Source organism: Triticum urartu, chromosome 4A (assembly GCF_056163025.1).
Source record: "Triticum urartu cultivar PI428250 chromosome 4A, HENAU_Tu73, whole genome shotgun sequence".
Lineage (NCBI taxonomy): Eukaryota > Viridiplantae > Streptophyta > Magnoliopsida > Poales > Poaceae > Triticum > Triticum urartu.
The window spans coordinates 522263501-522335589 of record NC_141876.1 but is presented as its reverse complement, the minus strand read 5'-3'; the positions used below and the strand labels follow the sequence as shown (position 1 = coordinate 522335589).

The window sequence follows — 72089 nt, the reverse complement described above, 5'->3', positions numbered from 1 at the left end:
AGAACTCTATAGAGTTGCTGCAATCATGCATAAACCAGAAGCAAACAAGGCATGAGTTGAGTGATTCAATGATAAACTATAAAAGAAACTGAAGACAAGTGATTCAGAAGAGAACTTACCCAAAATTTGGTGATCACGGCCTTAGCGGCCGTCCCGTACTCCGCGTTGCTGCAAGCCTCATAGTGGGCCCAGCTCATGGCCAAAACCCGTAGCTGCGGGTCCCTGTCTGGCCGCGGGCAGAATAGGCCAGGCCAAAACTCCTTCAACAGGACAGTGATAAAGCTGTTCGGTTTACGGCCCTTTCCACGAAGGATCCAGTTTCTGCAAAAGAATCAAATGATTGCCATGTGTACAATAAGAAAATGTTGTCATGTGTTGAGAATATGATTGAGAGGCACTTACTCTGTCCCCACAGGTTCAATGAGCCACTTGTGCTCCTCGATAGAAGGTGGTGTAGGTAGTCCGGCATTACCACGCAGCCACCCCTGCAGAGCACCCGGTGGCAAGTCACCCCACAACTCAGGATCAACATCCCCTCCACCCTCCTCGCCCTCCTCCTCACCCTCCTTCTCGGCCTCCTCCTCCTCGCCCTCCTCCTCCTCACCCTCCTCCTCCTCGCCATCAGGAACATACTCCTCCTCCTCAGACTCAGAAGGTGCCTCTGTATAGGAGGGCATCGAAGAAGACCCTCCTATTTCGGACACGGCCCGGAGTTTTTTGCCTCGGCTACCTCTCCCCCCACCTCCTCCTCCTCTAGGGGCTCTCCCCCCACCGCCTCCTCCTCTAGGGTCTCCTCCCCCGACCCCTCCACCTCCCTGTGAGGTGTCATCCTCGCGTAGTCGGGAGGGAACCATGTGGGCTCGTCCACTCCGAGTAAGTCCTTTGAATTTACTGAGGAAACTAGCGCCGCTGGACTTGCCCATGATTAGAAAACCTGCATTGAGAAGACAATAAACAATTAGTAAGGATATCAATTAAACAAGCATACAGGAAAAACATTAATACCAGAAGAGCACATTAAGCATACTATTGTAATGATCGTTAAAAGAACTTACATTTTCTAGAACCCATATGAATCATCACTATTGTAATCTATTTGTGGACCGGTCTCATCATCACTATCACGCATATCTTCTTCGTTGTCTGACGGAGGTGGAGGCTCTTCCTCATCGTCAGCGTCTTCATTTAACTTTTCAAGCATAATTATGTCTCTTTGATTCACAACTGCCTCACCATCAATCCGTGCGTCGTCGTCGTTTGGGTCCAGGTCAACATAACCCAAGTCATCATCCTCGTTATTTCGGACCACGTCATCATGTTCCTCTTCATAGAACACTCCCTCGTATGTCATGGGGTTTATGTTGTAGTAATCATCATCGTTCGGGTCCGGTAGCTTACCATGCAGCGACACCTTGAACACAACTTCCCAACCCTTAAGGTACTCTTTCTGGCATGGGTAAGGCAGATAATATACTTGTGTGGCCTGGGTAGTGGCGATAAAGAGATTAGCTCCGGCATAGACGGTTGATGGTTTAACTTCAACTAAACCAACAGAAGGCGTATGTCTCAGACCCTTTTTGGGGTCGAACCATCGGCATTTGAACACAGTGAGACTTAGGTGTTCGCGGCCACGTTTGAATGTAAGCTCGTATATTCTTCCTACCCTTCTTTAGTAATCTACTTTATTATCTCCTTCAGTGAAGACTCCAGTATTTATGGTTTTGGGATCAGGCTGACTGTTCTGGTGCTCCTCTGTATGGAACCGATACCCATTCACATCATATAGGGTCAAAACCCATGGAAACCCATCTCAATTCTTCATCCATTGATTCGGTCGGATCATTTCCCTACAAGTTTAATTGAAATTATAGGGTGCATGAGTTTAATTGAAATTATAGGGTGCATGAGTTTAATTGAAAGTGTGAAAAATTACTTTCTCCATGAACCAGGCAACAAAATTTTTCCTTCCATCAGCACCCTTTCGGAGAAGAGCAAGTGCCTCCGCTTCAGTAGGAGGCAGCATTCCCGTCCATTCTTGTTCAACGAATCGACTACAATAAGAAAAGCGGTATAAGAACTAGGCAAAGTGAACATAACGAATTGACTAAAAGAATGGTGCAAAGGTATTACCTCATCCACTCATCCTCAACTTCCTTGATGTTGTGCAAGATATAGAACATGACATCCTCCCACTCATCTCGTGGCATGAGATAAGGTTTCGAGCATCCAGCCCTACCACCTTGCCCGATGAATAGAGGCAACTTGGGTTTATACTTGGGTTCTTCTGTATTGTATCAAGACACCTTCTTGTGCAACGTGGGAACATGGTCCGGATAGTAGGCTGTCCTGAGGTCTGCCACCTCCTCTAGGATAACTGCCTCAGCTATGGAAGCTTCAATCTTAGCTTTGTTTCCACATTTCTGTCTCAGATGCTTGTTCTGTCTCTCAGGGCCGTACTGCCAACGATTCTGCACAGGGCCCCCCAACAATACCTCGTTCGGGAGGTGCAAAATGAGATGTGTCATCGGAGTAAAGAAGCCTGGCGGGAAGATCTTCTCTAGCTTGCATATCAACTCCGGCGCCTTCTTATGCATTTCTTTTATCTTCTCAGGACATACTTCTTTAGCACAAAGCGTGCGGAAGAAATGGCTTAACTCCGCAAGCACACGCCAGACACGCTCGGGAACATAGCCCCGAACCATCACCGGCATAATCCACGCAATCCATACATGATAGTCATGACTCTTGAGCCCGGTCACTCTGCCCGTTGAAAGATTGACCCCCTTACTTATATTTGATGCATAACCATCAGTAAACTTCACGACGTGTTTCAGCCACTTGAATGCCTCCATCTTATGATCCTTTTTAAGTACGAAGTCAGCATCTGGCTTGAACCAAGATTTTCGACTGCCTGTGGGAGGCTGCATGTGTAGACGTGGTCTATCACAAATATTCTGTTGATCAACTCTAGCATTAACATTATCCTTTGTCTTATCAGGAATGTTGAGGATCGTGTGAAAAAGGGACTCTGCGACATTCTTTTCGGTGTGCATCACGTCTATGTTGTATGGAAGTTTGAGGTCCTTAAAATAGGGAAGCTGCGTGAAGGGGCTAATGTGAGTCCAGTTGTGCATCTCACCATATCCTTCAAAAAAAATTTCCCTTTACCTTTTCATTTACCCTCGCCCTCGTCTTCGCCTGTGGCTTTGCCTTTGCCTTTGCCTTTCCCTTCACCGGCAGGCTTAAGAGCTTTCAGCTGAGCAAGCACATCTGCACCAGAAAACATTGGAATCTCGTTTACTTCATGGACAACTTTTCCTTTTGTGAAGTTCTTCTTGTCTTCCCTATCAGGATGGTCTGGAGGGAGGAACTGTCGATGCAGGTCAAATGCAACATACTTGCCACCCTCCTTCAGCCAAATGAAAATCAAGGCCTGCATGCACACTGGGCAAGGCATCTTTCCACTTGTACACCATCCATAGAACAGGGCATAACCGGGAAAGTCATGCATGCAATATTGTAGCCAAACTTTCATCAAAAAAAATTCTGCAGATGTCGGTCGTATGTCAACCTCGGGAAGTACCAAGAATGGTGCAAATCATCCACCAACGGCTGCATAAACACACTCAAATTCTTCCCCGGATATTCAGGAACCAGAATTATAAGCGATAGGAACATGGTCTTGCGTTGCATTATGGCGCCGGGAGGGAGATTGAGCGGAATAACAAATACGGGCCAACAGCTGTATGGATTAGACGACATACCATATGGATTGAACCCATCACCTGTTATAGCAATTCTGACATTCCCAGCCTCGGCTGCTTCCTCCAGGTACTCTATATCGAATGACTTCCATGCTTCAGGATGTACAATTTTTTTTGGATTGTACCTTTTCCCTTCCTTGTGCCACTTCATCATTTTGCCAGACTCCTCGGTGATGAAAAGGCGCTGTAGTCTTTTTATAAAATCAAGATACCGAAGAACTTTCACAGGGATTTTTAGCTGCTGCTTCTGACCATGCTTATCGACCACCTCAATATACCGAGAGGAACCGCACTTCCTACAGTACTTGTCATCCGCATACTCATGCCTAAACAAAAGGCAATTCTTTGGACAAACATGTATTTTCTCATAGTCCATGGAGAGCGCCTTCATTATTTTCTTCGTAGCGTACATGGTTTTCGGCAGTTCATGGCCCTCAGGCAGGCTGTTAGCCCATACTCCTAGAAATGCTTCGAAGCAACCTCGGCTACAGCCGTACTCAGCCTTGACTAGCATCAGTTGCGAGATGGCATCCAGCATAGACCGCTTGGCACCCTCATAGAGAGGTTTCTTTGAGGAGGCCAAGATTTCCAGGAAGGCCTTTGCGGTTTCCTCCGGCTCCTCCGGTTCATTCGCTGAATGTGATGGAGGTGTCGGCTGTGCAGCAAAGACATCATCTAGCATGTCTCTAACCCCATCGTCCTCATAACCAGCGACACGTTGTCGTATCACAACCTCTCTACCATGGTCCCGCTGGGCAAAGTTTATCGGCATATTAAAGTTGGGCATAAATCCATGCGTGCGAAGGTGCTTAGTCATCTCACTCTTATCTCTGCGGATACGTCTCTTACATCTGGCACACGGGCATTCTGGCACCATCCTCATTGGACTACGGAATATCTCTTTCAAAAAAACATCGGTTTTCTCGACCCACTCTGTTGTTACTTGATTCCGACGGAAAAACCCACTATACATCCACTGATTATCTGCCATCTCTGCTTTATTGGAAGCCACACAACAAAATTAAGGATTCATTTAAATTACTCACATCAATATTTTATTTTTTACAAGGTTGATGAGAATCGACATTTAATCCACCTACATCTCTAATAGGTAAAGATGGGTCCTAATCCCACCCGAGAATGTGTAGATTGAGTACGTTGTCCATGCTCTACCCCATTCCGAGACAAAATTTCGGCAGCACCTCCCCGCTGTTCTCCAAATACACGTCTCGGCAAAATGCCGAGAGAATCTGCATCCGGAGAACAATAGGGAGGCGCCGCCAAAATCCTGTCTCCGAATGGGGTAGAGCATGAACAACGTACCCAATCTACATATCCTCGGGCTGTCCGTGGAAAGCGCTGGACAATCCGAAAGAGTTGCGGTGATAAATATGCAATTGAATGCATATTTATCGATGCAACCCTTTCGGACGGGAGACGCCTAGGTTTACGCGACTTGACATGAAAATGAAATCTAGTGACATGGAAAAAAATCGAATGAGGTCACGGAATTGTTGCTCACCCTCCGATGTAGAGGATGTAGTCGATCAAAGGACGGACGATCGTGGACCAACACCTCCAACGTCGACGATCACTCCACGAAGATGGAACACCACAAGTCCTGTTAATTCCACCGAGTGAAAAAATTAGGTCATCACCTCACATTAAGCATTGACACATTAAACTATGAAAAAAATCATATTTTCTCAAGTGTCAATTTTGGAAGCACTTATCATATCCCAATTTAGGTAATCACCTCACATTAAGCACTGACATATCATTTTTTTAGCAAGATCATCATGATGAAATAACCACTTATCATATCCCAAATTTGAAGCACATCTCACATAGCTACTTAACAACATCACAAACTGAAAATAAAAACTAAATCATGCATCCATGCATTTTGCCGAGATTCATCCATCCATCTAAGACACATAGAACATTCATCCATCTAACAACCTAACAACATCCAACATCCATCCATTCATACATCCAACATCCATCCATTCATACATCCAAAAGTAGCTAAATCATGCAAAAAAATGAAGAAAAAAAGACAAAGGAGTGCTAGCTCACCGAGGAGAGGGGTGTCGCAGCTGTGGAGTTGGGGCCGGCGGTGGAGGGGATGGGAGGGCCGGGGCGTGGCTGGGCCGGCCAGAGAAGCACGGCCAACGGGAGGGCCAGGGCGGTGCAGCCGGTGGGGAGGTTAGGGCGCACGGGGGTGGAGAGGGCAGGGGCGGGGTCACGGCGGCACCGGGCTGGAGAGGCGGGGACGGGGCTGGGCCGGGGTGGAAGCGAGGCGACGCGGGGTTGGAGAGGCCGGGGCAGGGCTCGGCCGGGTTGGACGGCGGCGGCGGCGCGGGTGTGGAGGAGGAGGCGGCGCGGGTGTGGAGGAGGAGGAGGCGCAGCGTGGAGGGTGGGGAGTCGGGGGCGCGATGGGGAATGGGTGGAGGGGGCGAGCCCGTGAGTGGATAAGGCGAAGTATGCCGACGACTAAGCCGTCGGCATATCTGACGATGCCACGTGGCACCTATGCCGACGGCTTAGCCGTAGGCATATATTTTTTTTAGATTTTTTAATATTTTCTTATAGTTATATTTTTTCCATTTTTTAGATTTTTTAATATTTTCTTATAGTTATATTTTTTAGATTTTTTTATAGTAATATTTTTTCCATTTTATGTTTTTATGTATTATTATTTCATATAGATTTTTTAATTCTTTTAACCGCTCGACCATCTCCTCTCCCGGAACCACACAGAGAGGAGGGAAGGGGAGGCGCCGAACTCTAGTAGCTTCGTCCGCTGAGGTCGTGGCCTGGTCGCGGGTCCGGGAGCGCCATGGCCACCGCCTTGCGTGCTCGATTTGGAGCTTAGTTGGTCAGGTGAGTGAAGGGGGAGGGGGTCGTCGACGGTGGGGTTGGGGGCGGTGGCGGATCCAAGTCCGTCGGAGGGAGATGGTTGGCGCTCCCAGACACCTGGGAGCAACATCCGGGCCAAACGCACAGCTACATACCCTCCATGTAGACCCGACGCGTCCGTTTCCCCCCTCCGAATGCCAGCGGCGGCGCCGTCCGTGAGGGGGGCCACACCCCGAAGATGCGTGCCGCCTCTTCAGACATGCCACCACACCACCCCGCATGTATGAGGGCCTGGTGCGACGCTCCGGTGGCATTGTACCCCCGAGGGCCCAGTCACGCCTAACCCTGTAGCGTTTGACCACGGGATCTAGCCCTTTGACTTTGCACGAACTGGCTTTGACCAGCGGACCTCTCCACCCGGTTGTGTTAGGTCAGCCCATAGGATCACTTTGGAGCAACAACCGGGCCAGACCCACAGCAAGATCCCCTCCGTGTAGACCCGACGCGTCCGTTTCCCCCCTCCAGGTGCCGGCGGCGGCGCCGTCCGTGAGGGGGGGCACACCCGGACACGCGTGCCGGGCGTTTGCAACCGCAACAACACTTCTAGACTTGTGAGAGGCCACCTACGCAAGATTTGGCGGCATGCTAGCCCCCGGAGGCCGCCGGCCATAGCCGTAGGCACACGAAGGGCAATCCGCGTAGAGGGAATTTTTCGGATACTTCTCCGTCACCAAAAATTATGAAAAAAATACCATCGTTCCAATAGCACATGTGCCCACGTCGTGCAAAAAAACTCATGATTTTATCGCGCTCTGAGTATTTAATAATATTCACGCTGCATCGTTACCGCAGAACGTCTACTACCGTGTCATCGCCGTCCATGAGGCGGGGCCACGCCCCGGAGACGCATGCCGCCTCTTTGGACATGCCATCACACCACCCCGCATGTATGAGGGCCCGGTGCGACGCTCCGGTGGCATTGCTACCCCCCCCCCAGGGCCCCCGTCCCGCCTAACCCTATAGCGTTTGACCACGGGATCTAGCCCTTTGACTTTGCACTGCGGGCTTTGACCAGCGGACCTCCTCGCCCGGTTGTGTTAGGTCAGCCCATAGGAACACTTTGGAGCAACAACCGGGCCAAACCCATAGCAAGATCCCCTCCATGTAGACCCGACGCGTCCGTTTCCCCCCTCCAGGTGCCGGCGGCGGCGCCGTCCGTGAGGGGGGGCACACCCCGGACACGCGTGCCGGGCATTTGCAACTGCCACAACACTTCTACACTTGTGAGAGGCCGCCTACGCAAGATTTGGCGGCATGCTAGCCCCCGGAGGCCGCCGGCCAAAGCCGTAGACGCGCGAAAGGCAGTCCGCGTAGAGGGAATTTTTTGGATACTTCTCCATCACCAAAAATTATGAAAAAATACCATCGTTCCTATAGCACATGTGCCCACGTCGTGCAAAAAACTCATGATTTTATCGCGCTCCGAGTATTTAATAATATTCACGCCGCATCGTTACCGCAGAACGTCTACTACCGTGTCATCGCCGTCCATGAGGGGGGGCCACGCCCCGGAGACGCGTGCCGCCTCTTCGGACATGCCATCACACCACCCCGCATGTATGAGGGCCCGGTGCGACGCTCCGGTGGCATTGCTACCCCCCAGGGCCCCCGTCCCGCTTAACCCTGTAGCGTTTGACCACGGGATCTAGCCCTTTGACTTTGCACGGACGGGCTTTGACCAGGGGACCTCCCCGCCCGGTTGTGTTAGGTCAGCCCATAGGAACACTTTGGAGCAACAACCGGGCCAGACCCATAGCAAGATCCCCTCCGTGTAGACCCGACGCGTCCGTTTCCCCCCTCTAGGTGCCGGTGGCGGCGCCGTCCGTGAGGGGGGGCACACCCCGGACACGTGTGTCGGGCGTTTGCAACCGCCACAACACTTCTAGACTTGTGAGAGGCCGCCTACGCAAGATTTGCCTCCATGCTAGCCCCCGGAGGCCGCCGGCCACAGCCGTAGACGCGCGAAAGGCAATCCACGTAGAGGGAATTTTTTGGATACTTCTCCATCACCAAAAATTATGAAAAAAATACCATCATTCCTATAGCACATGTGCCCACGTCGTGCAAAAAACTCATGATTTTATCGCGCTCCGAGTATTTAATAATATTCACGCCGCATCGTTACCGCAGAACGTCTACTACCATGTCATCGCCGTCCGTGAGGGGGGGGCATGCCCCGGAGACGCGTGCCGCCTCTTCGGACATGCCATCACACCACCCCACATGTATGAGGGCCCGGTGCGACGCTCCGGTGGCATTGCTACTCCCCAGGGCCCCCGTCCCGCCTAACCCTGTAGCGTTTGACCACGGGATCTAGCCCTTTGACTTTGCACGGACGGGCTTTGACCAGCGGACCTCCCCGCCCGGTTGTGTTAGGTCAGCCCATAGGAACACTTTGGAGCAACAACCGGGCCAGACCCACAGCAAGATCCCCTCCGTGTAGACCCGACGCGTCCGTTTCCCCCTCTAGGTGCCGGCGGCGGCGCTGTCCGTGAGGGGGGGCACACCCCGGACACGCGTGCCGGGCATTTGCAACCGCCACAACACTTCTAGACTTGTGAGAGGCCGCCTACGCAAGATTTGGCGGCATGCTAGCCCCCGGAGGCCGCCGGCCACAGCCATAGACGCGCGAAGGGCAATCCACGTAGAGTGAATTTTTCGAATACTTCTCCATCACCAAAAATTATGAAAAAAATACCATCGTTCCTATAGCACATGTGCCCACGTCGTGCAAAAAAACTCATGATTTTATTGCGCTCCGAGTATTTAATAATATTCATGCCGCATCGTTACCGCAGAACGTCTACTACCGTGTCATCGCCGTCCGTGAGGGGGGGGCACGCCCCGGAGACGCGTGCCGCCTCTTCGGACATGCCATCACACCACCCCGCATGTATGAGGACCCAGTGCGACGCTCCGGTGGCATTGCTACCCCCCAGGGCCCCCGTCCCGCCTAACCCTGTAGCGTTTGACCACGGGATCTAGCCCTTTGACTTTGCACGGACGGGTTTTGACCAGCGGACCTCCCCGCCCGGTTGTGTTATGTCAGCCCATAGGAACACTTTGGAGCAACAACCGGGCCAGACCCATAGCAAGATCCCCTCCGTGTAGACCTGACGCGTCCGTTTCCCCCCTCCAGGTGCCGGCGGCGGCGCCGTCTGTGAGGGGGGCACACCCCGGACACGCGTGCCAGGCGTTTGCAACCGCCACAACACTTCTAGACTTGTGAGAGGCCGCCTACGCAAGATTTGGCGGCATGCTAGCCCCCGGAGGCCGCCGGCCACAGCCGTAGACGCGCGAAGGGCAATCCACGTAGAGGGAATTTTTCGGATACTTCTCCATCACCAAAAATTATGAAAAGATACCATCGTTCCTATAGCACATGTGCCCACGTCGTGAAAAAAAACTCATGATTTTATTGCGCTCCGAGTATTTAATAATATTCACGCCGCATCGTTACCGCAGAACGTCTACTACCATGTCATCGCCGTCCGTGAGGGGGGGCCATGCCCCGGAGACGCATGCCGCCTCTTCGGACATGCCATCACACCACCCCACATGTATGAGGGCCCGGTGCGACGCTCCGGTGGCATTGCTACTCCCCAGGGCCCCCGTCCCGCCTAACCCTGTAGCGTTTGACCACGGGATCTAGCCCTTTGACTTTGCACGGACGGGCTTTGACCAGCGGACCTCCCCGCCCGGTTTTGTTAGGTCACCCATAGGAACACTTAGGAGCAACAACCGGGCCAGACCCACAGCAAGATCCCCTCCGTGTAGGCCCGAGGCGTCCGTTTCCCCCCTCCAGGTGCCGGCGGCGGCGCCGTCCGTGAGGGGGGGCACACCCCGGACACGTGTGCCGCCTCTTTGGACATGCCACCACACCACCCCGCATGTATGAGGGCCCGGTGCGACGCTTCGGTGGCATTGCTACCCCCCAGGGCCCCCGTCCCGCCTAACCCTGTAGCGTTTGACCACGGGATCTAGCCCTTTGACTTTGCACGGACGGGCTTTGACCAGCGGACCTCCCCACCCGGTTATGTTAGGTCAGCCCATAGGTACACATTGGAGCAACATCCGGGCCAGACCTACAACAAGATCCCCTCCGTGTAGACCCGACGTGTCCGTTTCCTCCCTCTAGGTGCCGGCGGCGGCGCCGTCTGTGAGGGGGGGCACACCCCGGAGACGTGTGCCGCATCTTCGGACATGCCACCACACCACCCCGCATGTATGAGGGCCCGGTGCGACGCTCCGGTGGCATTGCTACCCCCCAGGTCCCCCGTCCCGCCTAACCCTGTAGCGTTTGACCACGGGATCTAGCCCTTTGACTTTGCACGGACGGGCTTTGGCCAGTGGACCTCCCCACCCGGTTGTGTTAGGTCAGCCCATAGGAACACTTTGGAGCAACATCCGGGCCAGACCCACAACAAGATCCCCTCCGTGTAGACCCGACGCGTCCGTTTCCCCCCTCCAGGTGCCGGCGGCGGCGCCGTCCGTGAGTGGGGGCACACCCCGGAGACGTGTGCCGCCTCTTCGGACTTGCCACCACACCACCCCGCATGTATGAGGGGCCGGTGCGACGCTCCAGTGGCATTGCTACCCCCCAGGGCCCCGTCCTGCCTAACCCTGGAGCGGTTGACCACGAGATCTAGCCCTTTGACTTTCCACGGACGGGCTTTGACCAGTGGGCCTCTCCACCCGGTTGTGTCAGGTCAGCATAGAGGGACACCTGGGAGCAACATTCGGGGCCAAACTGACAGCTACATCCCCTCCGTGTAGACCCGATGCGTCCGTTTCCCCCCTCCAGGTGCCGGCGGCGGCGCCGTCCGTTAGGGGGACCACGCCCCGGAGATGTGTGCCGCCTCTTCGGACATGCCACAACACCACCCGGTTGTGGTAGGTCGTCCCATAGAAACACTTTGGAGCAACGTCCCCTCCGTATAGACCCGAGGTGGCTGTTTCCGCCCTCCAGATGCCGGCGTCGGTGCTGTCCGTGAGGGGGGCAGACCGCGGACATGAGGGGGTCAAACTCCGGAGACGGGTGCCGGGAGTTTGCAACCACCACAAAACTTCTGTCGGCATAGCTGTTTTTGATTTTAATAAAATATAATGTCCTATATTCAAAAGAACATGACGTCACATTATTACTGTGCTAAAAAATAGTACAAACTATATATATATATATATTCATAATCTATGAAAAAAATTACAAACTATATATATATTCATAATCTATGGAAAAAATTACAGACTACATATATATTCATATAATAATACATAAAAAAGCATATGCTACATGTCAGTTAATATAATAATACATAAAAAGGCATAAAAAAGCATATGCAACATGTCAGTTAATATGCCGACGGCATTGCCGTCGGCATATAAACGGCAGGGTTTAGGTGGGCGGCGTGCCGCGGATCGCTGACGTGGCGGGTATGCCGACGGCGGCCGTCGGCATATCTGCTGGACGGTGCGCCGCGGATCGGTGACGCGGCATGAGGATATATGCCGACGGCCGCCCGTCCCGGCCGTCGGCATAGATTTGATGACGTTAGCCGCTGATCACGGGCGGGGTCGCCGGGCCCACGGGTATGCCGACGGCCTATTTATGCCAACGGTTGCTGTCGGCGTGTTCGCAGCTGGGCCGACGACAGTTTTATGCTGACGGGTGCCGTCGGCTTAGCTCGTGGTAGCCCGACGGCCAAGATACGCCGACGGCCAGGACGTGGCTGTCGGCATAGCTCAAAGTAGGCCGACGGCGGCCGTCGGCATTGTTTTGGCCGTCGGGGTAGGGCCGTTTTCCGGTAGTGCCAGTTACCGCTGACCATCTAATTTATGATGACCTCCGACAACGGGCACATTAATCAGCCGGTGGAAGCGTTGTTTTTTAACCCACGCGTGCGAGGGAGGGGGCCTCATCCACTTCCGTCCACGTCTGCTCCCCCCCCCCCCCCCTCCCCCCACCCCCTTCGTGCTTCCTCGCTGGTAACAACCCAAACCCTAGCCATGAGGCTCTTCGGCAGCGGCAAAGGCAAGGGCACCCCGGGTGCCTCATCCTCCCGTGCTCCTTCCCCCCCTCGTCCTCTGCCATGCCTTTTTTCTCCCCTTTATTTCCCGTGATGATAGAAACAAGCAACAGGTTACATGGTCACTGGCGACCAGCAGAAAAGGAGCTGAGGCGAGGGCGAGAGGAGAAATAAAGGGAGTTCAGAGCGCTCAGCGCTGAGCGACGGCCCTACGACGGAAGCCCTACAAGCTAAGGACGTGGCTAGGGAGTAGGGACTCGCAACAACCGAATAGCGCAGAAGCATTTGGGTACAAGCCATACTAGCTAGGTATAGCGGTGCCAGCTGCCGGTGCTGGTGGTTTGGTTACCTCACTCGTCTGTTCCTCCACACGCTCGTCGACACGTGCCACCCGTCCTCTTCAGCCTCGATGGATCGAGAGCTACAGTAGCATCTATATTCCAGCTCGGCGAGCGTGAGCTGCCGTCCGCTCGTCAGACCTTTACTGCGACGCCTCCCCTTGGATTGGATCCGTCGGTACGTACTGTTGCGTCGTCAGCGAGCGGGTTCACCTCAGCTCGCGCGTCGGTACGAACTAATCTAACATCAAGTCATGGACTCATCAATCATTTCACGCACCCGCTGCCCCACCACCACCTTAAAGCTACAGTACCCATGCCCGACAGCCCGAGAGAAGGGGCAGAGAGGGTGGCCGAAGCTAATAAGCGATCGATCGGTGGTGAAGTGGTGATCGACAGTCGAGAGATTTGTAGAGAGAGACTATTTAGGCAATTAGACGCAACGAGCAAGCATATGATCAGACATCGCTCTGCTGGCTGCGGAAAATAAAAGGAGACCTAGAGAGAGAAAGAAAGAGAGGAGGAGATGGGTCGGGGGAAGGTGGAGATGAGGCGGATCGAGAACAAGATAAGCCGGCAGGTGACGTTCGCCAAGCGCCGGAATGGGCTGCTCAAGAAGGCCTACGAGCTCTCGCTGCTCTGCGACGCCGAGGTCGCCCTCATCATCTTCTCCGGCCGCGGCCGCCTCTTCGAGTTCTCAAGCTCCTCATGGTGCGTAACTAAACCAACGCTCGCTGTTACTCTCCACAGTGCATGCATAGATCGGCCAACAGCAACAACGCTAATAGGAGCTCTAGAAGTAAACCCATCCAGGTTTGGGCCGATTAATCGAACCGATGCCCTTTCAATCCTTGAATCTAATTGCCTCTCTTTGGGTTCACGCGCTTCTAGTAGAGCAGGTTTCCTGGGCAAATCGATTTGGCTTAGGTCCGCAACCTGTTTGTAGATTTTTTTTTTGTTAAATCTTAGCTTTCTTCGACCCTATCTGTTCAATTTTTTTCGTCGTTTTGGTCTCACTTGGTCGCCCGGATCACCGAGATCTGGCAAAAATATACCTCTATTTCTTGCCTGCAATAAACCTCCTTTTCTTCTTATTTGTTGAAAAAAAGTAGTGATGGAGATCAGCTAGCTAATCCCTATCATATTAGGCGTTCGATCGATCGTTAACTGCATCGACAATCAGGTAGATTGACAACAGATTGTTTGCTTGTCAGTAGAGGAATAAGTGCACGATTTATTATCTGGATCTCTTGCTATAATACGAAAGAACAGTGAAACGATATATCCACCTGCTTCCATCTTTAGATCGAGCTTCTGTTTTGTTGGCCCTTGCTTTTCCCATTTTTATGCTTTATCAGATCCGTCGTGCATTCGTGCACTTTGTCGACTAATCACTCTCATCCACTGCCAAAATATAAATGAGCAATCCGGTACTTCCCCATGTAAATAACACGTACGACTAGAAGCCTGTTTTGGTCATTAACACGTTCTGGTAGGTAGTAGTACTCCGTACATACCCCGTTTGGTGATGTGTGCGTTGAGAAATATAGAGAAGGTGATACATACTGTTCCATTGAAGGTAGCAGCTGTCCGATCAAAAAACCCACCCATCTTCATTGAGCCCCGTGTAAAATACTCGGTGCTGTGTGCTCTGACTGCCCAACCGTACGTACGTCAGATGCCAAGTGATCTCTTCCAACAGACTTCATATCAACTCAGAAAACAATAGCCCACGTTCCCCAGCTTTGCATGCAATATAGGAGTGCTGATTGTGGTAGTGTGGTCTTACCCATGTGAGGAACTGACAGACGATCCACTGAAAATATACTCCCTCCGTTTCCTAAATGCAAGTCTTTTTAGACATTTCAAATGGACTACAAGATAGGGAAGTATTTAGAGAGTATAGATTTACTCATTTTGCTCTGAATGTAGTCACTTGTTGGAATATCTGAAAAGACTTATACTCCCTCTGTTTATATATATAAGTATTTTTAGAGATTCCAATATGAACTAGTACATACGAAGCAGAATGAGTGAATCTACACTTTAAAATATGTCTATATACATTCGTATTTAGTTTATATTGAAATCTCTAAAAAGACTTATATTTAGGAACTGACGGAGTATTTGGGAACGGAGGGAGTACATCGAGTTGACTTATACATATGCATGCAAGACAATATGTTCTGTTAAGATTGGTTTTATTTTCTATGATGATTTTATTTCAAGTAAATTGCGGGTAGATATAGCCATATATGTTGTGCCACATCTATTTTAGCCTAACGATCAATTGATAGGATATGTGAATGAGTCATTTTATCTTGTTGGAGCCTTGTTTTGAGTTTTCGGTTCTTTTTCTTTTAAAATTATGTAAGATACTATGGACGTTTAGTACTCGAAACCTCATATTATATGGTTGTGTGATTTCTGATGCATAGAGGCCGGGGGTAAACCCTCCTTTCCGAAAAAAGATGAAAAAAAATAACGTCAACGGCTTGTGGAAATCCACATCACATTAACGATTGAATCTGCTTCAACTAGCCATTTGTAGAAAATACATGATCCACGTGGAGTTACTCTATTACTAGACAACTTCTGTTGGCCATCCTTTTTTAAAAGTGATTACACAACTTTCATGCAAGACAAAAGTGGTCATATTTGAAGTTTTATTTTGCATTTCCTTCTAAAATTTACAGAACTTTGACTCTGCTTCAACTTGCCATTTGTAACAAATATATGATCCCCAGTGGCGTATACTCTATTCCTATAGGACTTTGGTTGGCCTTCATTTTTTCTGAAGTGATTATACAACTTGCATGCAAGACTATATAGTATCCAGATCTGAAGTTTTATTTTGTCTTTCTTTCTAAAAAAAACCAAGTATATTTTACTCCTCGAATGACACCACTGACAATGGTGAACTTTATTTGTTTGCTTGTGTTCTGGTGCTTAATTAATTGGTGTATACTTGCTTCTTCATCACACGTGTCATTTTAAACATTTACATGGCGAAATTAAAATAAATTTATATAGCCTTGAATCACTAAGAAAGTAGTGTAATATCATGTGTAATCTAAACATTAACAAACATGTTCATATATGAGGTTTATAATGTTTGACTAGCTCCACATGAAATGTGTACTACACCACACAAATATCATTCTCAGAATACGTGTTGGCAAAGAGCCAATATAGTACTCCCTCTGTTCTCAAAAGGATGGCATATAAAATTTGTCTCAAGTCAAATTGTACAAAAGTTGATCGAGTTTCTAGCAAAAAATATCAACAACTATAATACCAAATTGGTATCAATCAATCCATAATAAAATATAGTTTTACATTATGTCTATTTAGTATTGTAGTTGTTGGTAGTGTTTCCTACAAATTTGTTCAAATTTTGCACCGTCTGACTTGAGCCAAAAGTTATATGCCTTCGCTTCGAAAACGGAGGTAGTAGTATGTTATATTGACAAAGTCCTTTACAGATAGAATTCGGGTGTAGCATATACTGCTACTAGCAAAAGGTGTTTGCTAAAATACCACAGAGAAAGTAGTATATGGCTTTGAAATACTAGCCTTTTGCCACACAAGTATATACCGGCATCAGATGATGAATCTCTGCTCTGGTTGTTACATTCTCTGACCTTCATAAGAGAAGTGCTTCTATGTGGTGTGCAAACTTGATGCGATGGACAATTGAGGTATGTGGTGTGCAAACTGCCATCTCGTGGCATAGACCCTCATGAGAATGGAGACCATGTTACGTGTTGAGATACGTCATCGTGCATGCTGCTGTTTCATTAAGCTCTGTTCATCGAGCCCCGTGTAGAACTACTCGACTGCCCAGTTTGACTGCCGAACCGTCATTTATGCTCCCACGGTCCATCTTGCAGAGTAAGGTATCCAGTGAAATGCCCCATCGCAGATCTTGTCAGTCCTGTCAAGCAGGCCAGCATCACATGCAACATTGCAATCAATCCATGCATGTATGTGCGTAAAAATTAGAATCGATGCACATTGCAATTAAATATAAGGACAGCCCGCAACCATCGGTCCGGACGCAATTTGCCATAAAACGTGATATCCCGTCGGTCCAGTTATCCGAAATTCTGCAAACCGAAAACAAATTAGAAGGACTTTGCGGGAGTCATTACATCTACAAGATGAATAAAAAGCCACCACGTACCCCCCTCCTCTCCGTCCAGATGACGGAAGGCCGCTGTTGCGGTTTGGCGGAAGGATTAGCATGCTTAGCATTCGGCGGATGGCATGTTCGAGGTTTGGCGGAAGCCACTAATCACATTGTTTCACTAATTTTTCTTTTTCTTAATTTTTCTTCAAATATTTCATTTGGCGGAAGTAAGTAGACTACTAGTTCACTTCATTTAGTAGAAGCAAGCATACTAGTTCACTGCATTTGCCGAAAGCAAGCATATTAGTTCACTTCATTTGGCCGAAGCTATGCTAGCAGCATGGATTAGTAGCATTCCGCCAAATAAAGCTACTAATCACTATTTTAAGAGAATCAGGTAGTTAATTGGCATATTTGGTGGAAGGCTATTTATCTGAGCAATGCCATTTGGCGGAGTTAAGTTTAAGAGGTGGACAATTGAGGTATATGGTTGGATGGCCACGTCCATACGTGGTCCACCGACGGATAGAGTGTGTTTTAACAGATATCGTTGAAGATGCTCTAAACACTTCCCCATTTGATTTAATCCATGATTAGACACGTGTTGTTGGGTCGTCCTTACTTCACTGTGTGGATTTTTAAAACATGGGTTTACACGCGCCCTTACCAGATGGGTTTACTTCACTGTGTGGATTTTTAAAACCCGGTGGCGCTATTGGCCGGCGGCGTCCACCGAGCCCAGATCTAGGCCCGTTTGGGCCCCATCTGGGTTGGGCTGGGCCGGTGGCACGGCGCTCGGCGGTGTCGCTTCCTGGTGGGAGTGGCGAGGCGGCGGCGGTCTATGGGCGGCGAGTACTTCATTGGTCGGGGTGTTGCAGCGCGGTGACAGGAATTGTCCGGGCCCACGTGGGCCCGGCCGAGCCATAGGACCCGACAAGTCCTCGTCGCCGCGTCCGGTCGGCTTCGCTCTTGCGATGGAGGTTGTTCCCTCCCACCGGTCGAGTAGTGCCCGCTCTCGTGGCCGTTGTCTCCTTTCCCTCTCCAAGCCTCGTGTTGGCAGGTCCAGAGAGACGGCGAGGGTGGTCCGGTAACCGTGGTGGCACATGCTGGTGGGCGGCTGCGTGGATGGTGCACTTCGAAGTGTCTGGAGTGGTGGTGGTGGATGTGGATCTGGAGAAATCCCTGTCGGCCTGTCGACACCGATGCGATGACGCCTGCGGGCGCCGTCGGACCTTCCTGAGGGGCATCGGGTATATCCCTTCTCCACTATCCCTCGCGTACCGGGGAAACCCTAGAACTTGTTCGGGCAACAGCGGTGGCATCGTCGCATTCTTTCTTGAAGGTGTTGTTTGGTGCGCGGCGCTTCGGGATGCTGGAAGCATGGTGGTACTTCTTTGAAGGGTGCAGCGGTTGTCGGTCTTCCTTTCTTCGTTGATCTGCCGGTGTCGGCATTTATTTCTCATTTTTTTTTTCTTGTTTTTCTTTTGGGCTTTTCTGTACTGTGGCCCCAGCAAGCTGGATGTATCGGGTGTTTGCTTTATAATATAAAGCGGGAGGAAACCCTTTTTCTTATTATATTCATGTGTGAAGTTTCATGAAAAAATGACTTCCATGGACTTGTCATCGATTTTGTTTTTTCTTTGCACAGAATGGCGCGGAAGTCCAAATTCTATCGCGAAACTTTTTACATGAATATAACACTAGAACATGTTTGTTGAAACGAGTTGAGCATAGGAGGTACCATGCTCAAATTAATAGGTAGATGTGAGGCTCGAGTCTGGGCTGCCTAACACACCAACCTGTTATGCTAGCTAGTAAGACTTCAGGCCTTTCTCACTACAAACAAGTTTCAGACATGTGAGCCCCTAATTAATTCAAAGTTTATGTAGGAAAAAAAAGACATTGCAAACTTAGGAGCTTCAGTATAGATGGAAAGATTTTTTTTTACAATAATGAGAGCTTTTCCTTGAGACTCCTTTTGAGATCACGTTTTTTTGAAAGAGGTTTTAAACTTGTACTTATTAGTTAGCATATCCATGGCAAATGCATGAAATAACAAGAATCTGGTTTCTATACAAACTAAAGATGCACGAAACCATCAGTTATTACAAAAGAGATGCTAAGTGCAACAAAAACTAAAATATCACTTTATAAAAGGCAGATTTAGAAGAAAAAAGGATAAGATTAGCAGGAGTCACAACAAGATCTAGATCTGAACTTGTCATGAGCGGTAGATTTAGAGGAAGGCCTGATAGCGTAGATGGAGACACTCTGCTTCCACCTGATGGCAAGGAGGCTAATCGAACTGCACAGTGCTTCGTAAGACTCCTTGGGCAGTTGGGCCCTCTAGACCAGGTCCTTCACTACAGGCGTTCTCATCGTATATGTGCATGCATTATACTATATATGTTAATATATATGTACCAACCTCTCACCTCAGGTGGACAAGTAATCCGCACTTGACTATGTGGACCATCCAATGGAAGGATACCTAAAGAATTTCATGTGTTACTTTTCCTATATGTGTTCGGCCTAAATGCATCTATGTTTTCTACAATTTTTGCTTGTCAGAAAATATGAACTGATCATTTAGATTTCTTATGTCAACAGCATGTACAAAACACTTGAGAGATACCGTACCTGCAACTCCAACTCACAAGAAGCAGCACCTCCGCTAGAAAATGAAGTAAGCCTCATCAGTTCTTAACAATACCTTGATATATGCAATGCATTTATACTGAGATATACTACCTCTGTTCGAAAATACTTGAAGTGGTTTTAGTTTGAACTAAAACCATGTCAAGTATTTATGATCGGAGAGAGTATATAATTAAGTTGACAAGTGATGTCTCTCTTTCATGCCACCTCCATAGCTGGTTTGCTTTTTTTTTTCTAGACATAAAGGAGAGCCATATGTATTTTTTCCTGTAATCAATATTATCTGTGCGAGGGTCAGAACGTGTGTGGTGTTTACCTCTGTCCGGAGTCTGGACTGGTTTGAGCTTTGTTGACAAATCTGGGCATGGGCCTTTCATCTTGAACCAAATATAGTTTCTGATCAAAGAAGCACATTTATCTCTCTTCTAGATTAATTAATTGATATATTGTTTGTATGTTTCTTGCGAGCTACATATTGTTATGCTGAGAAAGCAATGTTCCATGGGGGAAATGTGTTTTGGTTCTCGGGCTCTTGTGTACCCGGATGAAGAGTAAAATTTAAAAGTTGGAAAGGAGGATTTTTTTTTCACAACAAACATGTTCATGTCTTCTAATTGCGTGCAAATTTTCAAGAAGTGTTGTTGCTCTAATAAGGAAAAAAATCAACGCTCTGAAAAGGCTATTTAAAAGCTTTTTAGAGCACTTTTTTTTCAAATACATAATTACTGCTTTTTTCCTTTACATCTTGTTAGATGACAGTACATGTTTGTTGCCAAATTTGTTTTGGAATTTACTGTTCATCTGGATTCTTTTTTTCTTTGCGAAATTGTTCATCTGGACTCACATGGCTCGAGCTCCATTTTGTATATCTGTGTTCCAATTTCCACGACATTCGTCTAGTATGGCATTTGCTTTAGATTCACACCATAGTTTTTTTCCATTCACCGTACAAACAAATATCTAGAGCAGTACCATAAAGTTTTCATATTATTCTTAAGGCATTAGCTAGTGCAATTTTTTTACATACTTCAATAAGCAAAAATTGTAGGTTGAACCAAATCTTCGTGATCTTGATGTGCGAACTAGCAGAACATCTTGCCTTCTCAGGCCGACGGCTTCGTGTTATATAGATGGGGCACACCTCCCATAACAGCGCATACATACAGTTGAGATTACATACATGGAGATCAAGAAAGGAGATAGAGATAAGAAGTTACATGAGATAAACATTATACTCTAACAACCTAACTATATCCTAAGATGCGCCTGTCATGTAGATATGCGCCTGTCATGTATGTTTAACACCCTCCCTTAATCACAACTCCGTTAAGTTGAGATTATACTTGAAGTTTACAAAGCTCTTGACAGGCAATGCCTTTGTGAATCCATCTGCAATTTGATCACTGGAATGCACAAAACGAATGTCAAGTTGTTTGTGAGCCACCCTTTCTCTGACAAAATGAAAATCTATCACAATGTGTTTGGTCCTGGCATGAAACACTGGGTTAGCTGAAAGATAGGTGGCACCAAGGTTATCACACCACAAACATGGAGCTTGTTTACTCTTTATACCAAGTTCCTTGAGCATGGATTGAACCCATGTGATTTGAGCTGTGGCATTTGCCAAAGCCTTATATTCTGCCTCCATACTAGATCTGGAGACTGTAGCTTGCTTGTGAGCACACCATGAAATTAAGTTGGGTCCAAAGAAAACAACAAAACCACCAGTAGAGCGTCTATCATCAAGACAGCCTGCCCAATCAGAATCAAAGAATGCACTGACAAGTGTGGAGCATGACTTGCTGAAATTAAGACCCATGCTTAATGTGTTTTTGACATATCTAACTATCCGTTTGGCAGCAGTGAGATGAACAGTTGTAGGTGCATGAAGGAATTGACATACTTTATTGACAGCAAAAGAAATATCAGGCCTAGTAAGAGTAAGGTATTGAAGAGCTCCTACCAAGCTTCTGTATTTTGTGTTGTCCTCTTGAGTCAAGAGAGTTCCTTGTGTGAGACATAATTTATCTGAGCTGGATAGTGGAGTAAGTGTAGGTTTACAACCTTGTGGACTAGCTTTTCTTACCAAGTCAACATCATACTTTTCTTGGGAGAAATGAAGTCCATCCTTGTGCCTCTTTACTTCAATCCCAAGAAAATAATGCAAGTCTCCAAGATCCTTCAAGGCAAAATCTACACTCAAATCTTTCAACAGTACTGTGATAGCTTCATTAGATGAGCTTATCACAATAATATCATCAACATATATTAGGACAAATATGCATGTATTGGACTTGTTGTAGATGAACAGAGAAGTGTCAGATTTTGAAGGCACAAAACCAAGTGTTTGCATTTTGTGGCAGAGACGGGAAATACCATGCTCTTGGTGCATGTTTTAAACCATAAAGTGCTTTGTCCAACTTGCAGACATGAGAGGGTGCACTCTTACTTATAGACCCAGGAGGTTGTTTCATGTATACCTCCTCTTCCAGAACACCATGAAGAAACGCGTTCTGAACATCAAGTTGCCTAAGACTCCATCCCCTGGAAACAACGATAGACAAAACAAGACTGATAGTGGCAACTTTAACAACTGGACTAAATGTGTCCTCGTAATCTATGCCATACCGTTGTTTAAAACCCTTTGCAACGAGCCTACCTTTGTAGCGATCAATAGTTCCATCAGATTTCCTTTTGATCCTGAATATCCACTTGCAATCAATTAAATTTTTACCTTGCTGTGGGGGAACTAAATGCCAAGTTTTATTTTTTTTGAGTGCCATGTATTCTTCGTTCATAGCATTTTTTCACCTTTCATCACCAAGTGCTTCCTCAAGCGTCTGTGGTTCACCTGGTTCACCTGTAGAACAAACCATACCATATTTGGTTATGTGTTTATAATTAACAAGATGTATTACCCCATGTTGTGGTCGTGTATGTCGTGACAGTGCAACAGCGGGATCTCCAGCCACAGAGAATCCCGGAGCAGAAGCTCCTATAGCAGAATCTGCTCCCGCCGGATCTTCTGTGGCAGTTTGATCAGGTGCAGCATCTTCAGTTGGCGCAGAAGATCCAGGGACCTCATCATTGGTGGATGATGGCGTATCCGCCTCGAGTCAGACGCCAGTCAGGCGTGTGGACGCGCGCGCGGGTGCGCAGGAGTCCGCGCTAGATCCCGCAGCAGGCCCGTGCCCCGTGTCAGACTGGCAAATCGGGTCGCGCCGCTTGTACGTGACCGGCTGGTCACGGAATCGCGCGCCGTCCTGACGAGCCGCGAGCTACCGCGTGCCGGACGAGGGTTGGCGCGGGGAGGAGCTCGGGCCGCCACCAGTTGAGGCGTGACGCGTGGCGCGCGCTGGGCTGGGAACAGCCGCGCGGTCGGCTGGCGCTGTTGCTGGCGCGTCTGCCGGCGTGGATCCCGTGGGGGGTCGACTGAACTGCTGCAGCGGAGCCGATCCCGAGGAGGATTTGCCTCCTGGATGCAGACAAATGTGATATTGAGCTACTGGCGCATTTTTTTTCATAGATTTCTCCATTGTTTTCACTGTTATCTCCTGTAACATCATGAGAAAGCTCATTCACACCATTAGTAGCAAGATTAGTCAACAGTTGATCATCATAATTCGGATCCCCTTGATCAATAGTGATGAGATGAGTGGGCGGGAGGAGAATTTCTTCTCGAAGGCGAGCACCGGCGTTTGGATGTAAGGTGGCGAATGGAAATTTTGTTTCATCAAAACGACGTCACGAGATATATAGACACGGCCAGTGGATATATCTGAACACTTGACACCTTTGTGTTGAGGGTTATACCCTAGAAAAACACATTGCTTTGAGCGAAGCATGAGTTTTGTTTTATTGTATGGGCGAAGATTGGGCCAACCAGCGCACCCAAACACGCGAAGGGATTTGTAGTCTGGTTTTGTGTGAAGAAGTCTTTCTACCGGAGTTTCATTGTTGATGACTCGACTAGGGAGCATATTAATGATGTGAACAGCGGTAAGAAAAGCCTCATCCCAAAACTTGAGGGGCATGAAGGCCCCTGCCAGGAGAGCTAGCCCGACCTCAACTATGTGTCTGTGCTTTCGTTCAGCAGAGCCATTCTGTTGATGGGCATAAGGGCATGATATATGGTGTGATATGCCAAGTGTTTGGAAGAAGGAGTTTAGTTTTTCATACCCCCCCCCCCCCCCCGCCGAGTCCAATTGGACTGCAATAATTTTGCTATCAAATTTTCGTTCAACCAAGGCTTGAAAGTTTTGAAAAACTTGAAAGACATCGGATCTCTTTTTGAGGAGGTAAATCCATACAAACTTGCTATAGTCATCTATGAAGCTCACATAATACTCATGTCTACCAACAGAAGTGGGAGCAAGACCCCACACATCAGAGAAGATTAATTGAAGTGGTTTGGTAGAAACACTAGTAGATATTGGATAAGGTAATTGATGACTTATAGCACATTGACAGGAATCACAAATAGTTTCGACATTTCGCTCACCAACAAATGGGAGTTTATTTTTCCCAAGCAATCTTTCAACTAAAGAAAAAGCAGCATGCCCTAATCGATCATGCCACTGTGTTGACGAGACTTTGACAACACCATTGGCTTGTTTATTGAGTCTCCTAAGCTCCGGAATCAACGGGTAAAGCCCTCGAACACATCTACCTCGATAGAGAACCTTCTTCGTGGCCTGGTCCTTGATCAAATAGAAATATGGATGAAATTCGAGGAAAACATGATTATCAAGGGCAATTCTATGAACGGAGAGGAGACTTTTAGCAGCACTAGGGACATGCAAAATTTTCTTGAGATGAGTTGAACTGTGAGGGGTACGAAAAGTAGAATGACCAATGTGACAAATCTGCATACCTTCTCCACTTGCCGTGTGGATGTGATCTTTGCCACGGTACGTTTCTTTCATGGTGACCTTCTCAAGCTCATTGGTGATGTGATTGGTGGCAGCCGCTATCAGCGTACCAATTTTGTGTCGATGTCGTAGGATCCATCAGCTGCGGCAGCCACTTTTTCTTCATCTTGGGAGTCATCGTCATCTTCATCATAACGGTACCAGCAATCCTTCGCGGTGTGCCCTGGCTTACCACAAATTTGGCAGCAAGGCATCTTTGGTCGGGCCCGAGTTGGACCACCGCCACGACGACCATGGGATGCACCAGAGCGGCCGTTGTCGTCGCCGCTGTTGCCGCCACCACCGTGTTCTCCAGACCGCCCCTTGGCGCGAGAAGAGCCACGGCCACGTGATCCACCACCACGGCCACGCACCGCGGCGTTGGCAGAGGAGCGGAAGCCGCCGTTGCCCGAGTGATTGAACTAGGCCATGCGCTGATCGAAGTTGCTGAGCATGGCGTAGAGCTCATCGAGGGAGACCGGCGTGACACGTGCATCGAGGGCAGAGATGAGGGGCTGGTAGTCGACGTCGAGGCCGTGGATGATGTAGGAGATGAGCTCGTCGTCTTGGATGGCCTTCCCCACGGTGGCAAGCTCATCGGCGAGGCCACGGAGAGAGGAGAAGTAGGCGGCAACCGTCTGGTTGCCCTTCTGCGCATTGATGAGCGTCGTCCTGATGTTGTTCACACGGCTCATGGACTGCGAGGAAAATATACCTGCCAACGCTGTCCAGAGCGCGTGCCGTGGTGACCGTGGTCACCGCGATGAGTACCTCCTTGAAGAGGGTGCTGAGCAAGTAGCCCAACACCTGCTGATCCTCCCGGACCCAGATTGGGTGGAGAGGGTTGGGCTCAGCGCTTTCTTTGCCATCCTTGTCCTTGGTGACATGAAGCCTGGCCGGCTCCGGTGTGGTGCCATCGACGTAGCCGAAGACGTCGTCGCCGCGCAGGTGGGGAGTGACCTGTGTGCGCCAGAGCACGTAGTTCGTGCGTGTTAGCTTCTCGGTGACCTGCCCATTGAGGGTAGCCTGGGAAGCACCGGAGGAGGAGGAAGACATGGCTAGGCTCGTGTAGATGGGATCTCAGTAGTTGGAAAGAGATGGGGCTCTGATTACCATGTGCGAACTAGCGGAACGTCTTGCCTTCTCAAGCTGACGGCTTCGTGTTATATAGATGGGGCGCACCTCCCATAACAGCGCATACATACGGTTGAGATTACATACTTAGAGATCAAAAAAGAAGATAGAGATATGAAGTTACATGAGATAAACATTATACTCTAACAACCTAACTATCTCCTAAGATGGGCCTGTCATGTAGATATGCGCCTGTCATGTATGTTTAACACTTGAAACCTCGGCAGGAAAAAAATCAGTTTCTTTATGGCCCTGAACCATGTGATGTGCGTGATACGAGTTTAAGTGTATTTTTGTAAATTAAAAGCATTCGCAGGAGACCATTTAACTTCACCTATGTGTAGTGATCGAGGATTTACCTGCCTTACTAGGTGTATTCCTCTGTGAATAATCATATTATGTGAATTAACCGACACTAGCTCTCGTGAAAACTGACCTACCATGGATATCGTTGTCCTTCTTAATGATTAATCCTTCCCAGCTTCCTCTCAAAAACAGAAACCCTTCCCAGCTTCCCCTAAAAAAAAGGGAAATACTTCCCAGCTTCCCATTTTTTGGGACAGCAAATTTTTTTGGAACTATCTTGTTTGTTTGTCCAACATGGTCTATTATTCTGAACCTTTGAGCTTCCTTTTCCCACAAGTATTATATCAGTCGAACTGACATGTAATATTTCATACTTTTCTTGTTGTAACTAGATTAATTACCAGGAATATTTGAAGCTCAAGACCAGAGTTGAATTTCTTCAAAGTTCACAAAGGTAGTCTTCAGAGATGGGGGTGAATAGTTACTTTCGTGCATATATAATATGGATTGCAGTGTTCCTGATATTGGTTCTCATTCTCATACGTAGAAATATTCTTGGTGAGGATCTGGGCCCACTTAGCATGAAGGAGCTTGACCAGATAGAGAACCAAATAGATGCATCCCTCAAGCATATCAGGTCAAAAAAGGTAGAGAACTTCGACATCTCATGTCACAGAGGCTAAGCGTTCACCAAGTTCAGATGTTTTTCATTGAATGCTTCAGTTTAAGCAAAACATAAAAAGAAAATGGAAGGAAACTCCCCCCGTTGGAATACCCTTCTAGCTTAATGGCAATTGGGCTATGGTTCCACTCAAGCCACATGGGTTCGAGTCTCCTCACATACCTAATGACGGAAAACTAACTGGAGGGAGCAACACCGGAAGTGGTGACAAGCTAAAATAGTTAAATAGATCAAGTTTGAATTCAATTAATAAACATTTCCTAATAGAAAGCATTTAAGTGTTGCTATTTTCTATTTGCATTGTTGTCTAGATCTATTATATGAGATATTAAAACATTGTTCAATATTTTTAGTATATATGTGATATGTGTCATGCATGACAAAGTCGTATGGTTTGCAGAATCAAGTATTACTCGATCAGCTATTTGAACTGAAAAGTAAGGTAAGCATGAAATTCGTATTATCTTGATGTCAAATTTTGCATCATTTTCTGTTCCAGTTCTTTTGCATCCTTCTTCGGTTGATATTGTTTCTTTAATAACTGCCTAAAATGATGTTCTGCAGGAGCAAGAATTGCAGGATGAAAACAAAGACTTGAGGAAGAAGGTAACATCACTGAGGTTACTGTATCTTTCTTTTTTGCGGGGGTACAGGTTACAGTATCTGACGTATAACACACCAAATTCCCTGCCAATGCTTGATTAAAAATTTGAACAAGACAACATAAAAGTACATTTATCTTAAAGGGATTTCTTTCACTAAAATGTGGCTAATAAGAATCTGATGACTGATTTCTTGTTCGTGTCAGTTGCAAGATACCACCAGCAGCTGCGGAGAGAATGCGGTCCATATGTCCTGGCAAGACGGAGGGCAGTCTAGCTCCAGAGTACTCCAACACCCGGAGCATGATACCTCCATGCAAATTGGGTATGTTTTTCTACATGTCAATCAGTGAAAAGCTGGTAAATCTCACCGCAAAATAAAGAAGCTGGTAATCTGTCATAGGCACAATCGTTGGAGTATAATTAACCACATCAGTTACCATCGGCCTATTTTTTCGAGAAAAATAAATAATAAATCATACGCACCGGTCCAAAGTTTAAATGGATTTGTGTTCCCCTGTGAAGGTATCCTCAGGCCTACATGGACCAGCTGAACAGCAGAGATCACGTGGCTTCTGAGCGCCCTGGTGGAGGATCGTCTGCAGGGTGGATATGATTAACTGATGTGGCGCTGCGTCGTGTGTACTGTAGTTAATGTATCTGTACTTCGGTGACAATTGTTATATTTTTTGTGTACTGGAGTTGTGGTGATGAGCACCACATGTATCTACTGAGATTACGTGTGTGCTAGGCTGCGTGGTACGCTGACGGCCCAAAAGTTTGACAGCTTGTGCGGTGTGCTGAGGTCGCTGTTGTTCTTTGGACCCTAATAGCTTAGAGCATCTCCAGCCGTTGTGGAGGCGTTTTTTGGCCTCTGAGAAGGCACCGGCAGATTTTTTGCATCTGGGACAAAAAAAATTCCAGCCGCCCCCCATCCGACTGACGAACGCACTGCGCACGAGCCCACCGAGCTCGACCGCCGCCGCTCCGTCCTCGTGCCCCGTGTGCCCGGTGAGGAACCCGGCGAGCGTGGACGCGGGCGTGACTCGTGGGATGACCATGGAGAAGACGACCGGCGGGCGTTGTTGCTTGCTGGTGAAGCCCGACAGCGGAGGCAACTTGAGGCTGGGGCAGCTTGCCGGTGACTCGCAAACCGGCGAAGGCGCGGACGCGCATGGATGGAGGCGAGGCCCGGCGCCGCACACCGTCTCCCGCACCGTCTTGTAGTCGCACCCGACGCCGCACACCGTCGCGTCCGCGGGGAGCCCCTTGGGCACGCCGTGCGCGTCGACGTCGCCCCCCGAGGCCGCGGGCGAAGGCCAGTACCCGTCGCGCTCCGTCTGCGGCGGCGCCCAGACGGACGTGTCGTCGCCGTATCGCTTCAGCGCGGCGAGCATGGAGATGTAGTTGTTGTTGACGGTGATGGTGTCGTTGAGGTACGCCATGGCGTCGTAGATGGTCCGGGAGAAGTTGACGTACTTGTAGGTGGACCAGCAGTCGTAGAGGTGGAGGAGCGGGGCGGAGGCGGGCATGAGCGTCGACGGCGAGGGCACGCCGGACACCACGCTCCGGCGCCGACATGAGCTCTTCGAGCACGAGCGGCGGCCTCGCCGCCGCGCCGCCATGGCTCCTCATCTGGCCATGCGCGCTCCGCTCCGCGAGCCCCTCCCCGCCCTGTCCATACGCGCTCCGCTCCGCAAGCCCCGGCCATGCTCTGCTCCGGCCGCGCGAGCGCGAGCCCCGCCCTGGCCATGCGTGCGCCGCCACGGCCGCGCGAGCCCCGCTCCGGCTGTGTGTGGTAGGTGGTGCCGTGGTGGAAGGAAGATGAGAGGAGAGAGGAGAAAGAAAAGAGAGAAAGGAGAGGAGAGATGAGAGAGAGGGGAGAAAGAGGGGCTGACAAGTGGGCCGTTGCATGCGAAAAAGAGATGCCGGCGTTCCCAGCTGCCTCCCGGGAGACTGGGTTTGGAATGGGCGTGCCGGCCGTAACTTTCGTCAAAACCGGCGCAAAACTGGTTCCTAGGACCCCGAATGGGTCGTTTTTTGCCCGCCGGCGTTTAAAAATGCGCCTGGGGAGGCTTCTTGAGGACCTGGCTGGAGATGCTCTTAGCTAGCTATAGATCCCCAAGGAGAAAGTCCTATCGAACGTTCTCGATCCTAGGGAAACAAGATAAAGCGAATGTTTGCGTTTTTTTAGTCTAACAAGGACCCTAATAGCTTAGCTAGCTATCGATCCCAGGGAAAAATCTAGTGGGTTTAACAGTCACACATGGCGCCCAAAATACAGACCGAAAGCGTGCTTAGCGAGGTTATGTGTCTCAAGATTAGTAGCTCTACCCTCGAACATGAAGGTGCAGTAGTTGTTGGTTTTTGCAGTCTCTTCAATTTCCTTAACAATGCTTGCATACACGCACATCCATTTTGCTTGTTGATGTCCATGACCACACATTGGCAATTGGAGGCGATAATTAATTCAATGAAAAAAATAGCACACTGCAAAAAATAGCACGGCCCCTGAAAATATGCTATTAGCGTGCTATAGCGCGCTATAACGTGCTATTAGGGAGACATTGTACACAAGTTAATTTAGTGTAGCAATTCTCTACACGCTATAGCGTGCTATTAGCGGTGTTATAGCGCACTATTTTTCAGTGAATTAATTACATGTGATAATGCTAGATCGAAAGCTAGAGAAAGTGCTTCACCACATGCTAGAGCTTCCAACGTCGGTGGGTCTATTATACCATGTATTCTGATAACTGATGAACCCAAATAAAGCCCTGAAGAGTCCCTGCACACCGCACTGAACGAGCCTTTATTTTGGTTTCTTGCAACTGCAACAGCCACCCTTATCTTTACAGATCCAAGCGGTGGTGGAATCCATCGCGGAGAAGCTTGTCGCTGGTTTGCCATTGTTGCTTGTGGAGATCTCTTAGGCTTGCACTCTTCCAGATCCTGAATATACCTCATAATGAAGTTATGCGTGAACAGTGGGCTTTGGAAAATATTTTCATGCAACGCTTGCCTCCTTAAGTACAAGAGTGCCCAGAGAGTCACTTCAACCTAAATAAATTCAGTCGTGGACATCATATCCATCAAAGCAAAACATTCATCTTCTCGCATTAGGTTCCCTTGTGTTGTTTAAAGCTTCGACAAGATCTGCGTCCTGTAACGCCCAGACATATGCGAATGTTTGGCTACTTGTTCGATGGTTCACCGGATGGGAGATCTAAGAAGAACCCTGAGGCCTTGTACAATGGGAGATGCTTAGAGAGGTGCTTAGAAAAATAAACTGAGATTTTCTAAAACACCGGTGCCTATTTCTATAGAAGAGACGCTTAGTTAAGCGTCTACCTTGTACAAATAAGCACCAGTGCTTAAAAAAAGTCTGGTTTATTTCTGTAAGCACCTCCCATTGTACAAGGCCTGATAGGCCCATACATCAAGTTAACTCTTTTCTTCTCCCCTCACAAAAAAACCTCTTTTCTTTGTATTTGTCATGAACCTAAAAAAATATGCTGTACATTTTTTGTTTATTTTGTCCAGTGTGCAAAAAATCATAAAACATGTCGTGCCAAATGAAAATAAAAAAATAAGATTGCAATACCAACAGAAAATATTGCAATGCTCTTACCATCTTCTTAATAATAAAACTGACATGAGAACAATAATAATAAATGACATGCTCTCGAATAATAAAAATGACATCCTTCTAAAAAGAAAACTGCCATTCTCCTAAAAATGAAAATTTCATATTATTATTAAAAATAAAAATGCCATGTTATTAATAATAAAGCTGCCATGTACAAAAGAAATTTTTATTGGATATCCCCGAAGGGACAATACAAAAGCAAACTTGATGTGTGAACATTAGAGAAAAAACACCTAAGGCCAGAGCAATGGATGGCGCGGCGGCACAAGTGCAGTAGAGCACCATGCGCCAGGGCACGGAGCGTACTGTACATTGCCGGGGAAGCCTGCTCTGTGTATCGTTCGCTGCGAGCGATACGCGCGTCTGCCACGCGTCGCCCGCTTCTCATGCTCGGATGGGCCTGGCCTAGCAAGATGGCGCATGTTTTTTTTTCGTTTTTCTCATTTCATTTTCTCGGTCAGATAATTTATAATTTGAAATTTTTCATGAACACAAAACAAAAGGTTTTAAATTAGAAAAAAAATTCCCACGCAAATTCAAAAAATATTCATGAAATCAAACATATTCATGAAATTCAAAAAATCCTCATGAATTCCAGAAACTCATGAAAATTCAAAATTCATAAAAAAATCCAAAAAAATTAAAAAAATGTTCATGTGAATACAAAAACATTAAACGATTCAATAAATGTTCAAGGAAAATGAACTCAATAAATGATTAAAAATTTGAAAATGTTCAAGAACTCAAAAAACGTTAACGAAATTCAGAAAATGTTCATGGATTCAAAAAATGTTCAGGAATTAAAAAATGTTCGTGAACAATTTCGACATCTTGAACACTTTTTGAAAGTGAACAATATTTTAAATTTGTGAAAATTTCTTGATATTGTGAACAAATTTGAAATTCTGAACATTAAAAAAACAAAAGTTGAAAGTGTAAATTTTTAAAAATGCGTTTTATTTCAAAAATTCATATTATATTAAGTTTTTGCATTCTTGAATAAAACAAAAGAGAAGAAAATAAAAGACAAAAAATCGAAAAAAACATGTAAAACAACAGCAAAAAAGGAAAGAAAACAGCCCAAGAGCTCCCAAAGCTGCGGGAAGCTTCCAAAAAGGTCCCAAAACCGGCCGTTGCGAGCACCCCTTAGCGCGATTGAATGGGCCGGCCTGTTGCAACCGCGCGTAGGCGATCAGAGTCTTAGCGCTCAAAGCAGTGATACATATCAGCTGTGCTGACGCACCGTGGGGGAACACTCGTGCCTTGGGCTCTCCATGGGCTCTCCATGTAGCAACACGTACTCGTGCATGTGTCTGTCCGACCCATACTTCTGTCCATGATGGTTAATCTCGCAAAACAACATCTTGGGAGGTTGTTATGATATGGCGAAATAACTCACGAGGGTCCTGAGGGATTTCTGGATTAGGGGGTCCTTGGGTGTCCGGTCTATTCGATATGGGCCGGACCGATGGGCCATGAAGACAAAGATCATCCCTCGTGTTCGGGTAGGACTCCTTTGTGCATGGGCGGCAAGTTTGGTGTCCGGGTGTACTATTTCCTTCCTCTGCAAACCGACTCTATACAACCCTAGGCCCCTTCGGTGTGTATATAAACCGGAGGGTTAGGTCCATAGAAAGGGGATTCATAGGCTAGACAGCTAGGGTTTAGCCATTACGATCTCAAGGTAGATCAACTCTTGTAACCCTTATACATACATCGAATATAATCAAGTAGGACGTAGGGTTTTACCTCCTTTCAGAGGACCTGAACCTGGGTAAACATCGTGTCCCTATTGTCCCTTGTTACCATCGATCCTCAGGCGCCTAACTTGGGACCCTCTACCCAAGATCTGCCTGTTTTGACACCAACATTGGTGCTTTCATTGAGAGTTCTGTTGTGTTGTTGATAGAAGAATCGACGGCTCGCTTCGTCATCGACGACGACGCTGTTTCCGGGAAGACCTTCCTCCCTGGTTGGCTTTTCGTGTTTGGCAGCTTTGTGCTACATGCCAACTCGACCGGTCACCTTGAGAAGGTCGATAGCTATGCCCCTGGTCACCAGATCAGGTTTGGAAGTTGAAACTACATCGCCGATATCTGAGGAGACTTGATCTTCGAGGGGTTCACGACCTCGGCCGCCATTCCCCACCCACACGAAGTATGCCCTTTGGATCTACTATCAGATCCCGTCCAGGGGTCGATGCTCGTCTTCGCCTCGGCCTTAGATCCGGGGCGGACCATTTAGTCCAAAGACGGCAGGGTGAACCCCGCCGGACTCTCCCCCATCACGGAACTTCTAGCCGAAGACCCAGATGCGACCACGCTGTCAGCGGACCCGGAGTCAAACGGGACTCTCCCCGTCATCGAGAAGCCGTACTCGCCTTTGGACACCAACTCCGAACTCTCAAGGTCTGCGTCCTTCGGGCTCGGTCAAGTGGTTATCACCGAACCTAGCTCCGCAGATCCCCAGTCTCCTGTCCAGCTCTTGTTCTTAAACGAAACACTGGACATAATACAATCTCTCGCCATCACGGAGGCGTCACCTCCGAACTACGCCCAGTTCGAACTGGGGGTTGAGACTAGCGAATTTTACGTCCCACCCACCACCCACTTCATAGCCATTGTCGAGAATCTAACCGACATGCTAGACTACGCCTCCGAAGACACCGATGGCATGGACGACGATGTCGAAGCTGAATCAGGTCAAAACCCTCCCATCACTGGGCGTTGGACGGCCACTTCTACTTACGATGTATACATGGTGGACATGCCTGAGAAGAAGGACGACGATGGCACTCAAGACCCAGATGAGTATGAGCCCATCGATGAACCACAAAAATGCCACCGTCAGTGGCGCCGCTCATGATCGCGTCAGGGAGGGGAAAGCAATACAGGCACCGGAGACAGTGACACTCCGGACAACACCGAAGACCCCGACCACCCCGTTGAGCCTGCATTCGAGTAGGATGAGAGGGAAGAGGGTTAATTCAAGCCTAACGAACTTGCCGATCATGAGGATTCGGAAGATGGTAACTACTTACTTGTCTCCAAAGAGGATGTTAGCCTCGATGACAAAGATTTTATCATCCCAAAGGAAGCCCTCGAACAAGAACGCCTCAAGCGACATCTCATCTCCACCGCACGAAGCCTGAAAAAGAAACAACAGCAGATGGACTAAGGTCCTAGCCGCCGAAGAAGGATATGGCTTGGAGCGCCCAACAAAGAGTTACCCAAAATGCAGGGTACTATCACAATTCAACGACGAGGCCCTTGCGCCAATACCGTCAAAATACAATCAGGTTGATCTACGGACCGACCACCACATGGACGGGACAAATAGGCTAATCATGCTGAACACCAGCCCGCGCCCCCTCGCCATAGAGGCAGGGAGACAACGGCTTCGGGCTACACATACGACCTATGCCAGGACCTGACCAATAGAGCTGGCCAGACCAGATCAATCTATGGATCAGGAGGACGTGCCCCCACACGAGACGACGACCATCAAGGCTGGCACGACAAATATAATCAAGTTCGGGGTCAACACTGAACACAGATTTCATCCGAACTCCGTCACGATGTCGCCCGGTACAGAGGTGCCGCACACCCTATGTGCTTTACCTATGAGGTAATGCAGCACAAATTTCCGAAAGGATTCAAACCCGTGAACATCGAGCAATACGATGGAATGATGGATCCCGTCGTATGGATTGAAGATTTTCTTCTCCACATTCACATGGCTCGCGTAGATGATCTACATGCCATTAAATACCTCCCTCTAAAGCTGAAAGGACCAGCGCGACACTGGTTGAACAACTTTCGAGAGAACTCCATTGGAAGTTGGGAACACCTAGAGGATGCTTTTCGAGCCAACTTTCAGGGCACCTATGTCTGGCCACCGGATGTTGATGACGTGAGTCACATAATCCAGCAACCCAGTGAGTCAGCTCGCAAACATTGGAATCGGTTGTTAATTAAAAAGAACCAAATCATTGACTATCCGGACGCTGAAGCCTTAGCGACATTTAAGCATAGAGTCCATGACGAATGGCTCGCCCGACACCTCGGTCAGGAAAAGCTGAAGACTATGGCAGCTCTTACTGCACTTATGACCTGCTTCTGTGCGGGCGAAGATAGCTGGTTGGCTCGTAGAAGCAACAGTACCAGCGACCCCGACACTTCCCAGGCCAGGGATGGCAATGGCAGGCCACGACGTAGCAAAAACAAGCATTGGAACAATAACAAAGAAACAAAGGATACGACAGTAAACGCCGGATTCAGTGGATCCAAACCCGGCCAGCGGAAGAAGCCATTCAAAGGCACTCGGGATAGTCCGTCCAACTTCGATAAAATACTAGATAGACCATGCCAGATTCATGGCACCCCTGACAAGCCTGCCAACCACACCAACATAAATTTCTGGGTTTTCAAATTGGCCGGTAAATTAAATGCCAAACATAAGGGGAAAGGACCCCAAAGCAAGGACGATGATGAGCCTCACCCACCGAACACCGGGGGACAGAAACAGTTTCCCCCCGAGGTGAAAATGGTGAACATGATCTATGCCACCCACATCCCCAAGAGGGAGCACAAACACGCATTAAGGGACGTCTACGCCGTAGAGCCTGTCGCCCCAAAATTCAACCCATGGTCGGCTTGTCCGATCACCTTTGATCGCAGGGACCACCCAACCAGTATCCATCACGGAGGTTCGGTGGCCCTGGTACTCAATCCTATCATCGACGGGTACCATCTCACTAGAGTCCTTATGGACGGCGGCATCAGCCTCAACTTGATCTACAAGGATACTGTCCGTAAGATGGGTATCGACCCGTCAAGAATCAAGCCTAGCAACACTACCTTTAAGGGAGTGATACCCGGCGTGGAGGCCCGCTGAACGGGCTCACTAACACTGGAAGTAGTATTCGGCTCGCCAAACAACTTTCAAATTGAAGAATTGATCTTCGACATCGTCCCATTTCATAGTGGTTATCATGCACTGCTCGGATGGACTACTTTCGCCCGTTTTAATGCAGTCCCACATTATTCTTATCTGAAACTCAAAATGCCTGGACCACGTGGCATCATCATAGTAAATGGGAATACGGAGCGCTCCCTCCGCATGGAGGAGCATACCGCAGCCCTAGCGGCCGACGTACAAGGCGGACTCATCAAACCGAACAACTCATCGGTCAACAAGACCCACGACACTGCCAAACGTGTTCGAGCCGCGTTACAATGCGGTAGCTCGGTGGAACCTGAGCTTGAGTAGCAGTTTAGCTTCTGATGATTGACTCATAAGGTTGCGGTGTATGTACCTTGCATACACAATTACACCCTTAAAATACCTTGGGCAGCGCCGGATGCACACTGCAGAAAAGGCCCATAGTACGGCTTGACCTTATTCGGACCTCAAATATTCTCCCACTGTAGGTTCGTTAAAGAACCTACCTGATCTATGGTCGTGCGGGGACCTTTTTCTAGGTTCCTGTTTTTAGTTGACGACCATCAGAGTCCTCCCATTCAAGGATATCTCACCAAGAAGAAATGGCGCGGACGTGCAACAGGGCATCATTGGGATTCTTAAACCTTTTCATTTAGGCTCCGTGTAAACCTTTCCCTTGTATAAACTTTTGGCGTGTAAAATGACCTCGATGTTTTTGGCATTATCTGTAACAAGACGGCTTGACATACTAATCAAGGTATAAAGGAAACAGTTGATCACCGATTTGTTTGGCAGTCATTTTCTTTTATATTATCATATGTGTTCCCTCCCTACCTCATATTGCCACACATGCCTTAGTCCGGCCTCAACACCGGGGGCTGTATGCGGCCCTGCACATTTCAAGTCCGAACACCTATAGGGAACTCTTCGGCGTTCTGGATATTGCATTATATGCATTGGCTCCGAATCATGTCTTTGGTCTATAGTTGGGTTACCCAGCTCCTGTGCTTACATTCCGCTCGTTCGGCCCTTACGTTCCGCTCGTTCGGCTAAGATAGTGAAGGGAGAACTACTATGATTGTATTTCTGGTTCGTCCGGTCAAGTACCTTAGTAGAGAAAGCCAAAAACTGACTATCGTGATAGGCAAGAGCTAGTCGGCGATTCGGCGACTTAGTATTATACTACAAATCGTTGGCGATTTACCCCGTGTTATACAAGGGGCTGTCTTCATCTAGTGATACGTCTCCAACATATCTATAATTTTTGATTGCTCCATGCTATATTATCTATTGTTTTGGACATTATTGGGCTTTATTATCCACTTTTATATTATTTTTGGGACTAACCTATTAACCGGAGGCCCAGCCCAGAATTCCCCTTTTTTTGCCTATTTTAGGGTTTCGAAGAAAAGGAACATCAAACGGAGTCCAAACGGAATGAAACCTTCGGGAACGTGATTTTCTCAACAAACAAGACCCAGGAGACTTGGAACCTACGTCAAGTAACAAAAGAGGAGGCCACGAGGTAGGGGGCGCGCCTACCCCCCAGGCGCACCCTCCACCCTCGTGGGCCCCCTGCTGCTCCACCGACGTACTCCTTCCTCCTATATATACCTATGTACCCTCAAACGATCAGATACGGAGCCAAAACCCTAATTCCACCGCCGCAACTTTCTGTATCCATGAGATCCCATCTTGGGGCCTGTTCCGGAGCTCCGCCGGAGGGGGCATCGATCACGGAGGGCTTCTACATCATCACCATAGCCCCTCCGATGAAGTGTGAGTAGTTTACCTCAGACCTATGGGTCCATAGTTATTAGCTAGATGGCTTCTCCTCTCTTTTTGGATCTCAATACAATGTTCTCCCCCTCTCTTGTGGAGATCTATTCGATGCAATCTTCTTTTTGCGGTGTGTTTGTTGAGACTGATGAATTGTGGGTTTATGATCAAGTCTATCTATGAATAATATTTGAATCTTCTCTGAATTCTTTTATGTATGATTGGTTATCTTTGCAAGTCTCTTCGAATTATTAGTTTGGTTTGGCCTACTAGATTGATCTTTCTTGTAATGGGAGAAGTGCTTAGCTTTGGGTTAAATCTTGCGGTGTCCTTTCCTAGTGACAGTAGGGGCAACAAGGCACGTATTGTATTGTTGCCATCGAGGATAACAAGATGGAGTTTTCATCATATTGCATGAGTTTATCCCTCTACATCATGTCATCTTGCTTAAGGCATTACTCTGTTTTCATTAACTTGATACTCTAGATGCATGCTGGATAGCGGTCGATGAGTGGAGTAATAGTCATAGATGCAGGCAGGAGTTGGTCTACTTGTCTCGGACGTGATGCCTATATACATGATCATGCCTAGATATTCTCATAACTATGCTCAATTCTATCAATTGCTCAACAGTAATTTGTTCACCCACCGTAAAATACTTATGCTCTTGAGAGAAGCCACTAGTGAAACCTATGGCCCCCGGGTCTATCTTCATCATATTAATCTTCCAATACTTAGTAATTTCCTTTGCTTTTTACTTAGCTTTTATTTTACTTTGCATCTTTATCATAAAAATACCAAAAATATTAGCTTATCATATCTATCAGATCTCACTCTCGTAAGTGTCCGTGTAGGGATTGACAACCCCTTATCGCGTTGGTTGTGAGGATTTATTTGTTTTGTGCAGGTACGAGGGACTCGCGCGTAGCCTCCTACTGGATTGATACCTTGGTTCTCAAAAACTAAGGGAAATACTTACGCTACTTTGCTGCATCATCCCTTCCTCTTTCGGGGAAAACCAACGTAGTGCTCAAGAGGTAGCATCCAGTCGCATGGAAAAGGCACCATAGCCCAGATAGCCGCACACGCACAAGGGGCTAGTACTTAGCTCCACAGTCAAAATCCTATGGCTAAGTGAAAGTAATAAAGCCGCATAGTCCGATTGCCTGGTTCACCTCGCGGACACCTCCTTTATGGACCAAGACGTTGGATAAAGTGTGGTCACACGTTATGTCGAACACCCCTGTAGAATCTACATGGGGACTGAAGCTGACGACTGGCAACTTTCAGAAATATAACAATAAACGGCCGCACAGGAGAAAAAATCGCTTGAAACAAAAGGCGCAAAACATAGATATATGACAACATGGGTTTACAACATAGTTTGTACAACCCAAACACATCTAATTAAATATTATTTCCTTCGAACATTGGCCCTCTATCTCTCGGGTTCCTTCCAGGACGTCGCCAAAGTACCTCTCCGGCTTCTGATGATCTTTTCCCTCCGGCGGGCCCGCGGTTGCCACTTCGGTGGCCTTCATCTTTGCCCACTACATTTTGACGCGGGCGAAGGTCATCCGGGCACCCTCTATGCAGGCCGAGCGCTTCACAACATCAATCTGCAGTCGCGTGTCGACCAGCCGTGCCACCAAACCAAAGTAGCTGCTAAGGATCGGCTCGGTCGACCAAAGTTGGACTATCAGGTCCTTCATAGCCAAACCCGCCACCATATGCAGCTCTACCAGTTGCTTCAGCTAGTCGTTCAGTGGCGTTAGGTGTCCTAGCGCGAGAAATTGCGACCAAAACAACTTCTCAGCCGAGTCCCCCTCCTGGGCTCGGAAGAACTTCGCGGCATCAGCGGCACTCTTCAGAAGATCTGTAAACGCGCCTAGATAAATCCACACTCCTGTGAGCAAAGTGTACCTCTGACCTCCAAAGGTACTCTGCAAAAGAAAGGCCTTACCAGCCGCTATCTGCCTCACCTGGTGGATCTTGTTGCAAGTGCTCCGGGACTCGCTTCTCGCTTCTTTGGCATCCTAGAGAGCCTTGGCAAGCTTGGAGGACTGGGTCGAGGTCTCTTGCTCCAATGTTTCACATTTTCGGATGGCATCCTTCAGCTCCTGCTCAACTTCGGCCACCCGAGCTTCGTGTTGGCGGCGGGCAGTTTGTTCGGCCTCTAGTTCAGCAGCCGCTATATTAGCAGCTGCCTTATCCGCCTCGGCTTCCTTCTTGGCCTGGGCGAGGTCGCCTTTGAGGGTCTCGACCTTGACTGCGCCAACTATGATCATAAACAAAGCATTTTTTGAGTTAACCTCTATATATGCATATCACTTCTAGTATGAAAATTAATTTCTTTTTAACATCATACGCATACCTTGCATTTCATCGAACCGGTTGTTGATGCGGTCGAACTCCTCATTGGCCACTTGAAGCTTCCAATTGAGTTCAGAAACTTCTGTAGCCTGGGCAGTTGCCGCCAACATGGAGGCATGTTACAATGATAGCACATTATGTTACTATCCCGATTACTATGTGGACCCTCTATCCAGTTTCTTCTAAACTGGACAGAGCCTCAGGGGCTACTGTCCATACACAGGTTTATTCTTCTATATGAAAAGTTTTTAGAACATTATGTCGCATACCTCAAAGCCTGTTAGTAGGCTGCAGAAGGCTTCGTTCAGTCCGTTTTTAGTAGACTCAACCTTCTCCCTAACCACACCCATCAGGGTGCGATGCTCTTGATACATCCATTTTGCATCATGCTTTTATATCGATATTTATTGCATTATGGGCTGTTATTACACATTATGCCACAATACTTATGCCTTTCTCTTTTATTTTACAAGGTTTACATGAAGAGGTAGAATGCCGATAGCTGGAATTCTGGGCTGGAAAAGGAGCAAATATTAGAGACCTATTTTGCACAACTCCAAAAGTCCTCAAACTGCACGAAAGTAAGTTTTGGAATATATTAAAAATATTGGGCAAAGAAAGCACCAGAGGGGAGCCAGCCACCGTCCACGAGGGTGGGGGCGTGCCGTACCCCCCTGGGCGCGCCCCCTTCCTCATGGGCCACCTGGCAGGCCCCCAATGCCCGTATTTTGGTATAATGTGTCTTCGGCCCTGGAAAAAATCAGAAGGAAGCCTTCAGGAGGAAGCGCCGCCGTCTTGAGGCAGAACAATGGCGGAACCAATCTAGGGCTCCAGCGGAGCTATTCTGTGAGGGAAACATCCCTCCAGGAGGGGGAAATCGTCACCATTGTCATCACCATCTATCCTCTCATCGGGAGGGGGTTAATCTCCATCAACATCTTCACCAGCACCATCTCCTCTCAAGCCCTAGTTCATCTCTTGTATCCGATCTTTGTCTCAAAACCTCATATTGGTACCTGTGGGTTCCTAGTTGTGTTGATTATCCTTGTAGTTGATGCTAGTTGGTTTATTCGGTGGAAGATTATATGTTCAGATCCTTTATTCATATTAATACCCCTCTGATTATGAACATGAATATGATTTGTGAGTAGTTACATTTGTTCCTGAGGACATGGGAGAAGTCTTGCTATAAGTAGTCATGTGAATTTGGTATTCGATCGATATTTTGATGAGATGTATGTTGTCTTTCCTCTAGTGGTGTCATGTGAACGTCGACTACATGACATTTCACAATTGTTTGGGCCTAGGGGAAGGCATTGGGAAGTAATAAGTAGATGATGGGTTGCTAGAGTGATAGAAGCTTAAACCGTAGTTTATGCATTGATTCGTAAGGTGTTGATTTGGATCCATATGTTTCATGCTATGGTTAGGTTTACCTTAATTCTTCTTTCGTAATTGCAGATGCTTGTGAAGGGGGTTAATCATAAGTGGGATGCTTGTCCAAGGAAGGGCCGTACCCAAGCACCGGTCCACCCACATATCAAATTATCAAAGTAACGAACGCGAATCATATGAGCATGATGAAAACTAGCTTAACAATAATTCCCATGTGTCCTCGGGAGTGCTTCCCTTTATATAAGAGTTTGTCCAGGCTTGTACTTTGCTACAAAAAGGATTGGCCACCTTGCTGCACCTTGTTTACTTTTATTACTTGTTACCCGTTACGAATTACCTTATCTCAAAACTACCTGTTACCGATAATTTCAGTGCTTGCAGAGAATACCTTACTGAAAACCGCTTGTCATTTCCTTCTGCTCCTCGTTGGGTTCGACACTCTTACTTATTGAAAGGACTATGATAGATCCCCTATACTTGTGGGTCATCAAGATTCTTTTCTGGCGCCATTGCCGGGGAGTGAAGCGCCTTTGGTAAGTGGAATTTGGTAAGGGAAAATTTATATAGTGTGCTGAAATTTACCGTCACTTGTTACTATGGAAAACAATCCTTTGAGGGGCTTGTTCGGGGTATCTTCACCCTAACTAGTAGAGCAAAGAGTTTCTCCTCAACCTACTAAAAATGTTTACTTAGAAATTCCTTCGGGTATGATAGAGAAACTGCTAGCTAATCCTTTTATAGGAGATGGAACATTACATCCTGATATGCACCTAATCTATGTGGATGAAGTTTGTGGATTATTTAAGCTTGCAGGTATGCCCGAGGATGTTATCAAGAAGAAGGTCTTCCCTTTATATTTGAAGTGAAAGGCATTGACATGGTTTGGACTATGTGATGATATTGGATCATGGAACTACAACCGATTGAAATTGGAATTTCATCAGATGTTTTATCCTATGCATCTGGTTCATCGTGATCGTAATTATATATATAATTTTTGTCCTCGTGAAGGAGAAAGTATCACTCAAGCTTGGGGGAGTCTTAAGTGAATGTTATATTCATGCCCCAATCATGAGCTCTCAAGAGAAAATATTATTCAAAATTTTTATGCTCGACTTTCTCTCAATAATCGCTCCATGCTCGATACTTCTTGTACAGGTTCTTTTTTGATGAACACTATTTGAATTCAGATGGGATTTATTGGAAAGAATTAAACGCAACTCTGAAGATTGGGAACTCGACGAAGGTAAGGAGTTAGGTATAACACCTAAGTTTGATTGTGTTAAATCTTTTATGGATACCGATGCTTTTCATGAATTTAGCACTAAATATGGACTTGACTCCGAGATAGTAGCTTATTTCTGTGAATCATTTCCTACTCATGTTGATCTCCCTAAGGATAAGTGGTTTAAATATCTGTCGGTGCCAATACCGGCGGATCTCGGGTAGGGGATCCCAAACTGTGCGTCTAGGATCGATGGTAACAGGAGACGGGGGACACGATGTTTACCCAGGTTCGGGCCCTCTCTATGGAGGTAATACCCTACTTCCTGCTTGATTGATATTGATGAATATGAGTATTACAAGAGTTGATCTATCACGAGATCGTAATGGCTAAACCCTAGAAGTCTAGCCTATGTGGGTATGGTAATGAGTATATGTGGTGTCCTTTCCGGACTATCCCCTTCGGTTTATATAGACACCGAGGGGATCTAGGGTTTACATGGAGTCGGTTACATAAGAAGGAATCTTCAGTCGCCAAGCTTGCGTTCCATGCCAAGTAGAGTCCAATCCGAACACGGTGCAGTCTTCGGCCTTCATGTCTTCACAGCCCATCAGTCCGACCCATGGATAACAGGCCGGACACCCGAGGACCCCTTAGTCCAGGACTCCCTCAGTAGCCCCTGAACCTGGCTTCAGTGACGAGGAGTCTGGCACACAGATTTGTCTTCGGCATTGCAAGGCGGGTTCCCTCCTTCCGAACTCCAGAATAGTCTTCGAACAAAGTAAATATATCCGGACCTGTGTATATAATTATAGAGAATATAATATCTCGCGGGTCCAACTTGTTGATAACTGTTCATGACATCGTATCATGCCTGCCCGGTTAATATTTCCAACCGTCGGCTAGCGAGCCGCCCCACGTCTCGGGGCACGGTTTTACTGGCACGTCTTGTCAAGGCAGAGACCATGTCCCTTTATTTATAGGACTTTCATTAATGCAGGCATGGGTAACCCAACCGTCCCCTGGGTACAATGCCTTGGTGATAGGTAAGTTTAGAGACCCTGGGGGAGACGCCCAGTATTCGGGGCCTTTATATAGAGACCCAGTCTCGTCTTCTTCCCTTGCGCTTGATCCTTCGTCAACCCTAGCTACCCCAAGTTCCAACCCTCGGGTTCCAATTGCCACCATCCCTAGTCATGTCCGGATCCGTGAGGGCCGGTGGGTGGCTTCTTCTGTCACAGAGGAGGATATTGCGAAGCTCCGCGTAGCGAGGTATCTGACCCCGGAAATCTTTCATTGGCTTCCGGCACAAGGGCATGTCATACCGACCCCTAGATCCGGTGAGAGGGTAGTATTTGTTTCCCACTTCCTTCACGGGCTAGGGTTCGTGCTTAACCCTTTCGTCCCGGGGATCATGTTCTACTATGGGCTAGATTTTCACGATCTGGCCCCGGACTCTGTTCTCCTCATCTAGAAATTTATCGTCACGTGTGAGGCCTTACTCCGGACTCCTCCACACTTTGGTTTGTGGCTCAAGACCTTTGGAGTGAGGCCGCAGGTGGCAAAGGAGGAGCAGGCAGAGTGCGGTAGCGTCATAATAGGAAAGCTGGCCGGTGCGGTTTGGCCCGAAGGATCTTTCGCCAAATCTCCCGACCTATGGCAGTAGGGGTGGTTTTATATCAACGAGCCACGGGGCTCCAAGTGGGGCGGCTACACCTGCGTTCCGACTCGGTCCTCCAATTCAGCTCGCTTCATGGGTCAATAAGGGATTGGACTGAGGATCCATTAATGAAGTGCAGACTCTGCAAAGTCGCATCCAAAGCCTTACCGAGAAGGGCATCGATCTTGTGAACGTTGTTCAAATAATGCTAGTCTGTCGGATCCTGCCATATTAGCAACGGCCTCTTCGTATGTGGGAGTTTAACCCAGAAGGGCGACGGACTCTACATCACTTCTTCGGCACTACACATGAAGGCATGTGGAAATTGTATTTCGGGGAACGAGAGCAATGGCCGGACACCACCGAAGACGTTGTCCTTGACTATAATCATCCGGACACTTCGGTAAGTACTCGATATCCGAGCATCTTCCATTCAGGCATCTCTTAACAAGATACTGAACAATCCGTCCCTGTACATGACTGGATAAAGAAAGCGGTGCTAATCTGGTGTCCGGCGCCTCTTCCTGAAGGCCCTGCGACCGACCTGCTGACGAGAATGCTGATTCCGACACCGTACCAGGTGGCTACATTCGGGGGAACCGAAATCTTTTTGCCCAAGGGTAAGAGTGCAGAGGGAGCCCTCCAAGGCAAGAAGAGGGCCGCCTCCGAAGATCAGGAGGGGAAGCCTTCCAAGAGAGGAAAAACACCATCGTCGAGCGGCTTGGGCTGGGCGAGAGAGGCTGTCGTAGAGCTTGATGATGAGGACGAACCTCGAGGCAGACCGTAAGCGAGGCTGGGGTACTTTAAATGCACCTCATTCTTTTCCTATTAGTGAAGTAATCATACGATATATGTTCGTCTACGCAGGTTAACGCCTGGTGCTTCTAAATCCTCCTCCTCCTCGAGAGATCTTCTTCCAGAGATGATGGAGAGTGACACGCCTTCTTCGGCCTCATCGCCCAATAGGGGGGATGATACCGAGGTATCGTCCCGAAGGGCTCCTCCCGAACACCGAGTAGTACGGGAAACGAGGCAGGCATTACCTGAAGGTGGTGCCTCTGTCACTTGGGGTTCCGGGATCAAGGCTGGCGTCCCCGAACCGTCCGGTTTATATTCAGAGATGATTCTGGAGGCAAGTAAGCGGGTTCCTTCACAAGAATGCCATGTTCCAGCGGCGGTCTCCGAGGACCCAGGAGCGCCGGGAATGCTGACGGGCTTGCTACGACGAGCATCCATTTCAGAAGAGCACCGTACCTTGATGGCTACGGTGGTCGAAAGGGTTCTATCCGCGAAGAGTGGATTGAACGAGGCCTTCACGAGCCTTCTAAGAGGTTTTGAGGTTTGTGATGTAGCTTTGTCAATTGAATTTTATTGACAGAATGCACCTGTTGTATATGCAGTAGCCCCTGAGACTCGGGTTGTCTTCTGAAGGAAGCGATCTGAGGATCAAAGAGATATGCTCAGGTATTAACCTTGGTTTAATTTTAAATATAGGCTGCTTCCCCTCCTGTGGCTGCCCGGATTACGAAAGTGGCCGAACTGCAGCGAAAGCTGGATATTGCGGAGGATGAGATTGCATTGATCAACAGGCATCTTGACGACTCGCAAGGTATGTATTTCGAGCATTCCTTACACCAGTGTGCTTGACGCGGGAAAGAGCTTTATATGAAATGTGCATGAAATGCAGATGGTGATGCCGTCGTGGGGGCTCTTCGGGCGGAGCTAATCCAGGCCAAGGAGCGGGCCCTGTTTAGTGATGCTGCTGCTGAAGGAGCATCGGTTGAACTGAAGGCCGAACAAGCTGCGTGATGCCAGGGCGAGGAGAAGGTATCCACGATGACACTCGCTTTGGAGAATGCTACTGGCCGCTGCGAATTTCTTGAGAAGGAGAATAAAGCCTTAACGGCTGAACTGGACAAGGCCCGACAGGAGGCAAGAGAAGCACGATCAGAGTCTAGAGCACTCCGTGAGGAGGTTCGGCAAGTGAAAGAGATAGTGGCTGGAAAGCCTTCTCTGCTGCAGACTAAGTTTGGCACCCGGACTATGCTTAGCTGAACCAAGTGTGGAGTTCTCCGGACGAGTATTTGGACTTGCCGAAGAGTTCTTCCGATGCAGCGCGATATTACCAAGCGCGAGCTAGATATGCAACTGAGAAGCTTTTTTGGTCACAATTCGGTGCGTCGAAGCACCCGCTGCTGCTTAATGAACAGATGTCCCAATGGGCCGAACTTCATAGGGTATCTGGCACTGTAATGAAGGATGTTATAATCCGGCTGTGGCCAACCGAGCCTGCGCCGAGTAGCTATTTCGGTTTGGTGCAGAAGCTTGTCGATGTGGTGCCGCGAATCGATGCTGCGAAGCGATCGGTGTGCATTGAAGGTGCACGGATGGCCCTTGCCCGATTCAAGACATTCCGGGGAAAGATGAAGGCCATCGACATCGTAACAAAGGGTCTGCCTGAAGGCAAGGACCGTCCGGAACTGGAGCGTTATTTTGAAGACGTCCTGGAGGCCGCCCGCTTGATAGAGGGTTAGTGCTCGAAAAAAATAATGTTCGAGTGAGGTGTATGATGATTGTAAAAGACAATTTTATAGTTAATCTATTTATGTTTTGCTCGAAAAGCTTGAATTCCTCCTATGCGGTCGCTTTAATATAATCTGAAAGTTTTCCAGTCGTCGGCTTCAGCCCCCTCGTAGGAAGTATGGGGGTGTTTGGAAAAGCATTTAATCACTCTTTATCCAACGTCTTGGTCCATGAAGGAGGTGATAATGCGGCGAACCGGGAAATCAGACTATAAGGTGTGACACCCCAAAATTTTGGCCTTGTTTTATTAAATTTTTTGCCAGGAATTAAAACTTTGAATTTCTGAGCTCCATTTTGATTTTTAAATCATTTCCTTCCCTGTTATGATGAGTTTTTCCCAAAGAGAAAACCTTCCAAATATGTTATTGGACTTGTTTAACCTCTCAAGAAATTTTTTCTTTTATCAGTATAACTAATTACCTAATTAAGTTGCTTGATCTTTACTTTCTTGAAAAATGGTTTTTCAAGGTTATATGGCCATATTTGAACTACAACCATTTGATAAATTCACCTAAAATTCCCACAAAAATTTGGAGATGTCATGTGATGTTTTTAAATCATTTTTATACAAAAATATCTTTTGTTCATGTAATATTTTGAGCTCTACACTCAATCTTTCTTCTCTGGTCCAGAGTGCATTTGCACTACAACCCTTTTAAATAATTCTTTCTAGCCTCCACCAAAATTATGGGATGTTGGTAGTAGCATATGATTCAACTTTATGCAAAAACCTAGTGCTGTTCTTTGAAAATTTTGAGTGAATCAACCTCTTTTCCATTCTGGTCCAGCCTTGTGATTTCTACTGCAACCCTATTAAATCTTGCTCCAATGACCTTGTGCTTTCTCCTACTTGTAGACAGCCCTACCAAACCCCTAAATCCAGGAGCATGCACCCATTGGATTAATTTTGGTTCATGAAATAATGTCATTTATTTCCTGTCCAGAATTGTAGTTTTGCAAAACTTGCACTAGCAAGTTTCTGCTTTTGGCCAACTAACCTCACCACTCTCTCTTGCATCTAAAGAGACCACCATCTGGAGTTTTTGGCCACTCCAAGACCTGCCTAAGTGCCCTTAGCATTTTGTCAAACACCTTATGGGCATGACCAGTTTTGACATTGCACTGTGAACTTGCACCTCTGATCAAACAAGCATGTCCACTAGACTCCCTGTTACTCCTAACCTAGTCCTGTTTCTTCCCAGCCTCAACCTCGACCTCTAGCACGCTCTGGCATTGCATCGAGCACGTCCCGCGCACGCCCGGAGCGTGAGCAGAGCGCGCGTATTGCACGACCCGCGCCCGAGCCGACACGCTGGCCCCCACGGTTTTGGCTCGCTCCGCGGCATCACGCCACGTGCTCCCCTTCTCACAGCTACGCGCCAAGCCGCCCCTCGCCACGCCCGACAGGCCAAGAGCTAGCCGCCGCCGCCCGACAGCCTCTGCCCTTGTCGGCGCCGCCGAACCTTCCTCCGCTCGCCACCTGGCCCCTGGAGCAGTGCCCGCTCGTCCGCTAGCTCCTGCCGTCATCCCCAGCCACGCCACGATGCCCTGCAGCTACAGAATGGCGGTCGCCGGAGAGCTTATCCGGCCGCTGCGGAACCGACCTCGATGAGCTATAAAAAGGAGGCCCCGAACCCATTCAAGCACACAGGCAACCTTAGAATGCTCCCCTAGTTCTCCCGTGGCAGCCAATTGATCCGGAGAGGTCTCCTTCCTCATCTCCGGCAACTGCAGCCGCCGCCACTGCCCCGGCCAATTCGGCACCACCAGAGCCTCCCACTCTCCGTTCTCTCCACCAAGAGCTTCCTCATCTTCCCGTGAGCCATCCCCACTACTCGATTCTGATCGGGGCTCACTGCAGGAGAATTTTCACTCCGTCCCCGAAGCCTCCTCCGCCGCGAAGCTCGCCGCCGGCAGCTCCCTCCGTCCCCACCAGCCTGGCAACCACCGGGAGGACCGCACTGGAGTGGCGGATCCATCCCCGCCCTCGGGGCCCCGCGAAGAGCTGCCGGTCGCCGGCGACGATCGCCTGAGCTCCGCCTCCGCTCGGGACAGGGGAAGGAGGGGGAAAGAGAGACTAGTCAAACCTGACTAGTGGGACTTCCTGGACCCACTGTCAGTGTCTCACCGCGCCGTCCACGTGTTTAAGTGAAGGCGTAAATCCCCCCAGTACGTTTTCCCCGCTCCGAAAGCGTATTCCCCTCTGAAACGTTTTCTTTTCTGTTTTATTTCAAATAACAGATTTTGACCACAACTTTGACTGCCTATAACTTTTTAAATATAACTCCAAATGAATTAATTCTTTTTCCTACATCTCTCAAATATTGTCTAGTTTATTTTAAGATTTATTTGAAAATTTTCCAAACAACTTTTTTGTACTGTTTTTGAAATGTGTGTTAATTCAAATATATTTTAAAATAGGATTTTTGGGAGAGAAGGAAGCTTTCAAAAATTTTGGAGAGCACCCACCCACCTCTCCACACCATTAAAGGCAAGCATTCTGAACCCTGGCATAATGTTTTTGGTGTGTTATTTGACACGTTTATAACACCACCTTATTTGAGAGGACTTGTTATTTCATGTGACATGATCATTTGCATGGAAGCATATTAGTGATTTCCTTGCTGTTGGAAATGAATGTAATTGTGATGGTAATCCTCCTCATGTGCCTTGCATGCATGCCGGAAAGGAATCCGGGAAAGCCTCGGCCTTGGGTAGGCATGAGCTTGTCGCCGGTCCCCGTCGGGACGGTTATGTCCGGTATGGCATGGTAAGGTATATTGAGTGATGATTTTGTTGATTGAAATATATTTGTTTACATGTCATGCAGGGAACTTATAAACCTCCTGAGTTGACCATAGACCGAGTCTTGTTTCCAGTAACCCCCATACTTGCTATGTACTACCACTTGTCCCTGCCGCAGGTAGGGTATGGTTCAGTAAGTCGTCAACCCCTTTCAAGGACACACCGTACAGAGAGGCCATGGTGGAAGATATCGGTTGTAGCCGGTAGGCATGCCACCTGGTCCGGGGGCATGGGTGTTTCCGGTTGGGACCGAGAGGGGAGGCCACCCCTTAGAGCGCGCGATATAAATTTGATCCCATGCCACGCGAGGTTGTAGCCTCCCCACTTAGAGTTTTGCTTAACAAGTGTCGTGGGTGATTCCAGACACCGATGAGTTAAGCTGGTGTGTGCAAGTTAGGCGTGTTTTCAACTAAAAGGCCGTAGACGGAATTAGTCCCGATGGACTAAAGGAATCCGTTACTCGTGGGTAAAGAGTACACCCTCTGCAGAGATTAAAACCTATTCGAATAGCCGTGTCCATGGTTAAGGATTACAGTCTGGGATGGGTCAAGTGTTGGTCTTAGTGTCGGTCTTCGGAGGAGATATTGTTAAACCAAACTTGGATACCGACTGGTGACTTGTGAGAACCATGATTATTATTTTGTGATGGACTAACCCTTTGCATTGATTATATTATTAAGTATCCCTGGGACGGTTCTACCTCCTGGATATTCATTGTGATTATTTATTTTGTAAGCCCTTTATGTGGTGTCGCTCAGACGCCCGACTGTGGCATTTCTTTTTAAGCCCTTTATGTGGTGTCGCTTAGACGCCCGACTGTGGCAATTTCTTTTTAAGCCCTTTATGTGGTGTCGCTCAGACGCCCGACTGTGGCATTTCTTTTTAAGCCCTTTATGTGGTGTCGCTCAGACGCCCGACTGTGGCAATTTCTTTTTAAGCCCTTTATGTGGTGTCGCTCCGACGCCCGACTGTGGCATTTCTTTTAAAGCCCTTTATGTGGTGTCGCTCAGACGCCCGACTGCGGCATTTTATTCCCTCTCTATTACTGTTTATTCATGTTGCACGAAAATAACCTGCTTGCATGCATAAAAGATATTTTATTTATGACTGACGATGTGATCATGAAGTTTTTCTTTAGTGCATGATTATCAATTATATTATACCTGTGTTCTTAATGTTTGCGAGTACATTCAAAGTACTCACTGGCTTGTCCCTGGCTATTGTCTTGGCCAGATATCTTCTTGGAGAGGAGCTGGCTATGGCAGCCTCGAGACCTAAGCAACGGTGATAGCAGCCTCGCGAAGATAGGAGTTAACCTGGTCAGCTGTTCCCGTGGGAAATGGAGTCCCATAGACACTGATGTCTCACAAACCGCTTCCGCCATCGACCCCTAGAAACCCAATTGTTGTACTCACAGGCCAGAATGGTCTTGTACTACATATTTTGTATTTTGCTTGGAATTTCTGTATCAAGTTGGAGCCTCATCAGCTAACAGTAATCCTGGGGCTGATGAGCACGACGGTCTTTTCTGGAAATTTATATCTGGAAAACCCGGTCGTGACATAAGGCGTTAACACTTTCACTTAACCATAGGAGTTTTATGGTGGGGCTACGACATAGCCCCTGGTGTGTATGCGGCATGTGGTGCCTTGCATATATGATCTGAAAAGATCCCTCGTGTTACACGGAGAATTGCTAAAGATTCCAATAAGTCGTCAAGTGGTTGACTAGCTCTCGCCGCATCATGACAGTCAGTTTTCGGCTTTCTCTACTGAGGTGCTCATCCGGTTTAGGCCAGGGCACAATCGCAGTAGTTCTCCCTTTACTACCCTAGCCAATAGAGCGGAACGTACGGTAGCAAACACAGGAGCTGGGCAACCCAACTATTGACCCAAGACAATGATCCGGAGCTGATGCATATAAGGCCAAACTTGCGACGCCGAAGTACTTTGTTCGGACTTTTACTAGCAGCTCATTCATTCCCATGCCGAGCCCCTGGCAGGGTATGCCGAGGTGCATCTGCAGAGCAGCTGTTAAGGCCGTACTTATTGTTGAAAGAGTATGAAAGATCGGTTCAGATGAGAGTTACTGAGAATGGAGCGATGTGCCAATGATAAATTTATGTATATATATATAATAAAAAGAGAGAAACCATGGACACGGCTATTTGACATGCTCGGGGTCAGGATCAGAGGAAAGAGGGCATAGTACATGCTCAGAATAAAGAGTGTGGTCCAAAAAAAGTTATTTTGGACCTCCTGTCGCACGTCTGCGTCGCCCGTCCTCGGGGAGGGGAATCCTTAACGGAAGTAGACCCTTAGGTGAGCATACGGATCCGAACTCCGATAGAGTCCGTTGTAGATGATGTCCAGCTGGTCACCTTTTCTTTAGAGATGATACAGAAAAATAAGGTAAACAGATAAAAAACGTTATAGGAATGCTTGTAGTGTTGTCTGTATTGTGCTTCCGCCGATGCCCATGGTATCTTGAGTGTGTAGTGATGTGCGCGTGGTGCAAATTTTACCAGTACAGTACGTGGGTGGCGGAAGACGAAATGCTATTCGCGTTCCTGAAGTGGTTGAACGTCGGAGGGAAACTGTTTCTGGACCCTGGCGTTCTGCTGGCGAGCCGATCCATTGTCTTTATCGCCTGGCGGCCCCCTCCCCTTGTTATCAGCGTTAAGCTTGCCTGCCTGCTTGAAGACCCAACAGTTTCGGTTTGTATGATTAGATGGCCTATCAGGGTGACCGTGAATCTGACAAGGTCGGTCCAATATCCTGTCAAGGGTGGATGGTCCATCCTGGTTTGCCATTAGTGGCTTCTTTCGTTGACCGGGCTTCGGATTGTGAAATCCGACGTTCACCGTTGTGTCGCGTATATTACTGCGACTGTTGTGTTCGGTTCGTCGTGGCTTGCCGTTGCCATATCGGATTTCGGAAGTGCCCGGGCCGCTGGCGTCGTTGCTTTTACGAGCAAGCCAGTTGTCTTCTCCCCCGCAGAAGCGGGCCATTAGAGCGGTAATGGATGTCATGGATTTGGGTCCTTCCTGGCCGAGGTGACGCACAAGCCATTCATCCCGGACGCTATGTCTGAAGGCCGCAAGGGCTTCTGCGTCCGGACAATCAACAATTTGGTTCTTTTTGATTAAGAACCTGGTCCAGAGCTCCCTGGCTGACTCGCCGGGCTCCTGGATAATGTGACTTAAGTCATCGACGTATAGTGGCCGGACATATGTTCCTTGGAAGTTTTCTTGAAAGGAGTCTTCCAAATCTTCCCAGTTGCCAATAGAATTTTCTGGCAAATTGTTTAGCCAGTATCGAGCTGTCCCTTTAAGCTTGAGAGGTAAGTATTTAATGACATGAAGGTCGTCTCCGCGGGCCATGTGAATATGGAGGAGGTAATCCTCGATCCATACCGCTGGATCTGTTGTTCCATCGTATGATTCGATGTTAATGGGTTTAAACCCGTATGGAAATTCATGCTCCATTACTTCATTAGTGAAGCAGAGAGGATGTGCGGCTCCTCTATGTTGGGCCACACTATGAAGCACCTTCCGCGGGCTCCGTTTACGATGCTCGGACCGGGAATGGTTGGCTTTATAGCGTCCGAATAGGCGACCATCATCGTCGGTCGGGGTATATCTTCGTGATCTGTACATCGATCTTGTGCGTCCTACTCTACCCTCCATGTCTTGGTTGATATCGTGGGTATTCCACGGAGCTGTTTTGTTTTGATGGCCGGATGGGTTGGTATGGTGCTCTGCTTGGGCTGCTGCTTTGTCTGGACCGAATTGTGGTCGGCCCGCCGCATTGTTCGATGGTGGTATGGGTTCCATCGCTCTGCCATCATGTTGAGGGAGCCACCTATTATTGGGGTGGCTTTTGACTGGGCTGCTAAGGCTGTATTCTTTGGCGGCCAAGACCTCGGTCCATCTATCATTGAGAGAATCTTGGCTTGCTTGAAGCAGGAGCTGCTTCTTTCTTAGGCTCCTTGCAGTGGCTATAAGCCGACGTTTAAAGCGCTCCTGCTCGAGAGGTTCCTTGGGCATGATAAAATCCTCGTTGCCGAGGATCTCCTCTTCCTCAGAGAGTGGGAGATAACTGCTGTCCTCCGAGTCCCCACATGTGGTCTTTTTATCAGAGCTATCCTGCCCGCCTTCCTGTTTCTCCTGCTCGAATTCTACCTCAACAGGGTCTTTGTTGTCCGGGGTATCGTTTTGTCTGGTGCTTGCAGTGTTTTCTCTTGGGCGATGTGACCTAGGGTGCCGGTGTCCGGGCTATGTACCAGGCGGTTTATTCTCGACCGGGTCCTCCTTGTCATCGTCGAGAGCGCCGTAAGGTGTGTCTATCATACACACGTCATGCCAGGAAGTGGTCATCCCATGTCGAGCGGGTAGTAAGCTCTGGCCTTGCCCCTCATCATCGTCCACACCATCGATATCTTCAGAGTGGGGGTCGGGCGTGTTGGTTAGGTCTTCAACAGTGGCTACGAAGTGGGTGGCGGGTGGGAAACAAAATTCTCCATCGTCCGCCGAAAGTTCGAACCGAACATAGTTTGGCGATGGGTCGTTTGCCAGTGATAGGTTTTTTAGCGAGTTTAGCATGTCACCCATGGGCGAGTGTTGGAAGATATCTGGGGCGCTGAACTTGAAGATCGATTACCGATCGAGTTCGGTATACGCGGACTCGCAGGGTTCAGAGTTCGACATCGGAGGCGAGTTCGAGGTTCCGTTGATGCAGATACCATATGAAGTGGAATCTGCGTGCGGCTCCAGCGCCGCGGAATCGGTAGCCCACGTGATGGGTTCGAGTTTCCCATCTTCGGGCGACTTGATCTGCTCTGGATTTAAGGCCAGAGCTTCTACATGAGCTATCTCCTGGATGCGGACCGATGATAGGTTTAAGCCATGTTCATCGAGACGATGGGGAGCGGTTGCCGCGGTTTCAAATCTGTCGAAGATCAAATCTCCACGGACGTCTGCAATGTAATTCAGGCTTCTGAATCTGACCTGATGGCCAGGGGCATAGCTGTCGATCTGCTCCAGATGGCCAAACGAGTTGGCCCGCAGTGTGAAGCCGCCGAATACGAAGATCTATCCGGGGAGGAAGGTTTCTCCGTGGACAACGTCATTACTGATGATCAAAGGGGCCATCGAGCCTTCTGTCGACGGCACAGTGGAACTCTCAGTGAAAGCAACAATGTCGGTGTCAAAACCGGCGGATCTCGGGTAGGGGGTCCCGAACTGTGTGTCTAGGATCGATGGTAATAGGAGACGGGGGACACGATGTTTACCCAGGTTCGGTCCCTCTCTATGGAGGTAATACCCTACTTCCTGCTTGATTGATCTTGATGAATATGAGTATTACAAGAGTTCATCTACCACGATATCGTAATGGTTAAACCCTAGAAGTCTAGCCTATGTGGGTATGGTAATGGTGTCCTTTCCGGACTATCCCCTTCGGTTTATATAGACACAAAGGGGATCTAGGGTTTACATGGAGTCGGTTACATAAGAAGGAATCTTCAGTCGCCAAGCTTGCCTTCCACACCAAGTAGAGTCCAATCCGGACACGGTGCAGTCTTCGGGCTTCATGTCTTCACATCCCATCAGTCTGGCCCATGGATAACAGGCTGGCCGCTTGAGGACCCCTTAGTCCAGGACTCCCTCAATATCATCCTCCCATCGAAGTAAAAGTAGTTGAACCTATTAAAGTTGAAGAAAATACTATCACTTATAGTGGTGATCCTATTGTTCCTACCGCGTATATTGAGAAACCACCTTTCCCTGTGAGAATAAAGGATCATGCTAAAACTTCAACTGTGGTTCGTAAGAGTAATACTAGAACACCTACACCCTCTGAGAAAATTAAAGTTGAACCTAGTATTGCTATGGTTAAAGATCTCTTGGTCGATAATATTGATGGGCATGTTATTTACTGCTGTGATGAAGCTGCTAGAATTGCTAGACCCAATAGTAAAGATAAACATAGACCTGTTGTTGGCATGCCTGTTGTTTCTATTAAAATATGAGATCACTGTTATCATGGCTTATGTGATATGGTGCTAGTGCGAGTGCAATACCTCATTATTTATACGAAGAAATTATGCATGATATTGCACCTACTGAGATAGAAGGTATTGAGGTTACTATTAAGCTTGCCAATAGAGATACTATTTCACTAGTTGGGATTATTAGTGATGCTGAAGTCTTGTGTGGGAAAGTTAAATATCCTACTGATTTTCTTGTTCTTGGTTCCCCACAAGATGACTTTCGTCCCATTATATTTGGTAGACCCTTCTTGAATACTGTTAATGCAAAGATAGACTGCAAAAAGGATATTGTTATTGTTGGTTTAGGGGATATGTCTCATGATTTTAATTTTGCTAAATTTCGTAGACAACCCCATGATAAAGAATTGCCTAGTAAAGATGAAATTATTGGTCTTGCTTCTATTGCCATGCCTCCTAATGATCCTTTAGAACAATATTTGCTAGACCATGAAAATGATATGTTTATGAATGAAAGAAGGGAAATAGATGAAGTATTCTTTAAACAGGGGACTATTTTGAAACACAACTTGCCTGTTGAAATTCTAGGTGATCCTCCTCCACCCAAGGGTGATCCCGTGTTTGAGCTTAAACCGTTACCTGATACTCTTAAATATGCTTATCTTGATGAAAAGAAGATATATCCTATTATTATTAGTGCTAACCTTTCAGAGCAGGAAGAAGAGAAATTATTGAAAACTCTTTAGAAGCACAGTGCCGCTATTGGATATACTCTTGATGATCTTAAGGGCATTAGTCCCACGCTATGCCAACACAAAGTAAAATTGGAGAAAGACACTAAACCGGTTGTTGATCACCAATGGCAGTTAAATACTAAGATGAAAGAAGTGGTAAGAAAAGAAATACTAAATCTTCTGGAGGCAGGTATAATTTATCCTATTGCTGATAGTCAGTTGGTAAGTCTTGTCCATTGTGTCCCTAAGAAGGGAGGTATTACTGTTGTTCCTAATGATAGAAGACGAATTGATCCCACAAAGAATTGTTATAGGTTATAGAATGGTAATTGATTTCCACAAATTAAATAAAGCTACTAGAAAGGATCATTACCCTTTACCTTTCATTGATCAAATGCTAGAAAGATTATCCAAACATATGCATTTTTTTCTTTCTAGACGGTTATTCTGGTTTCTCTCAAATACCTGTGTCAAAAGAGGATTAGGAAAAGACCAATTTTACTTGCCCTTTTGGTACCTTTGCTTATAGATGTATGCCTTTTGGTTTATGTAACGCACCTGCTACCTTTCAAAGATGTATGACTGCTATATTCTCTGACTTTTGTGAAAAGATTGTTGAGGATTTCATGGATGATTTCTCCGTGTATGGAACTTCTTTTGATGATTGCTTAAGCAACCTTGATCAAGTTTTGCAGATATGCGAATAAACTAATCTTGTCTTGAATTTGGAGAAGTGCCACTTTATGGTTAATGAAGGTATTGTCTTGGGGCATAAAGTTTCTGAAAGAGGTATTGAAGTTGATAAAGCTAAAGTTGATGCTATTGAAAAGATGTCGTGTCCTAAGGACATTAAAGGTATAAGAACTTTCCTTGTTCATGCTAGTTTTTATAGGAGGTTCATTAAATACTTCTCAAAAATTTATAGGCCTCTGACTAATCTCTTACAAAAATATGTTCCTTTTGTCTTTGATGATGATTGTGTAGAAGCATTTGAAATACTTAAGAAAGCCATGATTTCTGCACCTATTTGTTCAGCCACCTGATTGAAATTTACCCTTTGAAATTATGTGTGATGCTAGTGAATATGATGTAGGTGTTGTTCTAGGACAAAGAGTTGATAAGAAATTAAATGTTATCCAATATGCTAGTAAAACTCTGGACAGTGCCCAGAGAAATTATGCTACTACTGAAAACGATTTTTTAGCAGTTGTATTTGCTTGTGATAAGTTCAGACCTTATATTGTTGATTCCAAAGTAACTGTTCACACTGATCATGCTGCTATTAAATATCTTATGGAAAAGAAAGATGCCAAACCTAGACTTATTAGATGAGTTCTCTTGCCACAAGAATTTGGTTTGCATATTATTGATAGGAAGGGAACTGAGAACCCCCTTGCAGATAACTTGTCTAGGTTAGAAAATTTTCTTGATGACTCACTCCCTATTTATGATAGTTTTCTTGATGAACAATTAGCTGTCATAAATGCTTCTCATACTGATCCATGCTATGCTGATTATTCTAATTACATTGTTGCTAAATTTGTACCACCTAGTTTCACATACCAACAAAAGGAAAAGTTTTTCTATGATTTAAGACATTACTTCTGGGATGACCCACACCTTTATAAACAAGGAGTAGATGGTGTTATTAGACGTTGTGTACCTGAGCATGAACATGAATAGATCCTACGCAAGTGTCACTCTGAGGCTTATGGAGGACACTATGCTGGAGATAGAACTGCACATAAGGTATTGCAATCCAGTTTTTATTGGCCCACTCTTTTCAAGGATGCCCGTAAGTTTGTCTTGTCTTTTGATGAATGTCAAAGAATTGGTAATATTAGTAGAAATGCCTATGAACTATTCACTTGTTATTGAACCATTTGATGTTTGGGGCTTTGATTATATGGGACCGTTTCCTTCCTCTAATGGGTATACACATATTTTGTTGTTGTTGATTATGTTACTAAGTGGGTAGAAGCTATTCCAACTAGTAGTTCTGATCATAACACCTCTATTAAGATGCTTAAAGAAGTTATTTTTCCGAGTTTTGGAGTCCCTAGATATTTAATAACTGATGGTGGTTCACATTTTATTCATGGTGCGTTTCGTAAAATGCTTGCTAAGTATGATGTTAATCATAGAATTGCATCTCCATATCACCCACAGTCTAGTGGTCAAGTAGAACTGAGTAATAGAGAGCTTAAATTAATTTTGGAAAATACTGTTAATAGATCTAGAAAGAATTGGTCCAAGAAACTTGATGATGCATTATGGGCCTATAGAACTAAATATAAAAATCCTCTGGGTATGTCTCCGTATAAAATGGTTTAGGGAAAGCATGTCACTTACCTCTCGAACTAGAACATAAGGCATATTGGGCCATTAAAGAGCTCAACTATGATTTCAAACTTGCCGGAGAGAAGAGACTATTTGACATTAGCTCACTTGATAAGTGGAGAACCCAGGCCTATGAGAATGCCAAACTATTTAAAGAAAAAGTCAAAAGATGGCATGACAAAAGGATACAAAAACATGAGTTTAATGTAGGTGATTATGTTCTGTTATACAACTCTCTTTTAAGATTTTTTGCAGGAAAACTCCTCTCTAAATGGGAAGGTCCTTACGTTATCGAGGAGGTCTATCGTTCCGGTGCCATAAAAATCAACAACTTCGAAGGCACAAATCCGAGGGTGGTGAACGGTCAAAGAATCAAACATTATATCTCAGGTAATCCCATAAATGTTGAAACCAATGTTATAGACACCGTAACCCCGAAGGAGTATATAAGGGACACTTTCCAGAACGTTTCAACATCTGAAAAGGAATATATATATATATGTGTGTGTGTGTGTGTGTGTGTGTGTGTGGTACGGTCCACGAGGGTGGAGGGCGCGCCCCTGCCTCGTGGGCACCTCGTGTGCCCTCCGGACTCCGTTTTCTTGCACGATACTTCTTTTGGTTGGTAAAAATTCATTATATAATCTCCCGAAGGTTTTGACCACCGTACCATGCAAATATCCTCTGTTTTTGTTTCGAGCTGTCTTTGCCGCAGATTTAGATCAAGATGTCTTCTCAAGAGTTAGTTGGGGAGAGCCGGGTATCTTACCCGACATCGTGGCCAAAAGCAAACATCGACGCCGATCACTTTGGGCCATCAATTGAGGAAGAGATGGAGGCCGACTTCAAAAGGATAGATGCCATGCAGGAAGATCAAGAAGTTGCCTCTCGTCTCCAAGCCTGATTTACGATGGAGGAACTTCAGAGCTCAGCAATTCCAAACTCGGTCATTCCTCCAAATGTTAGATTTATTTCTTACGAAAATATGAAAAAGGGTGTTACTTGTTCTCCCGCAGCTATGCAACACCCATGGGTGCAAGGAGCTTTAGCCATCACGGGTATGCTCCACAGGGAAATAATGGATGTCAAGCAGCAAGTCAATAAGCTCGAGGAAGAGAATCATATCCTAAGGGGCATCATCGCCAAGAATATCACATCACCACCTCCGAAGAAAGAACATAAACACATGGGTATGGGCACTCCCCTTGGAAATTGCCAACCTTGGGGGAGTGCCCTGGTATCGTATCACCATCACACTTCTATCTTTAACGTTTTTCTTAGTTCGATCCTTTTGGTTATATCTTGATTTAGTAGAATAAAGTTTAGTATGATCTAGCTTTGAGTTTTAGTGTTGATCTTTATCTATGTAATCGAGTCCGTGAGCTACATATAATAAATATTAGTTTGGAGTTAAGGGCTTGGTTATCTTTCTATGATCTTGAGAAAAAAAGGAGAGAATAAAAAGAAATAAAGAGATCATATTTATCTTATGGAGAGTAATGACTTCACATATAAAGATTATGATGAATAAAAGTTGTTGAGAGTTGACAAACATAGTTTTGGTCATCATTGCAATTAATAGGAAGTAATAAAGGAAGAGAGTTTTTCACATATAAATATACTATCTTGGACATCTTTTATGATTGTGAGCACTCATTAAAATATGACATGCTAAAAGGTTGATGTTGGACAAGAAAGACAACGTAATGGGTTATGTTTTCTTATATCCGAAATAAATTATATTGTCATGGATCATCCTACATGTTGAACTTGCCTTTCCCCCTCATTCTAGCCAAATTCTTTGCACCAAGTAGAGATACTACTTGTGCTTCTAAATATCTTTAAACCCAGTTTTTCCATTAGAGTCCACCATATCTACCTATGGATTGAGTAAGATCCTTCAAGCAAGTTGTCATTGTTGCAAGCAATAAAAATTTCTCTCTAAATATGTATGATTTATTAGTGTGGAGAAAATAAGCTTTATACGAGCTTGTGATATGGACGAAATAAAAGTGACGTACTGCATAATAAAGGTCCCTATCACAAGTGGCAATATAAAGTGACGTTCTTTTGCATTAAGATTTTGTGCATCCGACCATAAAAATAGATGACAACCTCTACTTCCCTCTACGAAGGGCCTATCTTTTATTTTTGTCTTATACTTTGTACAAGAGTCATAGTGATCTTCACCTTTCCTTTCTACATTTTATCCTTTGGCTAGCATTGTGTGTTGGAAAGATCCCGATATATATAGACTAGCACAAATGCCCGTGCGTTGCAACAGGTACAAAATAAATAAACTTATTCTTAGAAATTTTAAATAAAAACTCAAACAACTTTGAAAGTAGAAAAATATTATTTGAAGTGTTGCAAAGTGCATTTTCTATGCCATGTGTAGTAGGGACCTGTTCCAAGGATTCTTTTCAGATTAAGACCCTGCGTAAACCTTTTTTACTGTCTCTTGTTGATACACATCCCCTGGTTGTATGACCAAGGAGGAGGCTGGCGTCTTGGCATGTGGCCACGTCAGAATTCTTGCGCGTACCTGGACACTAGGGGCTTATACCTTAGAGCGTCACTTAGCCCGCTCTCATAAAGACCGAATACCTTAGGGAGTGTTCGGCGTCGCGAGTTTGGCCTTATATGCATCAGCTCCGAGTCATGATTTTGGTCAAATGTTGGGTTGCCCGGCTCCTGTGTTCGGCCGCCTTACGTTCCGCTCTATCGGCTAAGGCGGCACCAGGAGAACTACTGCGATTGTGCCCTGGTTCGGCCAGGCGAGCACCTCAGTAGAGAAAGCCGAAAACCGACTGTCATGATATGGCGTGAGACTGGTCAACCACTCGATGACTCTCCAGAATCTATAGGATTCCCCCGCATTAACGAAGGGCCGTTTCCTGGCCAGGCACATACGTGCCCCGAATTCGCGCGAGCGCAGTCGCCACCAGGGGCTACCTAAATAGTCCCATTGTCAAGCTCCTATGCCTAAGTGAAAGTGTTAAAGCATTATAGTCCGGTTGTCTAGCTCGCTGCGCTATCACCTCCTTTGTAGGACCAAGACGTTGGATTAAGTGTGAAAATGCGCCTTCTGCGAGCACCCCCGCACTATGTGCGTGCGGGCTGAAGCCAACGACTGCCATCTTTCAGATTTTGTATGTATATCTTAAAACAGCCGCACAGGAGGTGTTCCACATACTTGCAGGCACAAGTATAAAAGGCTACTACAATTTATCAAAATATTGCTTCATAATTACATATGCTATCAGAACATAGCATCCTTCGAGCACTGCGTGTCTATTACACGAGCGCCTTCAAGGACTTCCTGAAAATAGTGCTCGGAGGGTACTCGGATTTGGTCCGAATCTCGGGATGCAACAACGGTGGTCTCCATCTCTGCCCAGTATGTCTTGACACGGGCAAGAGCCATCCGTGCGCCCTCTATGCATGCTGACCTCTTCATCGCATCGATACGTGGCACCGCGCCAAGGAATTGCTGCACCAAGCTGAAATAACTCTTCGGCTCCGATCTCCCCGGCCATACATGACCCACGACGTACTTCATGGCAAGTCCGGACAATCTTTTCAGTTCGGCCCATTGAGCCAGACGATCGTCCACTGCCAGTGGACGCTCTTGATTGTGGAACTGCGACCAGAAAAGCCTTTCCACTTCGCGATCCTCTTGATCTCGAAAGTGTTCGGTTGCATCAGCAGCACTCGCTGCCAAATCCAGATAGGTGTCCTTCGCACTCCACATCTGGTCCAATGGAGCAAACTTCGGATCGCCAAACTTCCTCCACAGCATAAAGGGCTTTCCAGCCGCAATCTGTCCGGCCTGGCGCAGCTCCTCCTTCGCAGCTCTCATCGCAGAGCGAGCATCCTTGGCATCAACAACGGCCTTCTCTAAATCCATTTGTCTCGCCTGGTCTTCTTTCTCAAGAGACTTGCAATGGTCAGCAACGCTTTGTAACTTCACGGCCATCTTGGCCATCTCCTTCTTGCTTCGGCAGTGAGCAGCCTGTTCGGCTCTCAGCTCTTCAAGTGCCTTCTCGGCAGCCACATCACTTGTCCAGGCTTGTTCCTTAGCTCGGGCAAGTTCCGCCCGGAGACTCTCCACGGCGGCCGCACCATCTGCGTCAAGAACACACATTGTAAGATACTGGCATAAAAGCTCCTCTTACCAGATGCCGCCCGAGGAATTGCATACCTTGAGCATCATCAAGTCGCTCGTTGACAAGCGTGATGTCGGCATCTGCCACGTCAAGTTGCCACTTTAGTTCGGCAAAATCATCAGTTCGGCTCGATTCCAGACACTTCGCCACCTATATACAAAGGCGAAAATTAGACCTGGGATTATGATCCTCTGCGCGCCGTCAATTTTGACAACACACAGAGTCTCAGGGGCTACTATCTACACAGGGCGCATCTTGTTTATGCGCAACTGACAAAGAAGTACATTATCAAACGTACCTCAACACCCGTCAGCAAACTTCTGACGGCCTCATGCAATCCGCTTTCCACGGACGAAATCCTTCCAATCACCGTACCCATCAATGCACGATGCTCCTATGAGATAGAAGCTCGCCCCAGCAGAATCATCAGCTCCTCCGACCGCGCACCAGATGGTGCCGGACTCGTCCTACGACCTCCATCGAAGGCAGGATGCGGAGAACCTTGGGGGGCCATATGGCTACTTCCCACCCCTGCCGGATTTGGAGAAACGCTCCGCGAGGACACCTCAGGGTCGCCCGCCTCGCTAGGCGGTACGGCAGGGGGAGGCGTTCCACTCTCCATCATCTCCGGAAGAAGATCCCCCGAAGACGAGCTCTGCTGAGAAGGGCTAAGGTCCGAGCTACAAGGTAAAATTTTGGTTAATCTTCTCAGATAAAAAGTAAGGATTTCTCTCATCCCTCTAAAGGAAAATCTTTCTCTACTTACGGCTCGCTGGAGGGCTGATCCCTTTGGGATGCGTAGTTCAGCCGAGGATCTCCCCGGCGCCGGACCCTCTGACGAGGACTTCTTCCCCCGCTTTGAGGCCATGGTCTCCGGGTCGTTAGAGGCGGCCCTCTTCTTCCCCCTAGGAGAGGAATTGTCGATTCCTCCCTTCGGAGCAGCCTCCTTCGAGGAGGCCATAGTTCCTTGTCCTCCCCCTCACTTCCCTCCAAAGGCACGATCTTCAACATCCTGACTAGCACGGGATCCGGCCTGGTCTCAGGAAGGGGAGCCGGACACCTGATCAGCTTTGCCTTCGCTACCCACTCTTGTTTAAAAGGACAGCTCTTTTAGGGGCGAGTTAATGACAACTTTACGGATAGCGAGTCCGGGCACAAGGTTACTTACTTGAGTATCCGGGCGATTGCAGCTTAAACCTGCGTACTCGGTCAAATCTGGACACATTGCTTGTGATCCGAAGAACATTTTATACATCTCCACGGGCGTTGCGCCCATAAAATGCTGGAGAGCTCGTGGTCCCTCCGGATTAAACTCCCACAGACGAAGGGAGCGACGTTTGCCGGGCAATGTTCGGCGAATCGGCATGACCTGCGTCACCTTGACCAGGTTAAGGTCTCTTTATAAGAGATCCCTAATGCGGCCCCGCAACAGGGGCACGTCTTTGGATAACCCCCAATCTAATCCTTTGTTGACCCACGATGCTAGCCGTGGTGGGGACCCGAGCGAAAGGCAGGAGGCGCCACCCACTTGGCGCTCCTGGGAGCGGTGATATAGAACCACTCTCGTTGCCACAAGCCGAGCTCCTCTTGAAAGGAGCCCTCGGGCCATGGAGCATTGGCATTCTTACTTATGACAACACCTCCGCACTCTGCGTGCCGTCCCTCGATCATCTTCGGCTCCACTCCAAAAGTCTTGAGCCATAATCCGAAGTGAGGAGTAACACGGAGGAATGCTTCGCACACAACGATGAATGAGGAAATGTGGAGGATGGACTCCGGAGCTAGGTCATGAAATTCCAGCCCATAATAGAACATCAGCCCCCTCACAAAGGGATCCATCGGGAAGCCTAAACCCCGAAGGAAGTGAGACATGAACACTACGCTCTCGCCAGGCTGGGGACTGGGAATAGCCTGCCTTTGAGCAGGCAACCTATGCGAAATTTCGGTGGTAAAAAACTTAGCCTCTCTCAACCTTAGCACGTCCTCCTCCGTGACGGATGAGGGCATCCATCGGCCTTGAAGGTCGGAACCGGACATTGTCAAAGGTCCGAAGCGCCTAGAATCTGGAGCCTAGGGTGTTGGAACTCGAGGCGACAGGCGAACTTGTTTTGAGATTGGAGAAAAGAAGTAAGGCCTTGGTCTCTTTATAAGAGGTTGAATACCAGGAGCCCCCCCGTAACCGTTTGGGACTCGCCTTTAATCGAGAAAACATGCTAATGGGCAGATTGGGTTACCCACGTCCGTATTGATGAGAATCCCGTAAATAAAGGGGACACGATCTCTGCTTTGACAAGACGTGCGAAGGAAACCGCCTCGCAAAACATGCTGAGGTGGAAAAGCAAAAACGATTCGAATAAAGGCTTGGCTGTAGTGTGATGTCACGCTGCGGAATACGTCAGCAGATTAGATTTGTGTTAATATTATTCTCTCTATGGCAATACATGGAAGCTTATTTTGCAGAGCCGGACACTACTCTTGGTGTTTACAAACTTTTATGAAGAATTTTGAGGAGGAACCCGCCTTGCAATGCCGAAGACAATTTGCGCGCCAGACTCGTCGTCATTGAAGCCTGGTTCAGGGGCTACTGAGGGAGTCCTGGATTAGGGGGTGTTCGGGTAGCCGGACTATACCTTCAGCCGGACTCCAGGACTATGAGGATACAAGATTGAAGACTCCGTCCCGTGTCCGGATGGGACTTTCCTTGGCGTGGAAGGCAAGCTTGGCGATGCGGATATTCAAGACCTCCTACCATTGTAACCGACTTTGTGTAACCCTAACCCCCTCCGGTGTCTATATAAACCGGAGGGTTTTAGTCCGTAGGACAACTTCATCATGCAACAATCATACCATAGGCTAGCTTTTAGGGTTTAGCCTCCTTGATCTCGTGGTAGATCTACTCTTGTACTACCCATATCATCAATATTAATCACGCAGGACATAGGGTTTTACCTCCATCAAGAGGGCCCAAACCTGGGTAAAACATTGTGTCCCTTGTCTCCTGTTTCCATCCGGCCTAGACGCACAGTTCGGGACCCCCTACCCGAGATCCGCCCGTTTTGACACCGACACCACACTTACCATAGGTGTTACGACTATCCCGTAAGAGGCAAATAAGGTAGTTCGTGTGAGGAGGAGGATCTTAAGGAAGGAGGGGCGGAGGATTTTCCATCATATGCGGAGGAGGATTCCTCCGAGCCCAGAGGATGAGGAGGTGAAGAAGGGAAAATGCTATTTAACACCCACGTGCGTCCAACTGCTGCAGCTTCGCTGAAGCGCACGCAGGTGGGCCGGCCCAGTTTGCGGCAGAGCGTGCTGCCCGTTCGCAGCTTGTTTTTTCGTTCGTTTTCTTTTGTTTCCTTTTTTATCCTTTCGGTTTTTCCTTCCTATTTCTTTTACGTTATTTTTGCCTTTTCTTTCTAGTTTTTTCTTTCTCTTTCTATTTTAAATTGAGCAAATGTTTCATCATGCATTTTTTCATTAATAATTTAATACGATGAACAATCTATGTTTCTTTTGTTTATTTTTATTTTTTCTTCCTTTCTTGTGTATTATACAAGAGTTCATCGCGTATTACAAAAATGTTCAACATATAATTAAAAAAATGTTCACGCATATTAAGAAAATGTTCATTGTGTACGTAAAAAATGTTCAACATATATTTAAGAAAATGTTCATGCATATTAAGAAAATGTTCATTGTGTACGTAAAAAATGTTCATCATATATCAAAAAAATGTTCAATGTGTATTTTGATATTGTTCAGGGTATATCACAAAAATGTTAAATATATATTTTCAAATTGTTCAGCATATATTAGAAAAAAGTTTCAATTTGTATTTGAGAAATGTTCATCGTATGCTACGGAAATGTTCAATGGTCGAATTTTTATTTTTGGATCTGTCACTACATATAGTTCTTAAGTATTCACGCAGCTTATTGAACGCAATCACACAGAAGCTCTCGTGGGAAGGAACGCTAACTATCTACCATACGGTTCGGAGTTCGATTCCTCGATACAGCTTTATTTTTTAGGATTTTTAGTACTGGCTCCCTGTCACGCCAGTTAATGGGCCGGCCCATTCAATAGCGCCCTGTGCGAATGCGCATCTTCTTGACGCACTTGAGCGTCAGCTAGGGATTCCCGTGAAGAAGAATCCTAGTTAACACAGCGGCGGATGAATCGTTCTTTTATTAGTATATTCTGGACACAAACATCGATAATATTACAGAGACAAAATTTAGTACCACCTCAAAATATGTTTTAAATTTAAACTGAAAGCGTAAAATCACGGGAAGAAGCATATTGTGACGGTGAACCCACAGAGTCAATCCGTGCTTTATTATTATTATTAGGGAAAGATAATTGGATGTGGATTTTCATAAACTATTATTGTTGACACTACCCTTGAGGTCAAAGGTTGGGAGGAAAAACTATAAGCCATATCTTTCTCTATGTCCGATTAAAACTTCATACCCATAAGTATTGCGTGAGTGTTAGCAATTGTGAAAGACTAAATGATAGTTGAGTATGTGGACTTGCTAAAAAGCTCTTATATTGACTCTTTCCGATGTTATGATAAATTGCAATTGCTTCACGGACTGAGATTATAGTTTGCTAGTTTTCAATGAAGTTTATGATTCATACTTTACATTGTGAATAAGATTGTTACTTTAGCATAAGAAACCATATGACTATATATATATGTTGTTCTTCTAAGAATGATCATGATGCCCTTATGTCCGTATTCTTTTTTATCGACACCTCTATCCGTAAACATGTGGACATATTTTTCGATATCGACTTCCGCTTGAGGACAAGCAAGGTCTAAGCTTGGGGGAGTTGATATGTACATTTTGCATCTTGCTTTTATATCGATATTTATTGCATTATGGGCTGCTATTACACATTATGTCACAATACTTATGCCTTTTCTCTCTTATTTTACAAGGTTTACATGAAGAGGGAGAATGCGGGCAACTGGAATTCTGGGCTGGAAAAGGAGCAAATATTAGAGACCTATTCTGCACAACTCCAAAAGTCCTGAAACTCCATGAAAGTTAGTTTTGGAATATATTCAAAATATTGGGCGAAGAAAGCACCAGAGGAGAGCCAACCACCGTCCACAAGGGTGGGTGGTGCGCCCCTGCCTCGTGGGCCACCTGGCAGGCCCTCGATGACCCTCTTTTGGTATAAGGTGTCTTTGGCCCAGGAAAAAAATCAGAAGGAAGCTTTCAGGATGAAGAGCCACCTTCTCGAGGCGGAACCTTGGCGGAACTAATCTAGGGCTCCGGCGGAGCTGTTCTGCTGGGGAAACATCCCTCTGGGAGGGGAAAATCGTCACCATCGTCATCACCATCGATCCTCTCATCGGGAGGGGGTCAATCTCCATCAACATTTTCACCAGCACCATCTCCTCTCAAACCCTAGTTCATCTCTTGTATCCGATCTTTGTCTCAAAACCTCAGATTGGTACCTGTGGGTTGCTAGTAGTGTTGATTACTCCTTGTAGTTGATGCTAGTTGGTTTATTCGGTGGAAGATTATATGTTCAGATCCTTTATGCATATTAATACCCCTTTCATTATGAACATGAATATGATTTGTGAGTAGTTACGTTTGTTCCTGAGGACATGGGAGAAGTCTTCCTATAAGTAGCCATGTGAATTTGGTATTCGTTCGATATTTTGATGAGATGTATGTTGTCTTTCCTCTAGTGGTGTCATGTGAATGTCGACTACATGACACTTCACCATTGTTTGGGCCTAGGGGAAGGCATTGGGAAGTAATAAGTAGATGATGGGTTGCTAGAGTGACAAAATCTTCAACCCTAGTTTATGCATTGTTTCGTAAGGGGATGATTTGGATCCATATGTTTCATGCTATGGTTAGGTTTACCTTAATTCTTCTTTCATAGTTGCGGATGCTTGCGAAGGGGGTTAATAATAAGTGGATGCTTGTACAAGGAAGGGCAGTACCCAAGCACCGGTCCACCCACATATCAAATTATCAAAGTAACAAACGCGAATCATATGAGCGTGATGAAAACTAGCTTGACGATAATTCCCGTGTGTCCTCGGGAGCACTTTCCTTTATATAAGAGTTTGTCCAGGCTTGTCCTTTGCTAAAAAAAGGGTTGGGCCACCTTGCTGCTCCTTGTTTACTTTTATTACTTGTTACCCGTTACGAATTACCTGATCACAAAACTACGTGTTACCGATAATTTCAGTGCTTGCAGAGAATACCTTACTGAAAACCGCTTGTCATTTCCTTTTGCTCCTTGTTGGGTTTACACTCTTACTTATCGAAAGGACTACGATAGATCCCCTATACTTGTGGGTCATCGCTCCTCCATGACGGAAGCACTTTGTAGTGCTTCCTCCAGAGCGTTGGGTGCCTCCGGATTAATGGAGGCTACCGATGGAGCTGTTGCTCCTCCCCCCTCTTTCGAAGGGGGCTGCTTATCCGATCCCAGAGCCATGCTGGTCTCCGGAATGGTGTTCGGCTGGGGCTCGGATTGTTGGGGCTCCCCACTGTCGATTGTCATAGGGGCCGCCTCCCCTAGGTCTTCGTCGACCAAGGTATTAACGTCGTGTGCTCTCTCAACGGTTTTGTTTGCCCCCTCTCGGCCAGGAGAGGTCCTTCAGGACGACACTTCGATGTCCTCCATGGCGATAGGCGAGGGGGCTCGCGGCGGCGTGTCACTCTCTGCCATTTCGGGCGGCAGAGAATTCCCCTCCGATAATGGAGTATGCGGGAGAACGCGGGGAGGGCTGAAAGGCAAATAACAAAATAACTTACATAATGGAAGCAGGTATACCCAAGAGAAACAGTAAGTTTCTGAGTACTTACAATTCGGCGAGGGGTTTCACCCTAGGAGGTTTCTTGGGGATTAGTTCGGACTCTGAGTCCGAACCGTCTGGGAGAGTCAGCTTCCCTCTCTTGGACGCCTCCCCCTACGGCTCTTCGGAGGCCGCCCTCTTCTTCTTCCTCCCCTTAGGAGGGGAGACGTTTTCCACCTCCACCTCCTCTTCCTCGTCTCCCTCATGGGAAGAGAGGGCTTCGATCTCTCCGGACACTGTTTCCGAAGGACCTTTGTGGCAGGGGCCTCCCTTGGCCTTCTTGACTTTCTTCTTCTCGGTTTACTTCTCCAGCGCTTGATAGGGCGCCAGGACCAGCATCTCTGTCAGTTTGGGCGTGGTCAGGTCCTCAGGCAGCGGTGCCGAACAGTTGATCCGCTCCACCTTTGTTGTCCAGACCTATAAGGAAAGCAGGAAATATAATTTCTATTATATCTGAAATATTGACCAGATAGGTCTTCAGTAAGATTATGCACTACAAAAAAAGACATATCTGTGACATTTTGGGCTGAACAATTTTTTTTTCTGTCATACATATGACACTTCTATGACAATAATTGTGACAAAACCCGGTATCATCATAGATGTGGTGGGCTCCTACTTCTATGACAAAAAATCATGACAGAAAATGGGCTTTTCGTCCTGGGCGGGCCGGAGACGCAGCTGCATGACATTCTTTGGGCCATCCATGATGGAAAAAACCGTGTTAGAAGTGAGGGGGAGGAAAATTTCGGGGAGTTCCCGGTTACGGTGGGAGGTCGGGGGCCGAGTGATGCGCGTTTCTCTCGTACACGTAGGCGCGTGTGTGCGATGCGTTGGCTCTAACTGAACCCGAGCGATTGCAATGCAGGCTACGCGTTACTGAACCCAAGCGATCGATCGATGGCTGTTAACCGAACCCGATCGAGCGATTCCTTTGCTACTGCTGCTAACTTAAGCCGATCGATGCTGCCTCTGGGATGAACAGTGAGCATTGCGGGGGGGGGGGGGTTGGATGAACAGTGAGCGGTGGCGTTGCCTCTGGATGAACAGGACCCCATGGTGTGGAGGGCTGGATGAGAAGTAGACGGTGGAGGGGTGCCCGTGGAGGGGTGGTTGAACATGACCCCGTGGTGTGGAGGGCTGGATGAACAGTAGATGGTGGAGGGGTGGTTGAACAATAGCCGGTGGAGTAGCGCACGCTGGAGGCTGGATGAGCAGGAGACCGTGGAGGTTGGAGGAGGTCGACGGTAGCCCATGGAGGCTGGAGGAGGTCGACGGTGGAGATGAACAGTATCCCGTGGAGTCCCATTTTGCGGTACGCCACACCCCTCCCGATGAACAGGACCCCTGTTTCGACTGTAGGAGGTCCGTTTCATCCGTTTTGCGGTACGCCACACCCCTCCCGATCAACAGGACCCCCATTTCGACCGTAGGAGGTCCGTTTCCTCTGTTTTGCGGTACGCCACACCCCTCCCGATCAACAGGACCCCCGTTTCGACCGTAGGAGGTCCGTTTCCTCCATTCTGCGGTATGCCATGCCTCATTTCCATCGCCTGTTCCGTCCAAGCCCTCCCGATGAACACGACCACTCATTCCGTTCCGACCCAGCCAGTTCGCTCCCACGTGTTCCGTTGCCTCCTGATGAACACGACGCATTCCATTGCCTCCCCATGAACATGACGCATTCCGTTGCCTCCCCATGAACACGACGCATTCTGTTGCCTCCCCATGAAGACGACGACGATGCTGTTTCTCCGTTCCGACCCAGCCATGCACACGAGCCCTGGCCGTACGTATGCGCGAGTAGGCGTTCGAGACCCCGCCCGTATGTACACATACGTGCCCGTATTTTTTTTCTTGCACCCTGGCCGCTGTACGTAAGTGTACATGCTATGTGCGCGCCTCTACTACGACACGTGTGCGCCTCTACATTGACCAGTATGTACGTACACGTTCGCGACCAGAATGACAACACTACGTATGCTTCGACCAGTTTGGTCTCGACTGTCAGGCACTTCCTTGCGTGCGAAGATGTAGCTGGTGGGTCCTAGTAGTCAGGGGGGCGAATCATTTTTTTTTGCCCGGACGCACTTCCTTGCGTGGGAAGGTGTT

At 47.3% G+C, this 72089-nt stretch overlaps 2 pseudogenes across 1 annotated transcript; one reads left to right on the top strand and one right to left on the bottom strand.

Moving 5' to 3' along the window:
- Window positions 1-13329: 13329 nt before the first annotated feature.
- On the top strand, window positions 13330-28347 carry LOC125509770 (MADS-box transcription factor 1-like; annotated as a pseudogene). Its single transcript, XR_015601479.1, has 8 exons — window positions 13330-13761; window positions 19793-19868; window positions 26583-26644; window positions 26738-26837; window positions 27273-27314; window positions 27437-27478; window positions 27681-27799; window positions 28000-28347. The product of XR_015601479.1 is annotated as an MADS-box transcription factor 1-like (transcript).
- LOC147976383 (uncharacterized) lies at window positions 19875-26571 on the bottom strand (annotated as a pseudogene).
- Window positions 28348-72089: the final 43742 nt, after the last annotated feature.